At 42.6% G+C, this 71,361-nt stretch overlaps 1 protein-coding gene across 4 annotated transcripts; it reads left to right on the top strand.

Moving 5' to 3' along the window:
* Positions 1-16,676: 16,676 nt before the first annotated feature.
* On the top strand, positions 16,677-69,859 carry FAM120A (family with sequence similarity 120 member A). Of its 4 annotated transcripts, none has more exons than XM_086619206.1 (18): positions 16,677-17,150; positions 22,625-22,871; positions 27,484-27,566; positions 36,591-36,719; positions 37,208-37,304; positions 38,404-38,501; positions 38,790-39,073; positions 40,476-40,563; positions 43,820-44,044; positions 46,526-46,700; positions 52,099-52,348; positions 53,666-53,780; positions 57,544-57,753; positions 58,903-59,086; positions 60,000-60,137; positions 61,589-61,730; positions 65,153-65,249; positions 67,953-69,859. In XM_086619206.1, exons 1-18 carry the CDS (start codon positions 16,677-16,679, stop codon positions 68,262-68,264), a joined length of 3,348 nt encoding a protein of 1,115 aa, XP_086475332.1. In that variant the 3' UTR covers positions 68,265-69,859. The 4 variants fall into 4 exon arrangements, with proteins under 4 accessions (XP_086475332.1, XP_086475330.1, XP_086475334.1 ...); XM_086619204.1 differs by having other exon boundaries at positions 38,401-38,501; XM_086619208.1 differs by lacking the exon at positions 60,000-60,137.
* Positions 69,860-71,361: the final 1,502 nt, after the last annotated feature.

Below are 71,361 nucleotides of genomic sequence, written 5' to 3'. Positions count from 1 at the left end.
TTCACTCCCTCCTCAATCCTGCCCTGGAGACTGAAGGAACATTGGTAGGTTCTCCTAGGAAATAGACATTTTCCTAAGCCAAAGTGAAGGTAAATGATCTTTCTTCACTCCTAGGGTCTGGTCTTGTTCTTCCTGAAATCTGCAGTGAGATTCCTGCTGTCTTCAGTGGTACCAGGCCAGATGTAAGCTTGAAGTTCTCCTAATGCAAAAGGCCTATGTACACTGAACGGGAGAGATGATACTCATTAATAACTATTTAGGAGAACATGGTTCCCTTGAAAAGCTAATTATTTTGAGACTTACCCATTCAAAAAAAAAAAAGCCTAATCAATGAGAGAACAAATTGAAAATGAAGAATCTCTCATAAAAACAGACAGCAGAATACTGCATTCAAGAGGAGAGTCGCCGATTAAAAGAAATGTCAACAACTCAAGTGGCAACAACTTCTAAAGGGAAATCTTTTCCTCATTTTCATACGCATTCTTCATGAGCAACATCAAGAAGTGTAACATGCTAATAGCTAATAACACTCAGAATGAGATTCACTAATTTACTAACTGAATAATTTAATGCATATCAAAGGAACGATTTTCTCATTTCTTTCTTTTTTTAGATCTAACACTAAGCTGGGTATTATCAAGCAGATGAAACTGCACAGATTACAAGTTTTCACTGAAACAGTCATTTTCGAATTGAGTTTGTTTTTTTCTGTCAGATGTCTCTTTTGGGTTTAAGGAATCACATACTTTTTTTCCTTGTTATAATTCAGATTCAAAAAAAAAAACAAATCAGGAAGATATCTTTGTGGACATGTGATGTTTTGCTACGAAGAGTGTTTTGCAGAGATAGATCTGTTATGATTTTAAACTTTGAAAACGTCGGGGACTGCAGAGAGATAGAGCCATCCACCTGTCCCAGGTAAGCCAACAACGCAGCAGTTTAGGAGATTGGGCCCTGAGCTGAAGCAGGGGTGGGAAGCAGATGACTGGTGTGCCGCAGAGGTCCTCTGGCCGTCCTGGCATGGAGGACTCTCCTTCCTGCTCCTGGCAATGGTGAGAGGTTGGCTTGATTCCAACGCAGAACAAAAGACAAATGTTAATTATTTTTTTTTAATTGCAAAAGAACTTTTGTGTAGTCCAAAATGCTAGACCAGGTATTGAGAAATACAGAAAGTCTACGTGGTAAGAACCACTTCTTGTTTAAGGTGATTTTTAGAAGCCTATTTACAGAATTCTACTAAATTTAAACAATGTTTTGCCTTTGCTAGTATTGCACACTACGTAGCCCACTACCATCTGCTAAAACACTTTCAGAATAGGTTACCAGTTAAGGCACCAAACAGAAAACCAGCTCTTCCTTCAGTTCGTGTGTCACAGCCAGAAAGCTCACTCAGAGAGACTCCAGACTGAAAGACAGCCGTCATGTCTCAACATCTGTTTGGTGGCTGGAGGGAAGCAGAGTACTCCACGGTCAACAACAGAGCTGATTCTGTTTAGCATCTTCACTGATGACCTGGATGATGATACAGAATGCAGAAACAAATAATCTGAAGATGAGGCTAAATTATGGTTGAGTTGTTGACATGCCAGACATTAACTTTTGTGGAGGGATCTTCAGGAACTTGGGATCTGGCCAGCAGAAATCCCATCATGTTTAACGAGAGGTACAAAAGTCCCACATCTTGGGCAGAATAACGCCACATGCCAGGACAGGCTGGGAACTGTCTGGCTGAGCAGTAGCCCTCCTGGAGACGACTTGGAGGTGACAGTGGATGTCGTCAAATGTGAGCCAATGACATGCTCATTGCAAATGGGGCAAACTGCATGTTGGCCTACTTTTGAAGAAGGGTGGCCAGCAGATTGAGGAAACTCATTATCCCCATCTCCTCAGAGCCAGTAAGGTCACATCTGGAATACTGTGTCTGGCTTTGGGCCCCCCAGGTCAAGAGCATGTTCAGAAAATGGGAAGGGAAGGTAGCAGAGGGCTACTGGAATGGTCAGGGACATAGAGCACATGCTTTAGGTGATGGAAGAGGCTGTGGCTTTTCAGTCTGAAGGAGAGGAGGCTAAGGGGTGATCTAATAGCAGCTTGCAACTGCTTGAACTGGAGTTGGAAAGAAGATGGGGCCAAGCTCTTTTTGGTAGTGACAGATGGTATAGTAAAGGGCAACAGCCACGCATTGTAGCCTGAGAGGTTGAGACTGGACGTTGGGAAGAACTGCTTCACTGGGAGGCTATTGCAGTACTGCAGACCTGATCCAGTGTCGGAGACAGTCCTGCTTTGCGTGGAAGGTGAGAGATGATCCAGGGGTCTCTTCACACCAGTATTTCTACAGTGTAACTCAGATCCAAGCCGGTGGCTTTAACAAAATCTTACCTCAATGATGTTAAACACAATTAAATTAAAATTCTGATTACTGGTAAATAGGAAGGAAGATACATTACCTCCTCAGCTGGCTTGTTTTCTCATGGCAAACTCCTCACCAACAGGGCACAGGACTGCAGCGAGCGACACGTTCCTATTGTTTCCAGTTGGTGTGTCTGTGACTGCTCCATCACAAAGCCAAGGCATGGGAGATGAGGACTACTGAGAGATTGGCTTCAAAAGCCCTCTCCTAATCTGAGATAAAATGCTCATGTAGACACTGAGGTTAAATACCCTTTCTAGTTCTCTCCTGTAATTTTTCTGTTCTCTGTTCTGAATCTGTTCTCTCTGTTCTGTTTCCCTGCCCATGGCAGGGGGGTTGGAACTAGACAATCTTTAAGGTCCCTTCCAGCCCAACCCATCCTATGATTCTATTGCCCTCCTCTCCTGATATCCCAACAGCAAGCATAATGCTTCTGCGATGCCCCTTTAACAGGGGAAGGACAGACTTTTGGAACCAATGGCTTTGTGGCAGATGGAGCGACATTTGCAATTGGGAATAAACACTCTCCTGCTGCCAAAACATTAACAAGGGGCTTCCTCGGAAATATTCTGCCACAGTCACTGATACATGTAAATTCCCTGTGTAAATATGACTTCTTCCAAGGGAAAAGGTATCGTTCTGCAGGCTTTCCGAGGACAAGGACCTCTCTGCACTGTTTTTTTTTTTTTTCCTCTTCTGCAAAACCCTTGGCTTGTGGTCACAAAGGTTCAGTGCCGCGGCACCTTGCGGATGCTGCTCGTGGTGACCCCGGCGAGCGACAGCAGCGAGCAGGGCTGGTTGGGGGCAGGCTGCCCAACGATCCCGCTCGGCTGGGCTTGGCAGCGAGGGCACACTGTGAAATCCAACAGGGAATGGCTTCTTCTGGGTGTTTTCTTTTTGCATAATGCATCTCTCTCTGTGAATGCCCGTGTTCCTTACGTGGCGAGAAAACCAAGAATTTCCGGACCTTCCTTTATACCAGCCATTATTTTGCATAGCCTTATAATGCCTTTTATTAATTTCCTTGGAAAAATAAACTCTCCTATTGCTTTCAAATTCTGCATATATGCGACATCAAAGCATCTCAGTGAATTTATCATCCCATTTACATGCCAGCTCTCTGGTGCTGGCGTCAGACATGTTGTGGTAGTACTACAAGCAGTAAAAATGTCCAGTTTCTCCGACACTGCTGCAGTTTTCACTGCTGTAGGTACTGATCACTAGGGAAACTGATCCTCAAATACCAAAAAACCTTCCTGTGATGACCTGCTGTTTTGCAGAGGGCAACGGGATCAGCATGCTTTTTTCTTAAAGATAAAGAGAAAAGACAGCTGTTGTCCTCTGAGATTTATTTTTAACGTCAAACTCTTCTGTGCATCGTGAAAAAAAAGCTGAATAATTCTATTTTCATTCAGGAGGAGATTACAAGAGAGAGAAATAATCTGATACATTTTAGATTAGAGTGTCTTCCCTAAGAACAGAGGCTGTCACGGTGTAGTGTCCCGTGCCAAAGAAAATCTCCCTTTCTCCAACACTGTCAGCTGGGCCCAGTTCTCCACCAAATATGTTTTCAAGAATTTTTGCACTAAACTGAGAGTTATCCAACATGGATGCTTCTGGGAATTCCGATTATTCTTCCTCTGTTAGTACTGAGACTAAGAAATCTTGACAGCAGCCTGCATCATAGTGATATTGTAATGATTGCTCTGACATGGAAAAATATCACCCATCTGTGTTTTCATTCTCCAGGTTGAGTCATGCCTTTAGGAAGTCAGCTTCTGATGACATGTTTGGGCAGACGATGCCTTACCTGCGTGCTTGTTTCATGTATCATCCTGATCTGGAAACTTGAATGCCATAACCAGAAAGCTATGCTAATTGTACATGTTTTTAAGTCAGTGGAGTCCAAAACATATTCCTCAAAGCTATCAGCCTCACAAAGACTGCCTGCTTGTTTGAGGAGCTGGAGATGTTTTGTTTCTGTTAGAAGAATCACATAACTTTTTCGTAACAGCAAGAATCTCCAACCAAAATAATCTTAGCCTCATAGATATTACATACTTCTGTTTCCTAAAAATAAAAACCACTGAGTATATGAATCACAGAATCACAGTACCATGAACTGGTACTGTAAACACAAGCACAAGTAAAAGAGTTCTACTGTTGCTGGACTCCTCCTCCCACTCGATTTCGGCAGTCAGCAAAAATACTTATTCAGCATTAAGTTACAGTAAAGAATTGTTGACCCTGGCGTAATTGAGAGCAAAGATAAAGTCAAGTCACTGGGATTTGCTTCAGCTTGTGACATTTCAGATAAAGCCTCTACATTTGTTTGGATCACAAAAACGAAAGCATATAGAAAATATCTGTTAAAAACAAAAATGCAGGCAGTCTTCACAAGGTTCCTCCTAAAGTGATTTTTACTGAAGTGCTCCCAGTTGAGTTAGCATTATTTGCTTCTAATCTGGGCTTCGTTTCTAAACACTGTACGTTAACAAACTTAGACCACTTCATGCCAAGTGCTTTACACGTTTCTCTCTAATTAAATTTCTCCAAAGAATCACATTACGTAACCATTTGCCAATACTAAAAGCACACTCTCAGAGATCCTGGGTAAAATCCACACACCCCTGCAGTAACTAGTAAAATTACCATTGATCTCATTGGAGACAGGATTCTACTCTATGGGTCTTTGCTATTTATGGGTAATAAAAAAAAATCTTGCTACTGATGTGTTAAGTTCTTAGGTACACTATTCTAAAAAACTTAGATCTTAATGAGGTCCTTGCCATCATTTCCCATTTCCCTTTCTGGATAAAAAGAAGCGTTACTTCAGAGGTCAATAACGTCTAGTTTCAAGTATGTTTGGAACTGCTAGAATATGCCACAGATGCCAGTTTAGATAAGCTCCTAGCTCGTGGATAGAAGTAGGCATTTGGTCTAATAATCTGCAATTTTACTCTGGAATTTGTGGCCAGACTTGCCTGTTGTGAGCTCTGGGAGAAGGGTGAACCATTAGCATTTAGGGATTCTCTTAGCTGTACAGTGGTACGTTCAGTAATAAGTTACAGGCGATTAGGACATGGAAGTGGCATAAAAATTAAGAAGATTTTAAATAATCTTTATGATCAGTAATGTAAGACAAGGCTTAACAATTTCCCTTTGTATAACTAGGAGACATTTTTCACCTGTGTGAAACACGTTGAAGGAGGCTACATCTAAACGAGTTCTGTCATTCCTCCTCTTGTCTGCAGCAGCTTTCCACAACTCCGCCGTGCAGGGCTGCGGGGTTTGACGTTTGAGCTCTCGGGCAAAAGAAAGAGGTAAATTCGGGCTGCTCTAGGGCAGCACTGGGCAGAAATGGAGGGAGCAGGGGTGGTGTGAGATGGTACCCGCTCCTGTCACCGCTCTGCGGGACGTTCTCATCTTCCAGCTGCAGAAATGGTAGAGGGCTGTCTGAGCGCTGCTCATCTACTTCAGTGCAAAGTTACTTTCCTAATTGATATTTTTTTCAGAGTTACTAAGACGTTACCTAGTTACCAGCTAATCACAGCCTGGTAACCGTTCAGAGAAACCTAGATTTTTGTTTACAACGAGGTAAGTGACCCTAAATAAATCAGTCTGGTGATGCTTACGCTGTCCAACTGTAAACCAGGATGAGACTGCACACGAAATTTATTTGCAGTGTTCAGATGAAAACTGAGGTATGAAATTAATTACGATTAGTCTTCACAACACTAATTCAATTTAAAATATGCTTAACTGGTTTAAAAATAAAACTTTGCAGTCTCTTTGACTGCAACCCAGTCCTGAAGCTATTTAAGCCTGCGTTGCCTATCCCATTCCTGATTTTCTGATCTGGCTGTAAGATTACTATTAATAGACCAGAAGTGGGGTAAAAAAAACCCAAAAACCAACACACAGAAAAAAGTGAAATTACCTGATTCTGCAAACACTCGTGGTTTTGTTTCTTTGCTTACTTTGTTTTAGAGAAGCATCATCAGAAGTTTAGTTTTCTGACGGGGATTAATGTTTCCCTTTTGTGACTCTGGACCATCCATCCCTCCCCGCCTCCCCCCCAATTCCGGCACGAGGTTGCTAAGCGACATGTTCTTCTCTTCTGTACTTTAGCAGAGAGGAACAGATCAAAGACACCCACAGTCCTGAATTATTTTATAAATGAATTTAAAGAGACACTCTCCCGTGCTGTATTATGGAGGGGGAGATCAAAAGTTGCTCTATATACTGAGAGTATCCGGAGAATTAAACTGACGTCTTCTGGAAAATAAAAATGGGCTCATTACTGAGAACTATGTAATATTTACCTTTTTTTTTCTTTTTTTCAGAACTAGACTATGAATTTATGCTAATTAATGTTTCTAGTTTTATGGCAGTCAAGACATTGAACGCAGGCCAGGCTGCACGTTTGTACGACTTTCAAAAGTAAGGATTTCTGTCAAGTGACAAGCTTGCTGTTCTTTTAACTCTTTTCATCTCTTGCAAAAGAGTTGCCATTAATCAAAAATCTTTCACTCTCTAAATTCTAAGTGCTTTCCTGACTCACATGAAAGGTGAGAAAATCACAGGGTAAATTTCAAGTGATATATCTTTAAAAGGATAAATGGAGATGAGAAAGTGATCTGTGTAAATCAGGCAAAAAAAACCCTAAGACACTAATACCTCAGACCTCTCCGAAAAGAATGAAAACCAAATGTGAATGATCTTTAATTAAAATCTGGGAATACGTAAGTTTAAACGTTACTTCTTACCAGACCAGCACTTATCTGGCACCAGCTCAGCTCTGCGATTCTGTCCAAGCTGCGAGATTTGTAAGAGCACGCTGGCAGTTAGGGCCAGCCTTTCCTGAAACAGAAAAGGGAGGAATTATTTGCCCTCGGATCTACTCCGTTTCAGACACCGTCAACGTTGTAAAAGGGAAAAAACCAGCACTTAGTAACGAAGATTTTTCAAGACTTTCGTTTCCAAAGACACCATTGCTGCACAGCCTCCAGAAAAAGGAGAGGAACGCAAAATACGTGCTTAAAGCATTTTCCAAACAAGCCCGACAGCTCGTTTACGTGGAAAGCAAAACTGCCGGCTGAAACGGCTGCAAAAAAAAGGCATTCCTGAAAATCACACACAAAATTCTTCCCGTGGGCAAATCTCATCGTTTTGTAACCAGCCACCTTATGTGCACAAACCAAGGTCTCCTTTCAGGGGCTTGCTCACACCAACAGGTGCTCCTGCAGCCACAGGCACAAAACCCCCGGCTCCGGGTGTCAAGTGTACGTAGACGATCTCGCACTCTTTGCAGCGTGCTCGCTCCTCGCTCTCATCCCATGCCTGCAACCTCACACAAAATTGAGGATAGATTAGTGAAACCTAATACGCTCCGGGACTGTAAAGGGATTAATCTCACATAAATCTTCACCCCCCAAAAAAAAAAATAATCAGCATTAGTATTGATTTACATGCATTTTATTTTCCAATGAGAAAACAAGCTGCCTGGTTTTTTCTGCGCCAGTAAAAGTCTCTTCAAAATTGTAATTGCTTAGATTTGGCATTTAAAATCCACTCTACTACAGTTAACCTACATTCTCGTAAAAGCAAGTATTTTAGAAAAGGGCTTAGCCAGCTTTTCCATTTCATTACTAGGCACCTACTACAGGGGCTAGATATGTACTTTACGTTCACTGATACAGTGTTTTACGTAGAAACATCTTGACCAGCACGACGTTGTCAGTGGTTAGCAGATTCGGTGTGTTTTGGCTGAATTTCTGCAGAGGAAAACTGTGACTTGCACTCTAAATATTTTTTCTGGAGAATGGCTTCCTCAACAGACTATGGGCATCTTGTACAAAACACAAGAAAACATTCGGAAAGGAATTTAATGCTTCTGGCAGTTACCGACTTGCCAGCCTTGGAAACCGAAATCCCTCTGACCCGGGGCACAAGCACGGCTCCGGCACCGTGCGCTCTGCCGGTGCTGGATCCCCACCGGATCCCCACCGCATCACCGCTCCTCCTGTGGTTCAATCGAGCTACTATGTCATGTAAAACGTTCTGAAGTGGGGATGTGGTACGAATTTTAGCTAATATTTGTTACTGGTATATTTTAAAAAACAGATAACATATACATATACATACATAACATATACGGAGCTGCGTTCAGCTCTGGAGTCCCCAGCACAAGAAGGACATGGAGCTGCTGGAGCAGGTCCAGAGGAGGCCATGAAGATGCTCCGAGGGCCGGAGCACCTCTGCTATGGAGACAGGCTGAGAGAGTTGGGGCTGTTCAGCCTGGAGAAGAGAAGGCTCCAGGGTGATCTTATTGCAGCCTTCCAGTACCTAAAGGGGCCTACAGGAAAGCTGGAGAAGGACTTTTTACAAGGGCGTGTAGTGATAGGACAAAGGGCAATGGCTTTAGACTGAAAGAGGGAGATTTAGATTAGATAGAAGGAAGAAATTTTTCACTCTGAGGGTGGTGAGGCAGTGGAACAGGTTGCCCAGAGAAGCTGTGGCTGCCCCATCCCTGGCAGTGTTCAAGGCCAGGTTGGATGGGGCTTTGGGCAACCTGGTGTAGTGGAGGGTGTCCCTGTCCATGGCAGGGGGGTTGGAACTAGATGATCTTTGAGGTCCCTTCCAACCCAAACCATTCTGTGATTCTATGACTTTATTAATCATAGAATCATAGAATGGCACAGGCTGGAAGGGACCTTAGAGATCATCTAATCCAACCTCCCTGTCATGGGCAGGGACATTAATATACATATAATATATAATAATTATTATTATGATTATATAGTATTTGTAGAATTTTGGTTAATGAACGCAAGTAATTTTGAATCACTGCTCTTCTCTTCTTATTTCCAGGATGCTGTAAAAACATCTGCTGCAGCTGGATCACAGACGTGAGCAGCCAGGGCAGAGGTGTGGGCCGACGACCAAGAGATGATGCTGTTGGTATGCGGGAGGGCGCCGAAGGCCATCGAGAACGTTCATGATCTCACTTCACGTTTCTACAGTGCTTTGCCTGCGTGCAGCACCATGCGGGCTCCTAGTAATTAGTGATGTAGATGTCTCCGCAATAATCAGCGGTATCATTTAGACTGTCATTAAACTACAATGAGGAGCCCTTTGACCTGAGCGTTGTACTTCAGAACAGTCTAATGGGTGGTTGGACGACGGGAAGGTTGCATCTGCTTTTCCTCTTCCCTAAAGGCACCAGCTCCAGGAGCACCTCGTCCCAGGAGTGGTGGCTGCACGCACGGGACAGACACGGAGAGCCATTATGCGACTGGAAGGGCAGTGGCACAAAGTAGCCCTTGTGTCCGGCGCACCGCCTTGAAAAGCCTGGATTTTTGCAGAGCTCCTTTCAGCCTGTGTGCAGATTCAAGCAGGCGAAGCCCCACAACTTTATACTTTGCAATTCAAATCAACTTTTTTATTTTTTTTTACTTCACTTTTAGAGCAGAGCTTTGTGCAGCAAGAGTCGTAGGGATGAAATAAGGGCAGTACGTGGTCGGACAAATAACTGAGCGACCTGCACCTACGGATGACGCGCTGGTAGACCACGCTGGCGTGTGTTTGAGTAAGATGAAGAATTTAGTGACTGTAGCAGACTGAAAGCGAAGGTCTGGCTTGGATGGCGTTCCCAAACCTGGCATCCATATCCTACATTTAGGTAGCTAAATCTGTCACTTGCATGCTTTAGATACTTGTGTTAATTGCAGAAATGCCAGCAAAACCGACATGTTTTTAAAGCGTTAGCAGTGTAAATAGCTGCTCTTCTGAAACGGCCACAACATATATTTTTAGCTCCTGTGTACTCTTCCGATGATACCACTTGCAAACGCATCGTATTTGTTGTAGTATCTCTCCGTAGGGATGTATTAGTATCTGTTTGTAGTGCCATTGATTCTCCTGCATAAAGCACTGTAGAATATACTTTAAATACTGGCTTTTTGTACGTCTCACACAACTATTCATTAATACCAAGGGAACAGCATGCTACTGTTTCAGGTTTTCTGAGAACCAGTGCTACTGCTCTCCGTCAGCTCCTTGTCGCCTGCTTCATAATGCCTTTATTATCGATGCTTTTACTCTTGAAAATTCAAATTTTAGAACTGAAAATTTTCATGCTTTTGTTTTTTTTAAAAAGCATTACAGGCAGCGAATGGACCCGATGTAATCTGCATACTGTGTGCCGCGGCTGAGTATCCACTGCTGTGAAAGCACTGCTTGTTCTCTGAAAGGAGGAATTCTTCCAGGCAGCGTCACTCGCCCCCTCCTCCGCGAGCCCGCTTTCCCCGTGCGCTCGGAGGATGCGCTGCCGGTCGTTTTCTTGCCCTAAAAGTTTGCTGGAGCAATATTGCCACTTACCCCGTGTTGGTACAGGGGTTGGCCTCCAAGTAAAAGCTTTGCGCTCGGGCATAGCAGTTGCTCTACGAAAGCACGACGGCTTTTCAACCATCTTTTCTTTGGATCGGTCCTCGGACGACGTATTGATTCATCTTAACACGGGCTTCACAGCAGGCTTTGGGAGAAGCTCTTTTCTTCTCCCCTGCCGTTCACGTTCCAAGCTTTCAGAGATGTCCCGCCTCCAGAGGATTCCAGCGTTGGCCTGGCGTGTTTCACCAGGATTTGAAAGGCCTAAAGAAATTGTCTGGAAAGCAGCAAATGCCTTTGGAAAAGAGGGGAAGAGGAGAAAAACAGACTCCAACTGGATATTAATGGGTCAACTGGTCCAAGAATAGAGAAAAATAGTGCAACTCAAAAGTGGCTGCCAACAAGCAGTCTTGTAATACCTGCCCGGGAAGATAACGCGACAGCATACGGAAAACACTCTGAACATGCAAGAGCTCAGGAGGAATTGGCAATTTTGGGAAAGACTGACAGTTCTTAAATAACGTCTTGCAATTAGTGGTGGGCCAGAAGTGTGAGAAAAATCTCTGAGGAATTATCAAGAATCAGCAGCAGTTTGTCTTGAGAGTCAAGAAATAAAACACACGGAATAAAACAGCTTACCACGAAATGGCTTTTGACTAAGAGTGAAAAACGGAATGAGGAAGAACACGCTTTGGATAAATCTATATTCCGTTAAGGTAAATAAAAAAGCGGAAAAAAAAAAAAAGACTTCTTCCTGTAGGGTCACCACTAGCACATATTTGCATGGGGCAAGCGCAAGGAGAGCAGACTTCCTGCGTGCCAGAATAGCACCCCATCTCAGATGAGCAAAGAAGAAGTAGGATTTACTGTCAGCGCTCACAAAACATTCAATGTCTATCAGGCCAGCTGGTAAGAGAGGATGAAAACCCCCAAAAATCAGTGGACTGCGGTTTGTTGAGCACCTCACGCTCTTTGCTAACGGTCCTCAGGGTTAGACCAGTGGCTTAAGCTAAAAGAGAGGGAAAGCTTGAGAAAGGCACAGATTCCACACGGCTGATGCAAGAACAGCACTGAAAAGCAAATTAAGATGCTGCAAAGCGATCAGTGACCAAAGTTCATAGCGGCCAGTGAGAAAGTGCAGAAGAACATTCTACTCCCGATCACCAGCCTCTCGCAGAAGTTCCACACCGCAGCTATGGCATCCAATCATTATTACCCAGCTGGACTGAGTTGAAGCTGAATACAATTAACTAATTAACCCAAGGTACAGACCCTGCCTACAAGAGGCAGGCCATTTCCTCCTGGCTGTGGAAGATGCAACAGTGTTCTTGGTGCAGCAGCCCAGGCTGGTGAGCAACACGCAGCAAAGCAGAGCGGATGTGGAAGCAGCCAGCAGAAAAGGCTGATACCAGCGAAAAGATGCAAGTTGGATTCATCAGGTATCCGTGCAAGTAGTTTCCAACAATTTGAAGTTATGGTGGAAGCTGAATTTTAAATTAAGTTGAAATTTTAGAGTGGAGGAACGCTTAATGGGTGAGAGCAGAAACTAAAAATTTCAGCAAAGTCTTCTTTGCAAAGAGAAAGTTTTACAAAAGAAACTGAGGATTGGTATTACCCTGTTGTTGCTGGAAGAATATTCCTTCTTGCAGACTAAGGAAAAATTTAACTGGTAGCACTAAATCTATTTAAGCTGACCAATCACCTATGGGTTTCTGCAATCTTATGTCTTGTGGAAAGCTGAAAAAGGAAGAAGTTCCAGAAATAGACTGAAACTCTTTTAAGAGCTGATACTGAGAAGCACTGAAAGGACTCAGGTGTCTCCCATATGCACATTTTTCTGTTCTAAGAGGAGAATGTTCCATTATAGTTATCATCAATATTTGAAAAAAGTTATTGCATGCTAGAGTGAGATAGTGTTTGTAGATATTTTGGAAGGCTGTAGAGAGGTACCTGAACATGGAAATTCTTTAGTTGTCTAAATTTTGTGTGACTGTATAGGGTTTAACACCACCAACCTAAGCTACAAGAAAGGGATGTCTCACCTGGTAGCAAGTACTATCATACAAAATTAAAGCAAGACTACGGTGAGTGACAAGTTTTGTCCGAAAAATTTGTTTAAACCAATGTAATTTTTCTTCAATTTCTACTATTTTTGCAACTATTTTAGACTAAGTGGCAGGCATACCTATAGCTTAAAAAAGAAAAAAAAAAAACAACAAATAAAAGGGAGTAACTTGAGATAACATCCAACCTGCAGAATTGTCCTGGTGCAATTTTGCTGGTTTTATATAAATTGCGTGAAGATTCTGCAAGCTTCTGTAAGCAAAATTTTTAGTAAGTAGGTGTGCAAGCAATATACCATGAGAGAAATGAGGGCCAGTTCAGTGCTGAGTGCTGTTCACCCCTACTACACCCCTACTACAGCCAAATGCTCCCGATCACAAGAAAGTGAAACAGAGGAGCTAACAGAAGAGTGTTAACATTTATTGCATGGTTATTTGCAGACATTTGCATTTCAACTTACTACTGAAATCATAACATAAATACGTATTTCACTTGGAGCACTGAAGTAACAACACAGAAAGGTATCTTGCCCAGAGGACAAGCCCGTGGCCGCTCGCAGACCTGGCAGTAAGAAGGAGGGATGGGAGTTTTTCTCCTGCAGCAGCAGCAAGAACCGGGAAGTTCCAGGGCAGCAGCTCCATGATGAGACACACCAGGGTGAGAAAGGAGGAGAAATATTAAGGGAAACCATGTAAAACAAGTGTTTCCCATGGATAAGGAATGTATCAATCATTCCCAGGCAAATGTATCTATCCAGGTTAGGGTGGATAGCCCATTCCACAGCCTCCCTGCATATTCATCTCGCAGTGGGTCGGAGTTTTGTTAGCAGAGGAATCGAGACTGAAATGATAACATTCATCTCTGCGGTCTTGCCCTGACATGGTTATTCATTAGTTCTTCTTCCTAATGACTGTTCGGTTCCTTCCTTCCAGGGAGCCACTCCTAATTCTCTTCTATTCAGGTTGGATAATGAGTCACTGACTTTAGCGTTAATCTTTATTAACCCTTCCCTTACACAACCAGCGTTGAAACGCGGTGTGCCTCAGCGCCGAGGAAGCAAGCTCCTCAATGCCTGTTCCTCCATTGCACCTTTCTTACGTGCAGGTAACCTGAGGATTCCTGCAGGCTTTCTGCTGCTGGTTGATGAAAAAACACCTTGTTTGTCTTCACGCTTTCGGTTAATGGCTCTTTAAGTCTATCTCAGCCTACCCGTTTTCCAGTGTAATTCTGCTCTCCATAAATTACATTTCTTTTCTGTTGCCTTCTTGCCTGGCCAAAGTTTTATTTGCAACAAAACAAACTCTTTGCGTCAAATATCATCTTGAAGCACCTTTTCTCCCCTTCTGTTTTCCCTCTCTCTTCTCTTTTGGGGACAGAGGGTCGTGCTTGTGGACGGGCACGCGAGCCTGGCAGCATTCGGTTCTGCTGCGTCTACCTAACTCCACGGGAAGTGTCAGGGCGTTAACAGCCAGGTTTCCAGTGAGAGATGCTGTTGATTAGTTTTTTCTTCTTAAACAACAACAAAATGAAAAAAAAAAACTGAAGTAAACTTAGGAGATATTTTATACATCATTTGTCATTCCTATCGAACCTAAATATCCTCTGAGACAATTAATGACTCAAGTGTTGTGTTCTTCTTGAATCAGCTATTGCTCACTTCTTAAGACTAATTAGAGAATGGCCTGTCCTGTTTTTGATTGAATTTTGTACTCTGGTTAGAGCATTGAATACATGTAGGTATGTCTCACCACCTGCCTTTTATGCACTTCATCTGTGGTGGTACTTGTTCTTTGGACCAAATTTTGATGTGTTTTAGGATATCTGGGAATTCTTAAGTTTTTTCTCCATGATCCTCTTCGCTTGTATAAGCACGGTCGGTCTACTACCACGCTTCGTCTGTCTTTCAAAGTGTTCTACAGTGTTTTATCACTCTGATGTTATCATGACATGTGCCTACTCTTAAAGGAAAACCTAGGAAATCTACGGAAAAAGTAGCTTAGAAAGAGATGTGACTATTTCTTTAGGAAACCACGCTCTCAGATTATTACAAAAACAGATTTCTAGGAAGAAATGTGTGTTTCTCATTGACTATTTCCATAGCTTTTCCAGTACTCTTTTATTTCGCCGTCCTTACGCTGTACCAGACCATCTTGGATACAGACATCCACCGAGCAGCCTCGCACTAGTGCTGCACTGCCTGCGAGCAAAGCAGCCCACTCGCTAAAAACCAGCTATTCCCCAGTGGGAATATTTACTGTAGGTGCCAATCCAGCCTGACTGAAATCTCATTAACAATACATTTTTTTTTTTCCTGATTAATAAAATATTGATGTGCATATACAGCATGTGCAGCTTGATGTTTTCTTGACACTTGCACAGCCGAGAACTGCTCGGACACTATGGTTTGAACGATGAACTGCACGTGAAGTTTGGGCACAATCCTAACCTTGCCCTTTTAAAAAATCACTTCATCCGCCTACAACGGAAGAAAAGAGAACTGCTCCCTGCCTGTGCAGCAAAGGACGTGGGGTTTTTGCCCCCAGTAGTTTATATTGATGCTTATTTACCAGCCAGGGCAAGTTGCTCTAAGCTGCGGATGGCAGCTCCCGGTGCAAGGCGCTGCTTTAAATCTCTCCAAGGTGGAAAGAGCCATGGAAATCATCTGCAAGTTGTACCGGCAGCAGTAAATACTCAGACGCGGGCGAGGCGAGGGCAGCCTGTAATTATTATTTGCAAATAACGGCCACGACGGCCATTTCTGTCCAGAGGGGAAGGAACAGCGGAGCCGCGCGGGCGGCCCGGAGGGGCGGGCAAGCTGCGGCACCCCGGGCCCGGCCGAACCGCACCGTGCCGGGGGTCTTTCTGCTGGAACGGCGGCGCGGCCGCTGCTCGCCGGGGCCCCGCCACGGCCGGGGGGCCCCGGACCGCGGGGCAACAGGTGCCCCGCGGCGCCGCTCCGCCCGCTCGGGCTGGCCATGGCGGCGGCCGCGCCGCCCCGCCCCGGCCGCTGGCGGCAGCGAGGCGCAGGGAAACGGCGCCGCCCGGGAACGCGCGGAGCCCGAGCAGCGGCGGGCGAGATGGCGGGCGGCGGGGGGCACCGGACTCGCCCGGCCCGGCCCGAGCGCGCTGCCGCCGCCCCCCGCCACTCCCCCGCCGCCCCCCGAGCCCCCTCCCCTTCCCCGCCACCCGCTTCCGCCCGCGCTCCCGCGCATGCCCGGGTTATGCAACCGCCGCGGCGGGCGGGCTGCGCGGGCCGCGCCGCCCCAGTGCCGCAGGGCAGGGCAGGGCAGCGCGGGGGGCCGTGAGGGCGGCGGGCACCGGGCCGGCGGCGCGGCGCGGCGCTCGGGGCGCGCTTCCCCCCCACCCCGCTCCCGCCGCTCCCGCTCCGGCGGCCGTGTGCGCGCCCCGCGCCGCCTGTGAGTGGCAGCGGCGGCCGCCGCCAAGTCCCGCCTGTTCCGCTCTCCGTGCCGCAGGCGGCGGCGGCGGCGGGTTGGCTTCCTGCGCGCTGTGCCGCTCCCCCTCCCCCCGGCAGTCGGAGCCGCAGCGGCAGCAGCCCGGATCCCCGAGCCATGGCTCTGTGAGAGCAGCACATGGCGGCCGCGGCAGCCATGAGCCCCCCACTAATCCATACAACTCCCCCCTGAACGGCCACCGACGGCAGCCAGCGCTCCCACCCGGCTCCACCGCTCCCACCGCCCACCCGCAACTACAGCCGCCGCCGCGCCGCCCGGCCCGAGCCCAGACCCCGCCGCCGCCGCCGCTGCCGCCGCCGCCGGGCCCCCGCTCGCCCGCCCGCCGCCGCCGCCCCGTCCTCACCATGGGAGTGCAGGGTTTCCAGGACTACATCGAGAAGCACTGCCCCAGCGCCGTGGTGCCCGTCGAGCTGCAGAAGCTGGCGCGGGGCAGCCTCGTGGGTGGGGGCCGCCAGCGGCCCCCCCAGACCCCGCTGCGCCTCCTCATCGACGCCGACAACTGCCTGCACCGGCTCTACGGCGGCTTCTACACGGACTGGGTGAGCGGCGGCCAGTGGAACCACATGCTGGGCTACCTGGCGGCCCTGGCCAAGGCCTGCTTCAACGGCAACATCGAGCTCTTCGTCTTCTTCAACGGCGCCCTGGAGAAGGCCCGGCTGCACGAGTGGGTGAAGCGCCAGGGCAACGAGCGCCAGACGGCGCAGCAGATCGTCAGCCACGTCCAGAACAAGGGCACCCCGCCGCCCAAGGTCTGGTTCCTGCCGCCCGTCTGCATGGCGCACTGCATCCGCCTGGCCCTCATCCGCTTCCACATCAAGGTGAGGAGCGCGCGGGGCCGCCCGCCCTAAAACACCCCCCCCCACTCTCCCCTCCGCCGAACCCCATCTTGCGCCCCCGCCGCTCCCCTCCTCACGGCGCCGCCGCTCTAAGATGGCAGCGGGGGCTGCCCCAAGTTTCGGCGGCCTCGGGGCGGCATTTTGCTATCTAGACGGCGCTGCCGGTCGCCCCGCCGGGCCCCGCGCAGGCCGGAGGCCTGCGCGGGGCCCGGCGGGGCGACCGGCAGCGCCCGGATTCCAGGCCCCGGCAGCACGGAGCTTTTTGCCTCCATGTTCTTTCGGGGCCGCCGCTCCGTTGACTCAAAATGTCCCTTCTTGCTCAGGGCTTCCCCCTACACCCCCGCCCTGCGCCCTCCCGGGCGGTGAGGCTGAGACTTTGGTACCGCAGGTGAGAGGAGGTGGCCGAAAGCATCGTAATCTAATTAATTATTAAGACGGGGTGGGGTGGGGGGGGAGAAAAAAAAAAAAAATTAAAAATTCAGTTTAGTTATGGCGCACGGTGGATCTGCAACAAGTTCCCCTCTGTTTAAAGTTGCGCGGAAGGTGAAATCGCCTCCTGCGGAATACGGAGGTTGGAGTTTTCGTGTTGATGGAGGTGGAGGGTTTTGCTCGGCGTTGCTCAACGGGATTTTGATCAAGAATAACTCATTCCTTACTCCGTAACGGCAAACGCTCCCGGTTTGTGGGGCCAGGAGCGCCGATGTGACAGTTCTTCCTTTAAAGCTCTTATTTTAAAGAGAAGCCTCTGCTTTCCCATCACATAAACAACACTTCAGGCTGGCGCTGGGGTCTGTGGTCATCTTGCGGTGACACCGAGGCCGCGATTCCAAAGGTTGAGGATATTAACGCGTCGCATCCCTCTGTAGAGCATCCGTGATTTGCGATGGTTTCTGTTAAGCCGAGCGGTTGTGTATACTGAAACACAAGACGCTGGAAAAACAAGCCCTGGGATGAAGCTGCAATTTTAGGAGTTGCTTGCTCGCTTTCCCGCTAAGGAGGGAAGAGCAGCGGGAACGAAGTGCCTACTCATAGGCTTCATTATCGTAAATTACTTTTGTGTGTGGAAAAATATTATGCAACCTTTAGAGTTGCACGCTTGATCGCTAGCAGCAGCTTAACGTTATCTGGCTTTTCTACCGCCCTTTCGGTGGATTAGAACAATTCCGGCCGCGTCGCAGCCTTGGAGTAAAGATGACTCCCTCGAAGGAGCCCAGAAGGTGACTTTGGGTGAAGTTTCTCCCAGTTTCATCAACAAGGCGTGAGTTGCTGTTGCTCCCTCTTAGCGCTCTGCTCGCTCGGCCGGACCCATCCTCGGAGGCGCGCGTTCCCTCCGGCTCCCTGCTCGCCGGGCTGCTGCGAGGCCATGCCGGTGGGTGTTCAGCCCGGTGGTGGTGGAAGTCCCACCCTGTGGTGAAGCACGTGTGGAATGACTGGAAGCGGAGGCAAAAGCGTGTTCTTGCAGGACGCGATGTCTTGAGCTTGGTTAAGGGGAGGAGGTTACGGCCATGTCTGCTGTAGTAACGTGTTTTCCTGCTCAGCGTAGAAGCAAAATCGTGTGAGTGTTTTGGGTATGAATGATGGTGGGAATTTGAATGATGGGAAAAACATCCTCTCGTTTAAGCTTTTTTTTTTGTTAGCTAGGAAATACTTTTTAAGCAAAAAGTTTTGAGGATCCTGCGGTTGAAGGCATTTACTTTGATCTGATTGTGGGTGAATTGTAAATCTGTAATTTGTTATTGAAACTTAGAGATCATTATTTAAAGCAATGAATGGGGTAAAATAGGAAAGTTTTTTAATGTGTTAAACTGGATGGTTTTGTTTAGTGCAATATTAAAACGCGTAGTACACAACAGGAAGCCAGCTGTTTTGGTGTTGATAGGAATTTGGTACTTGTAGTAGTTTTCTGGCATGCTGAGCTACCTGTTGGTCTTTCAGACGGGTTCTGTCTCAGACCTGGGTGGGTGCTGCCGAAGTGCCTCACATCCGAATAAAGTTGCCACTTTTGGCAACGGTCTCACCTGTAGCACCGTGTTTACTTTCGAGCTTAGCTGCAGCATGAGCTCCTGCACGGTTTCTCAGTAATAGGCCTTGTTCTTAATCCCTGGAAACAGTTTTAGGAGTGAGAGGACACATCGTCCTGAGTCCCTTTTCTCCCATTTAAAAGATCAAATACAAAACCCCCACAAATTGGGTGGCGCAGATTTGGGGGGTGGATATTTGTCTGCTTTAGGTTAGCACTGGGAGCTGGCAAGTGCTGGTTACCAAATACTGGTGTGGGGCCAGGAGGGGGGCAGTTTGTTCCTGTCACTGGGCCACCACTGTGCATGTCCCAACCCCACCGGTTCTCCGAGCTGGTCAGCTGTCTTGGGGATGCGATGGATATCAGCAGTTCCCACTTGATGCTCTGTTTTTAATTGATGAATTTTCCGGTTAGGAAATGTATTTCATGGTTACAGTGGTAACACGCATAATGCTCATCAAAGATACTGTTGGACTTACATTATATTCCTTTTCTGGTTTTCTTCTTCTCTTACACAACTTATTATCTTTCTAAATCTGCTTTATTACATTTATCTTTCTTTCCTTAAGCCTTACTCATTTTTATTCACCTTCTCCCTCATGCTCACTTTCTAGCAGCTCTCCTGGTGGGCAAAGAGCAAATATATCTCAAAGGTGTGGTTTTGTTATTTGCATGAATGGGTGTTGCTTTTTAAAAACAATTTACATATGCATAAGACAGTTGCCAAATAGGAGTGTTTTCTCACTTTGTTTTGAGAAGTTGGGTTTGAGACTACTGATTAACTTTAAACATGACACTGATTTTTATTTTATCTGGAAACATTTGAGTCTTGAGTAGAAGTCTTTTGTGCAGAGCTAGGAACTGGCTATGAATTTATCTGTTTTGGTAAAAAAAGAGGAATGTCTTTCATCCAGAACAATTACAAATCACTTGCAGATGGTTTCAGCAGGATGTAAAAATAACAGGTTCCTCCAAGTTATAACAACTATCCTGCAGGTTCTCAGATTAATCGTGACCTGGTATTTTTCTGATTGGGGAGGGGGAATAATTCTTAAAAGAAACTTTTATGCAATGTAAATATTTAAGCAGAGAAGATCTTTAGCACTTTGGTGGGACTTTGTTTTGTTCCTCAGTATCTAAACGTGCCTGTTGACTCGGACAGGATTCTCTCTTTCCGATTCAGCATCATGAATGTTTTCATGAGAATTTAGACTTGGAAATTATTCCAAACTCCTGGCTGTGCTCAACCCTGCGTGCCCCCTCCCTGGGTTGATGGTGAAGCGTGCACGTTGCCTGGGTATAGTTGCATCTTTGGGCTCTCTCCTTCCGTGGGAGCCGTAAGCTGTTTCTCTGACTCGTCTTGTTGGAGCTTTATGTCGCGGTTTAACTGCATTAACTGGGTAAATACAGCTCTTTGACAGTGCAGCTATTTGAACACGGATTCGGGTATTCCCTAAACGTCCTGCAGTCTCATGCTGGCAGCTCGCTGGGTCAGATGGCTCCACAAAATGGGGAGGGAGGGAACCGGAGGCTGCGGAGATAGAGGAAATAGTTTCTAGGAGGCCAGAGCGGGCCGTGCACCGCGTTTCCTCCTGTAGTGTCTGCACACCCGTGTCACACCGAGTGCTGCAAAAAGAGTTTGTTCTTTGGGTTTTTGTAGACCGTCTGTGAGTGTCATGCATGCACAGATCTTGATTTTACATATATGTGCATAATTTAAAACTGTCTACCCTTAATGAAAAAAAAAAATCCGGGGGATTTTCGTAATTTAAAACATGCAAAGACCGAGGGGAGATGGTGAAGCCTAAATTGCCCATCTTGAGTTAGTAACTGTATAAATCTGATACCTTTAAATTTTTCCAGAGGTGTTTACAGTCTTCTAATTCTATGTGCAGTAGGTGACAGTATAATTATTTAAAAAAAATGAATATGCTAGTTTTTCTTACAAACAAAACTAAACTTCAGAAACACTCTGATGAAGTCCATCAAAAGCATTTCTGAAGAAGTAACATTTTCCTGAGACTATAAGGTGGTAGCATTAGGAGTAGAGAGAGCTTAGTGAGCTGGTTACTCATCATAGGAATGGCTCAGGGGGAGGTGCTGGCTGTTCAGCTGCTCAGGATTTTCTTTGAAAGGGAATATCTCGTGAAGCTACATGGGGAAAACCAAAATTTTACATACCTCACCGGAAAATCGGAATCCAGTGCCAGGTTTAGAAAGCGTAAGGCATGAGTGGAAAAGGAAGAGTTGCTGTGAACTTGCTGTTGGACAAAAACCCTTTGCTGAGAGGTGGGTGACGGTGAGACCGTTGGGGCGAGCGGCAGAGGTGTAGGACCCTCACTCATGTTCTGCAGAGGAAATAAATAGCATCCCTGGCACTAACGCTGCAGTTACTCATGCTGCGTGCAGGCTGGAGCTAATAGTTTTGTACGAGGCTATTTTGGGATAGCTTGCTGTCTGCGTTGTTAAAATTGAATGCTTGGTGGGGGTAGGTTATACCAACACTCGATTTCTGTGGGGTTTTCTGAATCACTGAATGTTTATTATATGTGTCGGTGGTAAAATATTAGCCATCAAAAGCACTCAGCTCGCTTTATTTTTGGGTGCTTGTGTGCAGACTGCTCGTAGTGCTCCCTGATGGTGTGTAGGAATGCAGGACTGTAGGTACCAAACTGTCATTGTGGGTTTTTTCGTTTAGTTCCTTCTCCTTGATGTCAAAGGGTCATGGTTTTTATTTCCAGCTTTAGGAATTGGCCCGTCTCCCCTGCACAACGTGTCTGCTCAGGTGAGCGGGTTGCTGTAGCCTAAAAGCTGTGCCGGGCAGGGTGAGCTGGGAGGTGAGGTTCAGCTGATAGACCTGAAGCACTTTGCACCATCAGAGACAGCTGGGCACAAATGAGTGGGCTGTAGAGGTTTGAAAGTGGAAAGAAGAAAACACTTGGCTTTACACAGCAAGGTAGACATTTGAAAGGGGGACAAAGTTACCTCTGTTCATCTAGGGTTGTGTTTGTTTCTGTTAAAACAGAGCTGCAAAACTTTAGAAGTGATCATGTGGTTGCTTTTTAAGGGGGCATCTTGGCTTGCTGAACTGCTTACGTATCCACAGCCTTAGGATTTTTCCTGTGAGTTAATACAGATGGTGGTATAGTAATACGTGTGGAGTTTGACCCTATCTGTTACTAAGCAGTTACTTCAGGTAAGTTCAGTACTGTGTAATGCCACTCCAGTGCGTAGGCTTCCAGAACTCCGTGTTTCTGAGCATTCCTTACATCCTGTCTGTACGTGCTGTGTCATGGGATTTTTTTTAATTCCTTCAAATATACTGCATGTGGTTCAAGTGCAGGTATATAGTTTCAGAGCCAATGTCTTGTAGTACATGTGATAAATCAGGACTGCAATTTAACACTGTAGCTAATTACTCTGTCTTCCACTGTAGGTTGCACAGAGCATTGAGGATCATCATCAAGAAGTAATTGCTTTCTGCAGAGAAAAAGGTTTCCATGGTTTGGTCGCGTATGACTCCGATTATGCGTTGTGCAACATCCCTTACTATTTCAGTGCCCATGCCCTAAAACTGAGCCGTAATGGGAAAAGTCTCACAACAAGCCAATACCTAATGCATGAAGTTGCCAAGCAACTGGACCTGAATCCAAATCGCTTTCCTATTTTTGCTGCTCTTTTAGGTAAGTGAAGTAATAAAAGAACTCGATGCTGCTAGTCAGACATGATTTCAGTTTCTATTAAGTGTTTTACGGGGTGTGTGTATGGTTTCCCAAAGGACCTAGGGAAAGGCATCCCTTGGTTTCGGACATTCCTACTATACTTGAGGTGAGCCGGAGGCGTTTCCATGAGGCCAGGCATGCGGAATTTGTGGAGGCCTCTGAGTGATGTGAATTGTGGCTGTCTAGAAACAGGAGGAGAAAGTAAGAATTCTGGAAAGCTCTGCCTGGCCAAAGTGTTCTCAGTGAGTAGGGGCGGAGAATCAGGACAACTGTGGTCCTGCTGGTTTTGGTCTTATGTGCTATATGAGGTCTACTTTTAATAATACGCTTTCTAGACTGGAAAAGTGTACTCTGTCTGATTTTGTATGCTGCCGAGAAATAATGTATAAGGAGTAAAAATTTTGGGATTGCAAGAGCTTCTTTTTTTTTTCTCCTCAGAAATTAGTATTGATCAGGTGCAACAGCACCTCAACTGCACCAGAAATGTGTTGTACTATACAACTGAGTGAAACTCCACGTTGCTGAAAGTACAGGTGATCAGCATCTTACCATTCCAGTAGTTTTGCTTGGATAGTTTCTTAGCACTCCTGCTTCCAGTGCTAAATAACGTGGTATCTTTAAGGAGCATAGGTAGAAAGGTCTACTTAAATGGGACAATTTTAACACACCGTGTTTCCACTGCGGTGGTAGGCAGTAGCTGTCCTACTCTCGTGGGTGGAAGAGTGAGTTAGTTACTAATGGAGTTGACTCCAATGAGTAAGATCTGTTTAGAACAGCGTTCTGACTTCGTTTCGGGTAAATAAGCACGGAGCAGCCGTGCTCTTGGTCTTGTCATCCTGAGCAAACAGATGAAGAAAACCGGATTTTCTTTTCATTTTCTCGTGGACTCTGTGTTTTAGCATGCATACGTGATAGAAGGATGAAAATTCTCATTTGAAAGCTCGGAACGAGAGTGGCTGTGTATTATTGCTGTAGCGTACTGGTATTTCAGTAGTCTTTAATATTAAATTCTTTCTAGTCTGGGCAGGTACCTTCCATGGTAAGAAGGAAAGATCCAATGCTTCTTGCAGCAGAGAGCCACAAGTATTTGGCTAGTTGAAGTTGCTTTTTGTTAGTGTGTGTTTTTTCATACCCAGAGTGGTTACCTGGCTGTATGGAGGAAGGGCAGGATTGGCTGAGCTGCAATTTAAAGCAAAAACTCTGTGTAAATGACAGCCTGCCATTGCTAGGCTTTGTTTTGGAGTCTAGAAATAAGTCGTTGCATGCCAATTCAGTGAGCAAGAATTACTGCTTGGAAAGCAGTTTGACGTTGCAGATATGCTTTGTGGAATTAATGTGAGGTACTTGTTAACTTGTCGCAGAATTACGGCGGCGTGGCCAGCTGAGGCATCGCTTGGTTATATTAAAAGGTAGGGGGAAAAATAGGCTGGTAAATTTCCTGAAAGTTTTGCAATTTTATGCAAGAAGCTCTTGAATATTTTTCTTGATATATTACACAACAAAATATTTTTCAACTTGCTTTTAGGAGAAAGAAACTTGAGGTCATTTCACGTGATTACTAGGGAGATATTTTGTAGCTTTTTTTTTCCAAATTGGTGCAAAGGTTAAAAAAAAAATCCCTCAGTTCAGCTACAAGTTTAGATTTGTGTATTCTTTTGCATTTATTTGTAGGTATATTCAGCATGAATAAGCAGAATAAAGTTTATGGAAGTCAGGGTTAGAACAGAAGATACTTTGGAGGTCTTCCTGTGATGAGGTGGTGTTTTTTTCGGTTTGGGTTATTTTTTCATATTAGTGAATATTACCAAACCTAGGTATTTGGTGATACAAACAATGATTATATAAACTTAAAATAAACAGATACTGTTTGACTTAAAGTACTGGCAACATCTTTGACCTTTTGCAACCTTAGGACTATAGTAACTTCTTAGTAAAATACGAAGTGCCTATAGCCACAATTGTGTGTAGTGTGCCATATGTTTAAAGCAAGGTAGCTTATTCAAATCTAAATTTTTATGGTTTTATTTAGCATCTGAGGGCTTGTCTGGCTTCACAGGTTATTCTGCCCTTGCTCCCATGACCTCTTTGGGTCTCTTTTGAACCTGATAAGTAGAATAAAGAAAATCACAATGGGAAAGGATAAGCGAGCGCTTGATTACATGGGAAGGTGTATGAATGTGTTTCATTGCTCTTCTGTTCTGGGAGCATCCGTGTAACTCCCCATGCCAGTACTTTGTTTAGGAATAAATTAATGTATTCTGAAGGAATTGCAGTTAAGCTGCTGATTTAATGTTTACAGTTACAGAAGGCCAAAACTATCACAATAGCTGCATCAGAGTTCAGCTTTAGGTCTGTGAATCCATTTCCCTGTATATGGTAATCTCAAACTTCTTTGTTTTCGGATACTTTCTTGTCGTTAACTTCAAGGGTCAATTTGGAGATGCTAAAAAGAGTAGAAAATCTTGAATGATTCAGCCAAACATTCAGCAATTGGAGGACCTTGAGGAATGACACCTAACTGGTCAATTAAGAAAATGTTCTCAATGGCAAATTATTTGGAATTATGTTCAAGGATTAAGTCTTCACTGAAGTATTCCAGCAAAAGATTTTCTGACCGTACCAACCAGGCAAATTTTTAAAGATTGCTTTCTGAGAAGGTTGTGTACACCGTGGCTGATTGGTTTGTTCTATAGCTTTCCATGAAGAAGGGTTTTGTAGTTCTAGCTTTATAACATAAGAAGAATCCTTGTCATGAGTAGCTAAAAAGTTGCCGAGATACTGTGTACGCCAAGAGCGTGCTCTTAAAAAGTTCTGTCCTGATTGCTGTTAGATGTAAACAGGGAGCTGATTTGGGTTCTTTTGTAAATTTTGACTCAAATACTTAAGTATTATTTTAAAAATAAAAAAAGAGAACTTCAGCAGTAGAAAAACAAACAGTGTGAAGTATAGGGCTGTAATTCAGTGAACTCTTTAGAAAGGGCAGTGGCTTCAATTAGTATTTAATTGCTTTAAAAAAACCTAAGGCATACACTATAATAAGCCATTAAAATGGGAAAAATCAATATATGTTGAGGTTGTTCAGCCAGGTCAAGAAATAGAGGTTGCTTATGTAATGTTGATCTCTTTCCCACTGTGACAGTACTTTGTAACGTGTTTAGTTATGTAGTCTCATTCTGTTTCTCAGTAAGATTTTAGAACTACAGAAGGTAAGTACAGGCATCAGTTCTTATTTGGAACACGGAAGACACTGTTGCACTGCAGTATCCTAAATTCTACAATTCAGTATGTGGTGAGAATTGATCAAATGTTCAGAATGGCCTATATGTGGTTCGAGGAGATGGAATTAGCTGAAATGTCAGATGGAGACCGAACGAGATCGAGGTTTTGGTGGAAGGGAGAGAAGCTCTGACTATTTTAAAAGGTAATCCTAGCATCTGGGGGAGTTATTGTTAGTTATTGCAAAACTGTCCACTGGGCTGGCTGTAATTGATTTTTTCAGACCTGCTTTATAAAGGCTGTCTGATCCTACCTCGATTAGATTAGTAAGAATGTGCCTGTTCCATACAAACTTGTTGAATGTTTGTGATGCGAGTTTAAAGTTTAGCTCCTCATGAATAACGATGATAATGTCTCCCTGCTGGAGGTCTTGGCAGGAGGTGAAATATTGATTGGACACGAAGATTTCCCTCTCTAAGAGGGCATCTGCTAGTCACCAGGCAATGGACAGCTTGCTTGGTTTTGTGTGTTGAAGAGTGTTGAAGGCAAACTGAATTATCTTAAAAGCAAAATACTAAGAAAGTGAACTATTGTTGTCATATTCAAAGAATCCTGTCATATTCTTTATGAGTAGGTGAGAGTTCAAGATGTTGTCCAAACTGTGAAATTTAAATTAAAAAAAAAAAGCTGTAAATACGTCAACAGCAATGAGAATGATGCATTCACTGCTAAGCTGCTGCTCTATAAAACCAGATATTGAAAATATCCTTAAGTTTTCTACCAGAGGTGTAGTAATACATTCTGTTTGGCTCTTTATAAAGTTTGGATCCACCGACACTGAACTCTGTCAGTGCATGATTAATTAGTCTTTGATTAATTCAAATATTGGAAATATTTCCTACTAAGAGTTTTTTCTGAGCGTTACGTGCTTTGGAAAAAAAAAAAATAAAAATTAAATGATCTTCCATTTGGTATGAACAGCTTGGTAAATATAGGCACTATCTCTCTTCGCTGAAACAACTACAGAATTTCCCAGTTCCTTCGGTGCTGCCAGCCCAGGCTCCTGTCTGACCTGGTCAGGTCAGCAAAAGAAGCGTCAGGAACTGGGAACCTGCTGAGTGTCGTCGGAGCGGCCAGCGGTGCAGAGTGCAGATTCCAGAGGCAGCTCCAGTGCGGATCAGTACGCGGCACGTGCTGGGATGCAGGAAGGGTGTACCAGCTGGTGTCAGGGAGCAAGAGTCATCTCTCTTTGTTAGTCCCATTGATCAGGAATTGAAGACTGATTGCGAATTTGTTTTGCTGCATGTAGAATTACTGATGTTTCATGGTGTACTTAAAGTTCTGCATTATGTTCTAGGTAATCATATTCTACCTGATGAAGATTTGGCTTCCTTTCATTGGAGTTTACTTGGTCCAGAACATCCACTAGCCTCACTTAAGGTACAAATTTAACGTGACTACTAGCAATTAAGCTAAAATCAATCATAAGGGTTAATCAGAGCAGCGTGATAGGTTAATTCACAGCAGCTATGCAGGTCACCCTCTGGTGTCCCAGTCCCTCGCTGCTGACTGCAGAGGATACCCGGGGTGATTAGCCTTACAAGGCTAAACTTAGCCTTTGTCATCCCCCTCAGTGCCCTTCAGCTCCACGAGCCATGCACTCAGTAGCTTCAGTGTGGTTTTGATTTGAGAATGTAGCTTCATTCTTCTTTTTTTCAGAAGATAATTTTTTGTTTAGTCATGTTCTTCAACTGTCAGAAATAATAAGCTGGATATCTCCCTACCATGTTGTTTTATTTTTTACAAATCTGAGTTTGTGTGTAATTATCAGTTTTCTGTACTTCTTGATGTGTAAATGTGCTAGAGAATAGGTTGCAAAAGGAAACTTAGCATGGCCTTCAGTAGATTTCTTTTTTTCAGACAAGTAACTTTTGTCTGACGCTCTTAGTTTACAGTAAGTCTGTTCTGCTGCTTCATCACACTTGCTTTGTGCATCTGCCAAGTAGACAGCTATAAAAGGGAAACTGGACACATCAGAGAATGGGATAATAGTGACCTTTCTTTCTCTCTGCTACAATAAACGTATCTTTTTCTTCTAAGATATACCATGCAGCAAATCGATTTGCTTTTTGTAAATTCTGTGAATGTTTTGTAACATCTACAACAAAAATGGGTGGGATTTTTCCCGCTTCTGTTCCAAAAGTTTATTAAGCATTGAAAAGTTGTAACTTACTTTGCCGAAAGTAGAATTTAAAAACAGCTTCGAGATTTTCAGCAGTTTTTAAGACTTGCACACGCGTTGTTTAGTGAACAGCTGTGAAAGTTTGATGTGACGCTCAGCCCCTGTTTTGCTGCCGCTCCTGTGTTTAGAAAGGTAAGTGTCAGTACCCTGTAGGGGCAAAACAAAACATGCATGCATGTTTGCTACTTCCTTGTAAAACCCTCGATGGAAAAATGAAAGACTGAAGGAGCGTGACTGCATTTTAATTTTTTACTCAAAAAGTTAAAATGTAGGACTTCTCTCAAAGTGGTTGACAACTTCCTGATGTTCATGATACATTTCTGTGTTTTAGGCTGAGTAGACTTGTTTTCCAGCCAGTTCAGAATATGACTTCAGACACCTAGACCTTCTGAAAAGCCTTCTGAATATATACTGAATTGCTTGACTAGAATGAAAATTAGATATTTGTCATCTTTGCTTCTAGATTTCCATGTTCAGTGGAAGCACCAATCGGGCTTTGTAGCTGGCATCCTAAGGAAATTAAACTTGTTTCTGTAGAGCAGCACTGGGCTGTCTCAGGCAGTCCTCCCTGTATTTATTTAATCTGTTGGCTGATGATAATCAGATTTGAGAGCGGTTCCTGTTCAGCTGTAAGAGGCTCCGTGAAAACTGATATGCTGTTATCGGTGAAAAAGGCCCAAATGAGTGCCCTTACTGAAGGAAAAGGGTAGCACAATGCACTAGTTGTTTAATTTCACAGCAGCTTGCTGGCCAGTCGTGAAGTACGTAGCCCCAAACAGAGTGCTGCGTTTCTGTCTCCTGGCCGATAATGATGTCAAAGAAAGAGAAAGGAGAGCTAAAGCAACAAGGACACAGGTCTACAGGAAACCAGTCTGAATTAGTTGCTGGTCATGGAACAACGTGGGTGTTTTAGTTTTCAATTTCAGCAACGTTCATGGGTTTGAAATTGTAACTTGTTTCAGTAGCTCAGTAATTCAATTTAATTTAATTTAACGTGCTGGTATGTCAATGATGTCATTACAGCTCTTTCTGTAGAGACCTCTTCTGTTAATTGTAGATGTGTGGAAAGCAATATTCCTTATAAATTTTATGAATGTTTAAAAAAACTAAAAGGCACGTTTGTATTAGCCAGGAGCTCGATAGCTAGAAGTAGTTTCAGAACAGTTACAAAAAGTGCAAGCTGTAATGAAAACTGGAAATGAGGGGGAAAAGTGGTTGCCTGGGATCTCATCCCTGGGCATACTTACAAACTTTGCTTCGTTGTGTTTATTTAGAGTTACTGTTGAGTGTTCTCCATACTCTGGAGCCAAGGACTCGTAATTCCACACCTCATTGCACTCAGGATTTAGAAAATTTTTTCTCATTCTCTTGAGATTTTGATCTTTTGTATCTAAGGTAGTGTGGTCCTGAGCATCAAAGCTAACAGATTCAATTCCCAATGGCCTGATTTGTTGCTTTTCAATGAGAACTATGACAGTTAATAATGTGCAATTTATTTTCTGCGTTCTTTCTCAATCTTTTATGATGATGTAGCAAAATGGTTACTCTTCCAATGAGAGAAGTTTTGTTAGTTCACCAATTAAAAAGTGTAACTTTGAAAAGAAATTACCAGTCAGGTAAGGGTTAGGGTCAGGTTAACCAGCTGACAGCAAATTGATATATCTGCTCAGGTGTCAACACAGTGAGTTGAAAAAAGCAAAACTGATTAACCTGTACCTCTGTTTTAGAGGGACATTTTAGAGGGTGTTGTGTTCTTCTAGGAACAGCTGAGTAGAAATGGCAAAAAGGAAGGGAAATGGAAATCGGAACGAAAAATCCGTATTTCACATCTAGAAGGAAATGAACCTAACAGTCAGGACAACATCTTTACTTGCTGGATAAAAAGCCATGCCATTCAGAAGACACCAACAAAGGCATCAGCACAGCAAAACTGTTTTAAGTTCCATGGACAAATTTAGATGATGTGGTTTGAGTTGCTATTGCTGCAAAAGGGAAGAAGAATGAGAAATTGACTCTGCAAGCTGTTCTGAGTCAGGGTCGTGTCTGTCTGAATGTCCCTGAGTAAACAGGTAATGCATCTGCTAGATGTGTAGACCTGTGCTTGTGTCCTGTTACCTGACTGAGAAAAGAGTTCACTGAAATGACCACCTAGATCAGAAGTTGAAACGAGATAGGAGTTGATAGACTTTCTGAGAAATAATTTGGCCACTAGCCTTGGTTGGAAACTTGGATTATACTGATTTTTTTTCTTTGTGTGCTTTGGGATTTACCTTTAAGACAAAGATAATTCGGTTTTCAGTCTGGGAAAGCTTGTTACAGGATGGAGCTTCAAGATCAATACCATCAGAATGGTATTAGGAGGGCAGTTTCTTATCTCTGGAATGAGTTGATATCTGTTTGGGAGCACGTACCACCAGAGAAGTGCTGACTCTTTATTCACAAGTAGAAACAAGTCTTAATGCAATCTCCCTTTTTGCAAAAGAAGAGTACACAGGGAAACTTTGAGACTGCCATCTTCATTTATGATGGATCATCTTCCCGTTAGGATAGTTTTGGAAGGTTGAATTCATTGAACTGTCTTTGGCAAACTCTTGATATACCCACCACCCAGTATTCCACATCTATTTTTACTAGCAGAATTAGTTACCTAACCTCCTTGGTTGTTTCACCTAGGTAGAAGGGCACAGGGAGATGCTTCCAGAAAGCAATCCAAAATATGCAGGTTAGGCTCCTTCTGAATTGCTCTAGGAAATTCCTGTCTTTCTCTGTTGACTTCAGAGGGTGCCTGCCAGAGGGAGACTGACATGCTAAGTAGGTGCTTAGGTAGTTTGCTACTGCTCAGATAACAAAGGTGCTACTCTTAAGATATGCTTAAAGTAAGTGTCTGTCTTGTTTGTTGTTTTTTTTTTTTTATGCTGAGGGTCATCATAGGACAATGCATGCCAGAAAGGACCTCAAAGTCATCTAGTCCAACCTCCTGCTGAAAGCATGGTCAGTTTGAGGTCAGAACAGGTTCCTTAGGGCTTTGCCTAGACTAGTCTTGACAATCTCCAAGGCTGGAGATTGCACAACCTGTCTGGGCAACCTGCTCTGTGGTTTGACAGTCCCAGTGGTAAGAATGTTTTGTCTTGCGTACAGTCTGAACTCATCTTTTTTCAGGCTATGTCTGTGTGTCTCATCCTTCCACGCTGCACTGCTGTGAAGAGCCTGGCTCCATGTGGTTGATAACCTTTTTGTAGGTATTGGAAGGCTGCTGTTGGCTTTCTCCAAAGCCTTGTCTTTGCCGGGCTGAATAAGCCCCATTCCCTTAGCCTCTTTTCATAGAGCAAATGCTCCAACTCTTTAATTATCTCGATGGCTTTCTGCAGGACTAGCTCAACTTTTTTGACACCTGGCTTGTAGTGGGGAGCCCGAAATGAATGCAGTGCTCTAGAGGAGATCTAACGAGTGCTGAGGAGTAAGAGCCCTCGATCTGCTGGCTGTGCTCCTGCTACGCAGCCCAGGGTGCAGCTGGCCGCCTCTGCTGCCGAGGCACCTTGCTGGCTCACATTCAGCTTGCTGTCTTCCAAGAGCCCCAGGTCCTTTTTGGCACAACTCCAGCCTGCAGCGTAGCCAGAGGTTATTCCTGCCCAGGTGCTCAAGACTTTGCTTTTGTAGTTGTTGAGTTTCTTGAGGTTCCTGTTGGCTCACTCCTCTAGTTTGTCTAGGTCTTTCTGGATGGCAGCCCAGCCCTTGAGTTCGTGGTAGCGTGCAGAGCTGTCACGCAGGTTGTCTCTTATGAAGTCTATCTGTGTGACATCTTTGGCTTGTGTTTCTGCCCTCCTCTTTTCTTTCTGACATCGTTTTTGTTCCCCTGTTTAGATATGGTTTTCTTGGAGTCCTATGCATATAAATTGTTAGCAAATGATCTCCATGTTCTGTGTGTTCTTGTTGCTGTCGAGACATGCAGGAGTAGAAAGAGGTCAGTTTCCCAACCAGGATAGAGGGAGGAGGAGAAGGAATTTCTGATTGAATAACGCAGTCTGCAGGGAAAAGCTGAGTTTTGCTGTGTTGAGAGGATTTTAAGTCATCCAGGGAACTTCTTGCCACTTCAGAAAGCTTGTCATTAGGTCAGGTACACTACGAGCTCGTTAGATTAAATGTCGTTAACGTTCAAAGGCTGATACAAGATCCAAAGAGTTTGGATGCGATCTCTAATTAGAAACTACTAGACAAAAATAACAAAACCCAGGCAATTTGTTGTAGTGTTCTTCCTATCTTCAGCCTTTTCTCTTGCCAGTAAAAAAAAAAAAATGCTCCCTGTGTCACCTCACAGTAACTGAATGTTCAAGGTCTCTCTTTTAATGGTTTGAAAATAAAACTGAACTAATTATCTGTTTCCAGCAGGCACAACGGTAAGTGCTGGGACTTGTGGTGATTAGCTTTCGAAGGCTGCGCTTCCTGCGACAGCGGCCACTGGAGTTGTCCCAGAATCCGGGAGGTTTTCCCAAGTGTAGCTTAGGTACTTTCTACAGAACCCCAATAGTCCTGTGGAGTTACGGATATATGAGTCTGTTCTCTTTCCGCAAAGCATTTTTGCAAGTTTATTTTGTCAAAACCAAGATGTTTTTTAGCTTCTAGGCTTGTTGTAATGTTGCACTCTGCATCTCATATTGACAAATACCTATGTAGAATTAATTTCCTTTCCCCATTTAATCTTTTTAGACCGCATTAATAGGTTGCTTGTGATTTTTGTCAGTGGTCTGTCATGAAATTGAGGTAGGTAGCAGAGAGGCCGTGCCGTTTGCAGACATCTTGCTTTCTAACCTGATCACTTCCAAGTGTGTGATCCACCTCCACGTTTGCCTTTCCAAAATTGATTTTCCATGTTGTTGCTTGTCTGAAACGCTTCTGTAGAGCATAAGGAAAAGAATAGCTTCTAGGAATTAGTCTCTTATAATGAGAAACTGGTAAAATATGATACTGGTTTTGCTCTGAAATGCTTTGCGTGCAGCTAAAAGTAAGTTTGAGCCATTAACACGTCTTCTGTAACTTTTGCTGTTAAGTCGTAATTTTTCCCATACCTAACCCTTAGTAAGCCTTAGCTTGTATTTTAATGCACACTATTAGAAACATTATTTCTGATTCAGTACAAAATCTACAGTTTTGAAATTCTAGAAAGTTCTAAAATGAATAGAAATGTTTTCTTTAATATCAGGAAAGTATGTCTTATTTCTCCACTTCTCATTTCTGGCTTCTGTGTGTAGTTCGTGACATCTTTAGTTTTGAGGGTATTCTCACATCTGGACTGGATGTCTTTGAAACAGAATAAAAGCAAATAGAATCCAAATATCTGAAATGTCTCTAAACCTGTAAGACATAATTCCAGAAGGTCTCACTTCAGGAATTAAGAGTGTGTTCCAGTGAGGTCTGTTTGTTTAAAAGCAGCTAAACTGGGGCCGATACGCATAGTAAGCCCTTAATATGTCTGACTTGAGCTTCGTACTTCCAGGGTCTGAGCTGAATATTTGATTAGAGTGAGGTGATGTCTTCTCTTGATGCTGCTTATGGTTTATTAAATATTGCTATCTTGGAGGTCATGTAAGACTAAGGAGAGATTGCTTACTCCTTTCATCTGCTGAATTTGCAAGCAGAGATTGCAGAAACACTTGGGTAGCAATGCAGGGTTTCTCCAAGGGGCTCTGCAGAGAACACGTCTAACACGACTCAGCCATGTTATGATTCAGCTGCTTTAGAGATCTGTAATTGTTGCACACACAAATAAAATGGTAGGTGTTCATAAACCGGCTTAGATTAACAGTGAGAAGAAAATCTATTGCTTCTGCTTGCAGACCGGGTGCACAATTTTATCGTCAATATTTGTGACTGTGAGCTTACACGTGAATATGATCTATATTTAGTATTCAGAATGCACACTGGTGAAAATTCAGAATTCACCATCTGAAATAGAAGTAATTAGGGTGCCACCGACTACGCTAAACAGAATTGTTCCTAATTTAGGCTCATGAAATGTGGAGCTCGTCTCTGGTAGAGAATGACCAGGTATAGAATGAATATCTCGACATTTGTAAAAAGTAGACATCAGGAGAAGGAAATTAATAAAAATGAGAGTCTGGGCAAAAATTCCATGGTCTAAATATGAAGAAGGCAGTCTAAGAATAAGTCTAAGTCTAATAAAATTGAATAAGTGGGTCAAATAAGGGCAGGAAATAAAAGAATTACATATGGTAGATTGCATGTAAGATAAAAAAGGGTACAGATTTTGAAGTTGCAAAGATAAAACTAATGAAGGATTTTGCATAAATGTTTCTGACAAGGCTGAATTGCCGTATTTTGTAGTAAAGTATGATACCTCTGAGTAGAACGCAAGCATAAAGATTTTTCACATTTTCTGATATCTTAAAACCAGAACGGTTAAATAATAATAATGAACTCTCAAGTCTTGAATCACTGAAGGTTGCAAATTGGCAATTAAAATATGTTAAAAGCAAAAACCTAGGTGCCCCTATAGGCACGGGAGGAGCGCTCCAAAATTGCACAGAGGTTCCCGACAGAATTTTTAGAAATACCTCAGGCATCCTCTAAAATTTAGGACATGTAGTTGGAGACCTCTTTCCTGCCCCTCTGAGTGTGCCACATTGTGCAGCGCAGAGGGAGAAGTAGCAGAAACTGCCTACGGTTGAGTAGTTCTTCAGACCGAGCTCCAGCACCGCTCGCTGCTTTTCATTCCGCAGCGCTCCGTGGCGATTCCTTCACCTGAAGTTTCGGTACCCCCCGTAGGGTCACGCGGTGCGTGTAAGAGCAGCGTTTCCCATAATCGTATGCTGAATAATCATGGAATCATAGAATGGTTTGGGTTGGAAGGAACCTCAAAGATCATCCAGTTCCAACCCCCCTGCCATGGGCAGGGACACCCTCCACTACACCAGGTTGCTCAAAGCCTCATCCAGCCTGGCCTGGAACACTGCCAGGGATGGGGCAGCCACAGCTTCTCAGTTTATTTTCAGGAGGAGCCTATTGAGAATGTTGAGACAGAGATCCAGGGTTTCCAGGACTGTCCAGTTCCCTTCCTTTCTCCATGTGGACACGAGAAGGGATCAGGCCAAAGAACTGAGCCTAGAGCTTCCTGGTAACAGCACATCCATTTGCAGCTGCCAGTCACTGAGCTGGGGCTGTAGGGCCCTTGGACGCTGTCCCACAAAGTTCTTCCAGCTCCTCTTTCTTCTTATTACAGAGAGAGATATTTTGCTACAACGTCCAAAGTGATTCTTATCTTTTCAAACCCGTGGCCTGAGTCAGTGACCAGTGAATCAATGGGAATTCGTCATTTTCCTAACATCTTGAGTAGACTGTGCTGGAGATTGTGATTTGTAGACAAATCTCTGGTCTGTATAGGCTTACGTCGTAGTCACATCTGTCATTGGATGGTGGAACATGAATTAGTTTAATGCTGGAATGTTGGAACTATTTTATCAATGGAATTATCTTAGGAATTTCCTCTGTGTTTGCAGAAAGAGTAACCAGCCCTATAACTATGTCGATACTGAAATGCTTGAAAGTAATTATGCTCACATCCCAGCAGCAAGTGAAATCCATACGTTGTTGCTTGTTGATGTATAACAAGTAAAAATTTCTGTAGAATCTTGAAAATAAGTTTCCTCGAGATACTCCTTTTTTCCATTTGTTTTTCAAAATCCTCCCTTTTCTGTGTACATAGAGATCTTCCTGTGTCCGGTGGAGCTCTTTCATCAGTTCTGATACCACTTTGCATTCAAAATATAAGCTGTGTCAAAATAAAATATTTTCTGGCACGTATATGTACACACACACGTATATATGACATATATACATGGATGTATCCACATTAGATAAAGCATTTTGCACCAGAGGAAATGTCCAACTAGAAAGCAGTAAATAATTAGCATTGTGGACCTTGTTTATTGTTGAAGCTGATGTTTAACCAGCACATATTTACGTGGAGGTGAGGTCTCACGCGTATCTAAGTGTGCCACGGATGAAAAACACATGAATCGTTGTTTAAGGTGAAGTCTGAAAAACAAAGTGGAAGGCCCAGTGATATTTCAATACCGAATTTAGCAACGTGGAATTTGTTGGATATATCTTCCATGAATAAGCAGTTTACTTCTCTGCTGTGTAACTGAAGTGTCTTGGGCTGCTCTGTTATTTCATACCAGCACGTGTGTGTGTGTTTGCCTCCGCAGGTACGTGCTCACCAGTTAGTTTTACCACCTTGTGACGTAGTGATCAAAGCCGTAGCTGACTACGTCCGTAATATTCAGGACACCACTGATTTGGATGCCATAGCAAAAGATGTTTTTCAACATTCACAGGTAAAGTATAAAGCAAAATGTTGGTTTGTTTGGGTTTTTTTTAAAACCAGTTGCGCTGTACGTTTGCGTTGAAGAATTGCTTTCTGTAACAATAACATTTTGTGTCAGTTGATAGTAGGAATCTCTTGGTACATGCAGTGTCTTAGGTACCCTGATTTCCCTTTGCAAGCTTTCTGAAGGTGAAAATGCTGCATTTACCTTATGTGCTTTAAAGTTAAATTCGTGATATCCAAGGGGGTTGTGCAGTCTAGCCTTGTGTGCTGTCGCTGAGGATCACCGGTACATAAAGACAGTGTTTCCAAGCCTTATGCTTGCGTGGATTTACATAATAGTTCTTGTGCTGGAGTAGCACTGTAGCCCTCATGGGTCCGTGGGCATTAGCACTATATGTGATATGGTATACGTTAACTACTCGGCAGTACAGTGCTGTCCTGGAGGTGACATGCCTGGATTTGCTCCTGACAGCTCTTTCTTCTGTTTTATTTTAGTCTAGAACAGACGACAAAGTTACTCGATTTAAGAGAGCAGTTGCTTATTACTCAGCAACTAATAAACCTATGCCATTTCATCCACCACATTACCTAGGTAAGTAAGGAAAGGAATGAGGCTTTGCATTTTAACTAAACCCTGGGATAACCCTAAATGAGAAACAGCATTGTTAGCAGGATCTTGTGTAAGTGTTTGTATTCTCTGGCAATTTTCACTGACCTTTGCATATAAGGTTTCAAAAGAAGGTTTTCGTAGGCTACGTGCAGAGGTTGTGTTCTTTCCTCCGAAAGAGGAGAAAAACCTGATTTTCCTCGTAGCTGTTCCTGCATCAGTTCTAGCATTAGAACACTCGAGAGTGTGGTGCTGTGAGCAACTGAAATCTAGTGACCGGTTCCAGTCGTGAAGACAGTTTCTGCTTGTATTCCATAAAACACGTTTCCCGTTTCTCAGCGGACTTATCTGACGTGTTTTAGAAATGGCTTTATAGCCTTTGATGTTTCGGTGTCACAACGTACCTGCTTAAATTGCAGCCATTAATTGTTCTGGCACTGCAGATTATTCTCATGGCTTACAAATGAACAGTATGATCACAGCATCTGCCACACATACCTCCATTCTTAACACTGAAACTTAATTTGAGCTGAAATTTTCCAGAGGTTTTCAGTTACCGTACTGGTATACTGGTACAGATTTTTCCTTCTGTTTTTTGGGGGTGAGGTGTCTTTATTTACATTCAAAGACCAGCATTAAAGGGCATTAAGGCTACTCTAGGTCAGATGTTCAAATGACAGAAAGTGCCAGCGTTATGTGTCCATGTGCCATTGGTTTTGCCAGCTGCTTTATTATGATGGCTCTTGGGCTTTTTTTTTCTCTTAAGCTTCCTTTGATTCCCAGGTAGAATAGGAATGTGCATTAAGGAGGGATACAAAGAACTGAGAGGAGGCGAGACAAGTAAAATAGACTTTACAAGCTACAAAGTATTTTTATTAAAAGGCAAAAATGAATAAAACTGACTTAAAGGCATACTAGAAACAGTAATGCTAACAGAACAAGAATAAATAAACCATAGAAGCAAAAGGGTAAAAAGGGCAATGTTTGTGTCAAATAGTGTTTTCATGATTTTTTTGGGGGGAGTTCTTTTTTTTTTTTTTTTCCTCTTTTTTTTTCACCCTTTTCCCTGTTTGCAATTCAGCAGCCAGACCAAATCAGTTTGGTATGCCGGGGATAGTGCCACCATATGTTCCTTCTCAGATGCTTAACATTCCACAGACCTCACTACAAGCAAAACCTGTGGTGAGTATAGCCCTCTGCCCTTCTCCTTGGGAGAAACCTGCTGTGCTCATCAAATAAAAATCCAGGTGGGAAAGGTGTATCCAGCTTTTTTAGCGTGGGCGTTCACTGATAAAGTCTGGAGCTATAGTGGTGCCACAAACTCTGTAGAATGATTTTTGTGGATGTCTAAGATGGCTGAGATTTCATGTGTATGTTTGGGAAATGCCACTTGATTAAATAATGAATTTTGCTTTAAAAGAAAAGCCTTTTTGTTACTTTTGTTACTTAAGAAAAATCACTTTATTTTAGGCCCAGCAGATGTCCAATCAGGGTGGGGCCCAAGGTCAGGGTCCATACCCATATAGTCTCTCTGAGCCAGCCATCACCTTGGAAACAGGTGGAAAAAGTCTTTCTGAGCAGAACAACTACAGTAACATTCCTCACGAAGGAAAACATACACCATTGTATGAACGATCTTCTCCAATAAATCCAGCGCAGAGTGGGAGCCCTAATCATGTGGATTCAACCTATTTTCCTGCCTCTTCTACATCTTCGTCCTCCGACAATGATGAAGGCAATGGAGGTGCAGTGAAGTAAGTTTTTCACGAGGATGTTTTCTTGCTTGACCTCTGTTAAAATAAATTTATTTTCAAAATCGTTCACCCAGTATCCCGAAATAAGGAGAAAGTAAGAAATCTGCGCGTTAGTGATATGACAGACCTTTGGAAAATAGTTTTAGGTTGCTGTTACTGCAGACACATCCGTGGTTCGCCCTAGTCGCTTTGTTCCTCCACAAGCAGAAATCCAAAACCAAATAATGTTGGGTGTTTTTGCACTGCTGCCCTTATGTTTTATTGAAAGGAGGAGAGAGTGAGATTTTGGTAAATGTCATAAAGCCTTCTAGTTCTTTACTTTGTATAAAAGAAATATTCCTACTTCACAGTATAATTCATTAAAATTTCAGTAGCTAAAAACTATGAAACTTCACTGAATTTGTAGTGTTTACACTTCTTAAATTTTGGGATAATGTGGCTTTGCAAAGAAACCTGGGGTGAATGTCAGAAATTCACCGTTGAGGACAGTGATTTACGAGCCCTCACTGACAGCCTGTGCGTGGAACAAAGCAGCAGCGAAATTGGGTTTGCTGTCTCCTACTCGTGTGCCTTGTTTCCTGCAGAAGTATTTCTGACTTCCACTAGATCCTCCGTCTGTCCTTGGCAATAAAGTTGTGCAGGCTTCCATTTAATTCCTGCTTGCTGACCTCCAGAAAGGAAATGTGAACAGAGGCGTTGGTGTTCACCCTTGTCTTGTTAGGTGTAGTGCCTTACTGTGAGAATCGAAGCCTGGGGCTCTGGCAGTCTGTGATTGCCTCTAAAAGTTTGGGGTGGTATATAGTAGTATTTTACTACTTGATGTTAAGTGCTGAATGTGTCTACAGTTATGCACAGTGGCTTGGACTTTGGTTTTCTGTCAACTTTAATTAATGTATTTTGCTTAGTACATCAAGGAAGTTTGCATGGCTTCCATGCAGTGTAGAACTGGAAATGTACCTGCTTCAAAAAAACCCCAATATATTTCAGCATTTTTGATAGCGTTGCTGTGTGCTTTTTATGCAATTAAATTTTGAATAAATTTGGAAACTGGAATCTAGGCAGTGTCGTTTGTATCACAGCTTGTAGAAATAATCTTCTAATTGAGGGAAATCACTTGGCACAGTGACAAATACTTAAAGTTCAATCAGTTTTTCCTACATGAACATTATTTAGTCATTGTAATACACAGCTTTTAAGTACAATCCAAATGTTGACATAGTGTAAATTAATAAATGTCAGTATTAAGGTCTCTTCAAGACTTCTGCAAATTGACGTTTCTAATACGTAGCATCCCTTAAAATCAGTCTCTGGCCCGTAGCTCCAGTCACAGTCACCAGGGATTCTTCCCATTGCATCTTCAACAGCACTTTAATACTATGTTTTTCTTTATGTTGTCCTTCAGCCATGTCAGTGGGAACAAAATAGGCTGGGAAAAAACAGGAACCCAGTCGGAAAGTCAAACGCGTGGAGAGCTGGGAGACCAAACAAAGGTAATTCCTCAAGTTCCAAACGTCACAATTTGTTGGTTTGTATTAAAGCTTTACAGCAAACTCTGAGTAGAATTTTCAATATTGCTCTGTAGGATGCGGTGTAAACTGCTACGCGTTTTTGTGAGTTACGAAATAACAGCTTTAAAGTACACTAAGACGTTTTCCAAGGAACGTTGTAGCATATACGTAAAAATGAAAATTAAATAGGATCTGGTAGAAAATACTAGATATAAAATAGAAACCAACAAACTTGTTTACTCCTTAGCTAACTCCTTAGCTAACAGACTTGTCCTTGGTTATTGCTACTCGTGTTTACAGTGGTGCATTATTTTGAGTTTACTAAGGAGCGTAGCGGTCTGGTGGTGGGTTCAGAGTGTGTGTCGTGTGACCTGCAGTGTGGTGAGAACGGCTCCAGCACACGTTTCAGCACTAGCCACAGGCCCTTACAGGTGTGTTAAAGCTCGTCTGGGGAGTGGAAGTCCTTTGTAACCGCCTGGTGCGGATTTCACGTAATACATATTAAAGTAGCTCGTGGCACCAGTTAGAATGTCTTGCTACTTAACTAAGTAAGGATGGGATAACTAAGCCCTTGACAAAGACTTAACGTTATCCTAAGAAATTTCTTCAAGATTTAGAACCACTGTAAAATTAAGAGTACGATGGTCTGTATTCCAAGTTTGAACCGTGTTTAGAAAGAGCATTCCAAGCGTTTGCACTTAGTATCTTTGTGATGGAACTGTGCACCAACTGTTAATTTTGTGTCAAAAAACCGATCACGAGTTACTTAACACTGCAGACAAACAGAACATTTTCCCTGTACCTTTGGCACAGAAATTCCAGTAAACTTGGGCTTTGTGCTTAAAATATCAAGCCGATGATTTCATCCATCAGTGGTTATTATTTTTGCAGGCGACGCCCTGTGCGATAGCTGTATCAGCCTGCGGATTAGTCACCGTATGCAAATGCTCGTTTGACCTATTCCATTCCTTTCTGCCCTGTGCTACACGGATGAATCCAGTGTGTCCCGGCTGCAGCACGGCCCGACGGCCCGGAGCGGGGCGAGGGACGGGTGGGACGCGCTGCACGGCGTGCCTGGCTGCCTGTCTTCCTGCACGCAGAATTAGGGCTGTCTAAGCAGTGATTAAACTTCCCAATAGCTGCGTGGACTTTGTACATTAAGTTGCTCTCCAACTTGGTGCATAAATGCTGGTGAGTTTTAATTGCCTGGCTTTTTAATATCAAACCACTTCAGCCTTCAGTAGCTGGAGAGGACAGTTGCATCTGGTGAGCGTGGCAGGGAGGAGTATGTTTTGGAGATGAACTCATCTCCTAGAGAGGTATATATTAACGATTAAAGAAAAAAAAAAAGAAAGATTTCCTGAAGATTTCAACTGGATGAGCAATGTGATTTCTGAGTGGATTTATTAAGTGCTGAAAATCTGGCATAGATCAGACAGGGAGCAGCAATCTTGACACCCCCTTCACTTGGCTTAAATGTCAAAATCCCTTGCTCATCGTTGTTTCGCTGCGTGATTATACATGACAAAGGTATGCTCATCTCATTTGGGTGGATGTATGTTACTAGAGGAAAAAAAAAAGTACTTTTAACTGCGGTAGTTCCTCGGCTCAGATGTTTGAATACAGCTGGAGCAGATCCAAGAAGAGCCTGGGTAACGCCGATGAGGAAAGCATTGCTATCGTTCGGGGGTTTTGTCTTCTTCCCTCCATGCCCCCAGTAATGGGCAGTTCTGTAAACTTCTTTTTGTGGTCCAGTACCACTGTTTTAGGTGTTGGGGTAGTAGAAGACAGGGACAAAAATCTTTTAACTGGTAAAGAAATACGTGTGGTAAGGTAACACAGATTTAATAGAGCTGTGATAACGTGTTTATAAAAACATTCTGTATTAGTATGTTGTGTTAGAAGTGTTCTGGTTTACAGGTTTTAACTATTTCTTCTGTATACTTTCATTTTATAAATAAAATGAAGACTGGATTACCAACTCACAAATACAATCTTTCAGTAATGTCCTCTTTGACTGTAGGCTTAAAACATAATCTGAAAATAATGTTGCCCCATCGATACTTCACTAGAGCATGTTTTTTCTGATATACATCTTCCTATAGAAGGTTTTGGAGGTTGTGTGGGGTTTTTTGGTTTTTTACATGCAGGTTTGTATTTTTCATAAGAGCCTGAGGTGAACAAGCTGAGCTTGTTTGGGCCTATTTTTTGTTCCTTGTTCTGTGGGATTTGATGGCTTTGGCCGTTTCTGTTTCAGCTTTGCTTTTAGTCTTACGAAGCATGTGAAATTTCCTGCACAAATTGTGAAAATACTTCTGCATGGTGTATCAGCAAAAGAACAAATAACATTTCAGTCTCAAAAGTTTTTAATGTCACTGTAATAGTTGTAGGCATGAAGCTAATATGAACTCTTAAGCTAAAAACAGCTTTCAGTTTTGAAGACAAGGAATTTTAGGAACAAACTCTTACTTTTCTTGGTGGTATCTGAGAGATACAACACAAATGCTTACAAAAGGCTTATTCACTGGGAGGTTTACAGTATATTTTTATGCATCATGTTTTACCTATGAATTTGTGAAATGCATTTCTAGAAATGGAATAAAATGCTTCTTTAATCTAGTAGTCAGAAAATGTTGCCATTTTCTGTGACAACCATCTTCTCAGAGAAAAGAATTTTGTGTTTAAAAAACCCAACAAAACATTTACAAGGCTTTTGAATTCAGACGCTATAAATTTTAAATGTCTTTCAGTTGAACTATGTAGTTCTTCCTGCTTCATTTAGAAATGCAAACTGAGAAGGGATGTGTTGATGGAAGTCTGGGTAAATTACAGACTTTATGACTGTCAGTTAACTCATTTAGTTGGTAATGTTTTGGAAATACTTAGTGAAGATGTCGTTCACATTTCATTAAGAGGTCGTCGGTTTCCCTTCCTTATTGTGCAATTAACTGTTAAAGAAAATAATAATTACTGTTACTGTTAAGTTAAAGCTTTGCCATCATTATTTTTTTTCAGTAATTTGCTTCTGCCAGCAAACAATGGCTGAAAGTTTACATTTTCTGAAAAACTTTTAGCCAGCTTTGGATAACGTGTTCTGCACGTTACTGGTAGAACACGATGTGAAGATGTACTATTTTCATTGTGGGTGAAGAAGGAAATGTGCTGTTTCTCCTGGCTGATCTCCTGGTGTGTTTCCGTATACATTCAAAAGCACTTTATTTTGTGTGTTCTGTTATAGGCAGAAGGTTCCTCTAGTGCTTCTTCAGGAAGTCAGGCAGCTGATGTCAAAGGGAATCAAACCAGTAATCCACAAATCCCATGCCTGTTGTCAATGCCCACCAGAAACCACATGGATATTACTACCCCTCCATTACCTCCTGTAGCACCTGAAGTATTAAGAGTGGCAGAACACAGGCACAAGAAGGGGTTAATGTATCCCTACATCTTTCATGTCCTAACCAAGGTACGACACTTCAAAATTATGCACTGTGAAATAATGATTCTGTAAAGATAATTGCACTTACATTTCGGGCTAAGACGTATCATAAATTTACAACCTTCTTAATGCTTGGAGTTTTGCTGTGGTTTTAGTGCTTCTAACAAGCTTTTTCCCCTATTTTCTAACTGCTGATTTTGTCTGTTATGTTGTTCCAATAAATATGGGGTGACTAATTAGAAGTGTTTACTTTAAAAATTAATCATTTTTCCTCAGTAGATGGAGATATTTTTATATCTCTATGCATGTGTGCATATGCCTCTGTGTGTGTGTGTATATATATGTGTGTATGTTTTTATATAGAGTCCATTTCCAACTAAAAACTCCTGCGTATGTGCTTTGGTGTCTGTGCCAAGTCTTTTCTATTTTCAGTGTTCAAAAATACTTAGATTGTTTTCCCTCACAGTTTGATCCCTCCCATCCCTGGTAGCTAGCTGTGATAGAAGCATAGAGCTGTAAGAAATCCCTTTCCTATAACCCTAAAATGTAATTATAGATGAACTTGATGATGTGCTGTGGGGTTTTTTTTGTTTGTTTTCATTTGACAGAACTTTTCTGATAGCCAAACCAAAAAAAAAAAAAAAGAAAGCCATTTTATGTGCTAGCCTTCAGATCCTAGGTAAGCTGCAAGCATTTTCTTCCAGCTTAGGACTCTGTCTTCTCAGTGTGTCCAGTAAAAAAATCTACCTGAATGGCCACATGAGGACACCTTGGAAAGCAGTAGGAATGCTTCTTACAGAAACAGGCAGTGATAACCTGCTTCAGCGTGTCTGGCAGCTGCTGAAGTCTGCTTTGTGTTGAACCATGGAGGAGCCAGGGCAGTGGTGTTCCTGCATGGCTGTATTCGACTTAATTTAGTCTCAAAAGACATCAGTTCATTGTTCCTTCTAAGTGCAAACAGATGAGCCCCGGAACGAGACAGCTTTAATCCTCTTCCTCCCTCGTGTTCAAAATGCTCAGTACTGTGCTGTACTCTCATACATCCAGCCCATGCAGGGTACATGTCTACAGCATTAGCAGAATGGCACTGTCCACATTCCTCTTAGCTTAGATTCATCATAAAAATGGCTCAGTACAGCAAGGATCCTGTTTCCCATTTGTTTGGTTTGCACCATGGCTTGTAGTGCTGTCACGTCCTTAATCTTGCCTTTTTATTGAAGAAAAGTGGGCAAGAATCAAAAGGCGTATGGAGACCATTGACGCCGGTTCTGTTTCATACTCTGCATAGCCAAATATTCCTAGTACTTTTAAATACTGCTTGATAGTTAATAGCATATCTCACAATGGGAAGCAACGAATTAAACACCTGCCTTTGAGAAATCCGCTCCCAACGGAGAAAAAAAGTCACACTTGAGATGGCTGCATCAGAAATAAATCAGTACTACTTAGGACTGTTTGTCTTTCCCCTCTATCTGAAATGCTTTTGAACAAGTATGCCAGGGAACCTAAAGTATGCCGTGGGTACACTGACGGATATCTTGTATAATTATGGGATTCTTTAGAAATTGGCACGTAGAGGTGTTCCAGGTTACGTTGCTGTTATGTATAGAGACTTTTCAGACATACCTTCTACCTAATGTAGCCTTGTCTGAGTTGAACCTGACACTATCCTAATAAAATCACTCCAAGATGTCACCTACAGTGTTCATTACTGGGACAGTTTAAATGTTTTTTTAAGTGGAAGTAGCGAAATGGAGCGCTCACTTGTCAGTGTTGAAAATAAAGGCTGATATTTGGGACCAGTACAGTGAAGTCGGTTGTTTTCCAAGAAAATCTTAACATGGTTGAGTGAGCAGACACAGAAAACTTAGAATGTTGCTGCTGTTTTGAGAGAATGGTGGAAGGTTCTTGAATGCTTTTTTCTCAAAAAGTGTCAAATGCTAAAGCTTCATTTATATACATTCAAAAACAACCTTATGTAATTCCCAGTTCAGATTTTTGACCCGGTCTTCTCATAAAGTTGTTTTTTGCAGAGAGTCCCCAATTACTGTTTCAAATCCTTGCACCAAAAAGTCAGACTGGTGTTTTTAGTAAGCATGAATATTTTTTAAAATAACTGTCTGAAATCTGGATCAGCTCCACATGAGCATGTCACTGTATGATCATGCATACTATTTCACTGTTTCAGGTATCCATATTTAGAGATCAATATTTAGGTAATCCTTGCCTGCAGGCAGTCCAGACCAAAAAAAAAGTGAGTGGTGGAGAAGAGAAAGAGAGGAGCAACAGGGATAATCAGAGCCTGGAGATTTATTGGAGGAAAGCAAGTAGATTGCAGGGTAATCCTCCTCTGGTGTTACTTTCACATGCATAAGATTCACGTTACTGCTGAATCCCATTTTTTCTTGACTAGATTTATAGTAGAGCTGGGTTGAGTTGCCATGCGTATCCAAATACTTTCTGTTCACTGTAACATGTCACATTTTTCTGCTCTCTTTCATGCAAAAGGGTGAAATCAAAATTGCTGTTTCTATAGAAGATGAAGCCAACAAAGACCTGCCTCCTGCTGCTCTCCTTTATAGGCCAGTTCGTCAATATGTTTACGGAGTCCTGTTTAGTTTGGCAGAAAGCAGAAAGAAAACTGAAAGACTTGCTTTTAGAAAGAACAGACTTCCACCAGAATGTATGTACTGCAGAATCCATTCTTTATTTCTCTTCCCTCTGCTGTGTTTTCCTATCCATTTGTACCGTGATTTGAATGAGGATAGTTACTGACATTTCATCGATGTAGCTAACGCTGGAGGAATTTATGGCTTATTTGATCAATGGGCAATAGAAAAAGATGATGTTAGTTCTAAATTTTATTTCCTGCAGTGGTTTAAGAACGATAAATGTAACAATTTCTAAGCAAGCTCTGGGGTTTGCTTTTTTTAATTCATGCTCAAGCTGCTATCAGGCTTGCAGCAAGTAATGTCAGTTCGTGATGGAATTTTCAAAGTGTATGGCAGAACTTGATTATAGGAAACTTCTATTCTGTGCATATGCATACAAATTTGCATACTTTTTTTTCAAAACTGAGAGATGTGTATGTTAACTCACTCTGTCTTCCCAAATGTGTAATTAAATGTTCTTCAGTGGAATTTGCAAGTCTCTAGTATCTTTCAGGTTGGATTAAAATCCGCACAAGTCAGGTGTAATGTGAGTAAAGGTAGACCTGGGTAAAGACAGACTAAACTTCTGCAAACAGACTTGACGAAAGATCCTTTTGCTAATTCAGATGGATGAACGTTGATGATCTGTTAATCTGGAAGTTGTCTTCAAGTTTTGTGCTTCCTGGAATTGCTGTCATTCCAGAAAATTCAACCTCCTCATTCCGAAGTGTTTTTCTTATAATGAAATGCGTACAAGGAAATGATTGAACTTTACACTGGTGTCTTATAAAGGTTAAAGGAATGCTAAAGCAGTCAGTGGATGGTAGCAACAGCAGAAGTATTTATACATAGGAGTCTGCTGTCATTAGACTAAATTTGAGAATCAGATATTTATAATGTATGAAAGCGTCATTTACAGTCTGCATGTGTAAAAGGATACAAATAATAATGGGTTGTAAACTTTATGTTCATTCCCTTTTCTCTTTCCATTTTTAATTGTGAAATGGTTTTGTACATTCACAGTGAAGATGATAATCTTCCAAGGATATTTGAAAAACTGTTTATCTTATCCAGTTATTTTGTGTGAATTAATATGTACCCTGTTTGAATAATACCCCAGCACCCATATTGTTACAAACTTCTTCATTCTTTAAACTCACGTAACATAGTAGTACTTCAGGTTACAAGGTTATTTCGGGATTAAAATACTGAAGTAAATTGCAGTATTCATTTATCCTCATTAGACTTCCGTTTGTAGGGGTGAAGTAGGTGAGTGCTGAAGGTCTGCTTCACTTTTCAGGATGTTTTTATTTTGTAAACCTGGCATGTTCTCTGTAGGCTGCTGGGGATGCCTATATAATCTCTATTTGCTCTTCATTTAAACTGCTTTTCAGAGGTGTATTCTCAACGGAGGCTAAGAACACTACTGCTGACTTGGTTTAGTTACAGGAGCTCTGGCAAATTCTGCTGCAGGACACATTCAGCTACTGACCTACTTCTATCTTAGGGCTGACCATGCTCTTAAAAAAATTCTAAAAAAAATTCAGACATCTGCCTTACAGTTCGTTGCCTCACTGCAAAGCTAACAGTGCCAGTGAGGATGGATTTGAGCTCAGGTGCGGGCGTCTGGTTTGAACGGGCGGTGTTGAAGGAACACATCTGTTTTGTTCACCTCTCTTACAAAGCAGCAAGAATTGGGCAGGCTCTGTGAGATGGAAGGAGAGAGTGATGTCTTCAGTGGCAAGAGCAGATTTCTCAGATTAAACTCGTTAGCCCTGGCTAACGTCTGAGGACCCAGGCTATAATGAGCTAGTGATGCTGATTCTCCTTCTGTGTCTTAATTTTTTTACTGCGCTCAAAATATGCTATGAAACAGTAATTAAGAGCAGACAAAATTTAAGAATTGAGACATTAAGAAATTAATTTCTGAAGAAATGTATATTGTCCTTAAGACTTATGTGGAGAGTTAATGAATATAGTATTATCTAAAATCCTGTTATCTTTGTTGTACAAACCGTAACGATGGCAACATAATAGTTGTGTGTGAGTAATTTGCAAGTACGTTGCATGCGAGGGTTATAGGAGGCTATGAAAAATATATGATGAACTGACCTGTCAGTATTATTGCTAAATATATAGACAGCAAGATAATAGATCTTTCATAAAATGGATAACTTCCTGTCTTTTTTTTTTTTTTGTAGTTGAAAAGCCAATAGAACCAACAGATCTGTTGGAAGAGGTAGTCAGTGAGGTTCTTCAGTGGTAATTTTCGGCTAAGTAGCCCCTTTGCTGTACATGTCCCTGTGTCTGCTCCCAGAGGGTGCAAAAAGCTAAATCACAAAGTTCTTGATTGTGCTTTTGCTGCCGAGGGCACAGCTTTGGCTGCACTGCCCACCCTTCTGAGGAGATGGAAACTGAGTGTCTGACTTGTTCTTCTTTTCAAGTTCCAAAACGGGTGATTTCCCATGTTCTGGTGGATACATGTGTGTAGATGAAACCATCTGCCCTTTCCACTCAGTGGCAAAATCACACTTGTACAAAGTGTCGTACGCCTGGTTGGCCCCGAAGGGTTGTTACCTTGAGCCTTGCCGCCTTGTGATGTACCGTCCTGCATCAAGGATGTCCTCAGCTGAGGCTGCTTCTGCCAAAAGGAAAGCTGTATCTCGGGCAGTAGTCCTTTTGCAAAATGGAGCGTGCTTAGCTCAAGCTGTGCTGTCGGTAAAGATTATAAGGTTGAAAATGAGACTTGATTAATCTGCATTAGCTAGCTCATCTTCTAGTGGTGTTGGGTTCAGCCTGGAAAACAGCTGCAAAGCAAATGCCGAAAGCACCTGAGCAACAAGGGCTGTGGCAGACAGCTGGAGCGTTAACGACTTCGGAGCCTGTAAGAGCATTCACGTGTTTGTCAGTCAGGGCACCCTAATGCAGAGTGATGCTGGCCCTTTTTATTTGGATTGACCTTAAAGTGTCGGGAGGGTGATGTTCAAAGCAGATGTCAATACATTCTGCAGTTGTGTAGGCTGCTTTGGGTGTTCACATCTGCTGATCAGCAGCAGGAGGAAGTTCAGCATGAAAACCAGTATGAAAACCAGTATAATTAGCACTGTGATGTTGCTGCTGAACACGCTCTGATCCTGAGCGTTCGTTGTAGCTAGTGTAGTCTTCAGGGTTAGACATTGCTTATCTCCAAGTGGAAGCCCCGGGAGGAAAACACAAAACATTCTTCTGAGGACAAGAGATCCTCAGCGGTTGAGGAAGACAGTGTTTTTGGCAGCAGGCCCGGTACAGAGTTGTCACAGGGGTAAGAAATGCCCTGGAGAAATAAGTCGATCTGGACAAGTCCTAGATTCATCTGTTACATTAAATGCTAAATTTGGGTGACCAGTGCCACGGTTCCTTGTCAGCTGATACAGCTGTAATTCCTCGTCCCCATCATTCAGTGCCAGGCCACTGGAGTGATCTTCCTGTTAACCCGTTCTGCACGAAGCGTGGTTACCTTTCCCATAATAACCCTTACTTTGCAAAATGGTGAACCTGGGGTGGATCTCCAGCCTGACCTTTGCAGGCAGCACATTACTGAAGATGGTGTGTTTTGAGAGCAAACTGAGGTACTTTTCCTGTGGACTTGGAAGGTGTCACCCTCAGCTTACAAACTGTGAACCAAATTGGAATGTTGAAACATAGGATTGCAGATAGAATAAAATATTCCCTTCTCCTAAGCTTCATATGTGAGATCTGTGTGAAAGAAACAGTAGTGGAACATTTGCCTGGTGTAAAGCTCTGAGGAGGTGGTCGTCTGAGGATGCTTAATGTGATGTGCACGCAGAGTTTGTGTAACAACTGTATTATGTTGATTGTCTGGGGATTTTTTGACTCCTGACAGATTAAACTGCCCTGCATAGCAGCCTCATTGTGTTTCCTATCTGTTTGCTGAGAGAGCTAAGAAGTTGGTCCAAAAATATCTCTTGCTTCTAAGACCTAAAGCAATTAAACAAGTCTTTGAAAGCCTGCGTAAAATAGGTCCTTTTATTTGTTCATGTTTATTGTCCCAGGCCTAAACAAGAAGTGAAAACCAGGAAGAGCATGACTCTGCTGGCTGTGGAAGCCCATCTTGTGTAGCTTGGTGGCATATCATAACTGGTAGCAACAAAAATAGAACATGATTTTGTAGTGAGGCTGCGAACTAAATATATCAGAATATTTATTTCCATTGCTGCATGTTATCTTTGTAAAACTTACCCTGAGCTCTGTGAAATGGAGCTATGGTGCTCGAGTAGCTTTATTCTGGAAAAGCATGAGAGTGTTCTGGGATATTCTGGAGCTTCTTTTTTTAACCCAAATCATCACCTCTGCCTTGGTTTGCCTGCCCCTAACTATAAAATTATCTGTAAGGCTGATGTCTGATTGCTGAAGGAGGCTTTGCAAGTGTGAGGGCTGCCCTGGCACCAGCAGTGCCCCTTCCTCGGTGTGTAAGAGGAGGATTTTGGGCAGAAGGAGCAGGTCTGTGCTCCTGCCACCGTTCTGGGCTGTAACCCGAAGCTTCACTAACAAGCTCCTTGAATCTTTCCACACTGCATAACTGGGCTCTGAGTTACGAAGGGTGCAAACGAATTTTGAGCTGTGTCAAACTTGGGGTCATTCCCAGGCCAAAGGTATCATTTCAGTCTTGACTTTTTTTTTTTTTTTAACATATTAAACTTGTGGTGTTTTGCTTGCCTTCAAACAGGAAAAAGAGAGATGGTTTAGCAGCAATGTGGAGTCGAACAGTCTGTGTTTTGAGGTGGTTGAAAGGGAGCTTACCAGGCACAAAAATGCTAACCTGTTAGTAGAAAGCAGTGCAGTAGATTGAAAGGCTTATGTAAAGTAATGTTTTGATAAATTTTAGGCAAAAAAAAAAAATAAATCCCAAACCCACCCATATTTGAGATCTCACTCCGTCGCAGTAGTTGAACAACTACAAACAAGTATATCGTAAGTTTTAAATCTGGTTTGAATAAAATCACTGGGATCATCTTGTTCTTAAAAGACAACATATCAATATATTTGTATTTATGTACTAGTTTTATTTATCACTGTAGGTTTTTGATGAATGGCGCAGATATTTTAGGGGAAAATTGCATTTTCAAGTCCTGCTGTTTGGTTTAAAAAAATACACGTAGTTGCTTTTATGTTGTATACTAATTTGAAAACATTACTGTAGCATTCCCAGTGTACACTTGGTTGCAAGTACTAAATCTGTAAGTGATCACAATTGAAAGATGGTCCATGCAGAGTTTGATTTACCAATTTTGCAATGTCATCCAGAGCAGCACTAGCTACTGCAATCTCAAAGTGATGCTTTTTAGATCAAAATCTCTTGCATACAAAGGTTTAAATGTACGCTGCTTTCTAACTCTGAATTTTTTTCTTTCCACTGTTGCCGTTCTGTAGTTTCACCGGTGATAATTAAAGAATGGGCTGCTTACAAAGGAAAATCTCCTCAAACCCCTGAGCTGGTGGAAGCACTTGCATTCAGGGAATGGACGTGTCCTAATCTGAAGAAGCTGTGGCTGGGAAAAGCAGTAGAAGACAAGAACCGAAGAATGAGGGCGTTTTTGGCCTGTATGAGATCAGATACACCAGCAATGCTCAATCCAACTAATGTGCCCACTCATCTTATGGTGCTCTGTTGTGTACTAAGGTCAGTGTTACCTCAAGGTGAAACAGAAGGAAGGAAAGGGTAATCTCTCTGTCGTGTTTAACTTAGAATTAAACCATGAGTATAGAAACTGTTAATTCATATTTACAACGTCACTAGGAGGAGGGGCTTGTTGTGTTTGTAGAACGTTGCTGCTATGAGTCTTGAAGGCATGCTGGGTATTCAACATGTCTGTCTTCAGTCTTGAGAGGACTGAAGGGAGGAAAAAAAAAAAAAAATCTTGTGTTACAAAGAGGCCCCTGTAGCATTTGAATTAGTTTACCCTTACTGTACTCTAGGCTTCAGCTTCCTAAAAAATAACATTTGGGGTCTCAGAGGCTGTGTTGGTGAAGCTGTAAAACAGAGTTTGTCAGAGAACAGCTGCAGAGCAGCTTAGCAGGCTGCAAAGTTCACGTGAAGGATCGTCTGCCTATGATGTGTGAGATTTCCAGCGCTCATCTAGTTGAGATGATGATAACCAACAGTTGAAGTATTAATTCTACACCTCAGCTTTTCAAAGAGAAAGTCACAAGGTCCAAAATACTTGCCTGTTTAATTTTCAGATTGAAAATTGGCTGAGGAGTTGAGAGGTGCTTACCTTTTTGGAAAGGGTTGGTTATTTCAGTACGACTAGCTTATAAATCTGGTGGAATCCAAGGTTAGCATGTTGCACACGACAAATTTTTAAGCCATTTTTGAAAGTGATAAATGTAAATTTGTCTTCAGCTCTGTTGTACTTCATCTTGCCTTTGAGCGCAAAAACACTTTTCTTTTTCCCCTTATAGACTAGTAAGTATACAAAAAATTAGTCCAAATGGTACCTTAAAGCAGAGCTCCTCGTTTCATTTGAACAGCATGTTTCTCTCCTGTGACATATACAAATCATTCTTAATCAAGATGTGACGAGCATGAAATTCACCGACTGGATCATTTCTGAGTAACGTGTTCTCTGGAAAACATATTCACAAAGTCCTTTCACCATTAGTCCTTTATAAAAAGACCATTAATCTTTATATTGTCGTATTTTTAGATGTATCGGAATCTACTTATGTTTTAAATTCTGTTTCAGCAGCCTGTCCTTCTCTCCTTCCCTGGAAGCAGGGTTTGCACAACTGATTCGCAGCCAGTAGCTCTGCCACATGAATTGAAACAAATCTAAACTTCCAATCTGTTTAGTGTTGTGGCCTTTTTAACTACTCGAGTCCAGACAACAAAAAAGATGGTTTTGTTGTTGGATTCTGGTGACTTCTGATCACATAAACTACCACTTGGTTTCCCTGCTAAGGGAAGCTTCTGAATAACTGTGGGCCTCCCCTGTAGGTATATGGTACAGTGGCCGGGGGTTCGTATACTTCGTCGCCAGGAACTTGATGCTTTTCTTGCCCAGGCGTTGTCTCCAAAGCTCTATGAACCTGACCAGCTTCAGGAACTCAAGGTAATTCTTTACTATAACTTTCATAATTCGAGAGATTTGCTCCCAGCTGATCCATATTGTTAACTCTAGTGGGTGATGTGTGTGCGCCTGTCTCACAAAAAGCCTTGAGCAAGCACCAAAATATTTTCCAAAATACTGATCTTCGTATTTCGAAGTGTTGCAAAGATTGATAGTTCTGTTTCACTGGTTGAATAGTTAACTAAAATCTTCAAGGTATTCTATGCTGCAGAACCTTTTCTCACTATTTCTTAAGTAGCTCTCTCTTGGAAATTTGAAACAAGTGTGCCTCCATTGAAAAGATTTACAAAAAAATATATTAAAAAGAAAAATACTTCTTCCTTGTGTGACTCTTTCCAAATACTAACCTGGGTATTTCTTCATGATTCGGCATTCAAAAGGTTTTTGCAGCCAAGTGTAGAAATTGAGAGAGTCTTGCTTCATCTCGAACAGAAAAATGCAGGAGGAAAAAAAGGGAAAACAGTTTATTAATACTCACAGCATTGTAGAAATAATTACTTTGAGGATTTTAAAAGTTAAGATCTTGAAGTTGCTTTTTTGCTTTTATACAGTAGTATTACATGAAGTAAATACTGTGAGCTAATTGAGAGTTGTATCTTTATTGTAAATACAGGATGCCTGTCAATCTGTGCAACACTGTCTTATTCTGGAGGATTTCTCTGTTCAACCTTCATATACTCAGTGAAATTTCCCCTTCTGTTCTTTGAGCTAAAATACACAAGATTTAGTCTTTGCTTTTACCTTGTTTTCCCTTCGAAATTTTTTCAGAACTTGCTATGAAGTTCTCTGAGTAAAACAGTAGAATTTAGTCCTTTTTTTTTTTTAAGCAAACATTTTTCTGCATGGAAATAATTTCAGATACTTCTTTTCTGCATAATGTATCTTAAGCCTGATAGCGTGTTTGATAACTGGATGCTGTGGGAGGTATTAGGATGTGTAGAGAATGCACAACTGGAAGTGATCCAGTTATCTCCTGTCTGCATTGATTGTCTTGCATAGCGAAGGTGGTGAGAAGCTGGTCGCCTCTTCATGCAACCTCATGTTGAAGAAGTCATTTCAGATAGTCTTTCAGTTACTGTAGGCTTCAAGTCAGGGAATTCTACTCACTAGCTTTGGTCCTAGCAGTGCCTGGATACATTTTGTCCTCGGTTAAATCAGCAAGGAGAACGTGGTATTTGTTTCCCAAGTTTGTTGGTATTGATGGGTACACACTGCAGAGGGACACAAACAAAAGCAGCAATCCCTGCACCGCTCTTCTCAGAAGAAACAGTAATTAAGTTCCTGCAGATTTCACTTGTTAGGCTTTTCTAAGGAGTATTTTGCCACTAATACCAAGTCTACAAGAGCATTCTCAAAGCCAACAAGGGACTGTTTCTCTTCTGAGGGTGATGGGCAGATTCTGGCTTGCGTTCCTGTGCATAGCACCCTGGCAAGGACTTCTCAGTCTCCTTCTATAAACCAAATTAGTCTGCTTGTGGAAACCCAGCAGTTAGCCATAGAAGTATTAGTAAAGGTAAGGGGAAGAAAACAACTGGATCCACTTTGGCATCTGTTTGAGCTTGTCACACAGCAAGTGGAGAATATACGTGTTGGCAATCGTAATGGCAGAGTTAACAGAAAAACAAAATCCTCTTCCCATATACCAAAGGATGAATGCCAACAGCTCAAATAGTAAGTAAATAAATAAATAAACTCCAACAGGAAAATATTTATTTGGCCTTTCCCCCATTGCTGAAAAGATGTGAAAACCACAGGATGAAGACAGCTATAATGAGCACCTGATGAGTTCATGCAAGACTGCTTGTTTGCTTCAGCACTTAGGTGGGTTGCTGCTGACATGGATTATGGACTCCTGAGAAGAGCTATTTTGAGTACTCATTGTAGCTAATTCCTTAGAAGCACCCTAAATGTAGATGCTGTCCATCAGGAGAACCGTTCATGTGTTTGCTGGAACTCCTCCTCCAGTTGTTTACTAGACGTTTATGCTGGAAGCCCTGTGTGCTTATGGGGCATTTTGGAACCCCAGAGATTCTGGTCCAAAGTTGTCTGTGTTCTATGAGGAGCAGCATGTTGCCTTCAGGGAAGCATGTGGTCAACCTGTGCCAAAGGAATGAACTGACAGTGTATGTTCAGAAGAAATGTACGTAGCTCATCTGAGGTGACAAACGTTGGACTCGGCAGAGTGGAGAGCCTTTTAAAGTCTCAAGAGAACCATGAGAGCATGGTTTAAGAGGTCTACCCCAAGTTCCCCTGAAGTTGAGTAATTGCACCTGTATCAGTGGAAATTCAACTGCCAGTTTGGTAGGCAAGGCTGGATGCATTGGAGAGCAGCAGTGTGGCAGCCACTTCGTCTTCTGTGTCCGTTTTCAAAACACAACACAAGAAACAAATAACGTAGCAGGGTAGAAATTTTCTGAAAAGGTATCTATAAGAGTTATCAAAGTCTTGCCTCTATCTTAAAATTTGATGCAAAGAGGAGGAAACCCCGCTGTGAAAATTGCTGGTCTTAGAGATCTAAGAAAGGAATTCCCAGAGAAAATATTTTTTTCATTGCAGCACAAAACGAACGGCAGAGACAAGGCAAGTGATAAGCAGCATAGGATATTTTTGTTTCATAGATATTGTTCTCCAAGTTTTATTTTTAAATCCTACATGAAGAGTAATATGGACCATTTCCATAATATCTGTTGGTTAACTGAAAGGTGCAATATCTCATGCAATGTTGTTACTGTCTTCGTGTGAAGCAGCTGCTTCTCCTCTTGTTGAAGCCAGACTGAAAGAGCAGCTGAGTTTGAACCCAGCTGCCTATCTGCAAAACGCTCTGGATAGTCTTTTGGATCTTAAAGGTTGCTTATGCATAAGGAAGGTAACGTAGTTTAATTTTAAAATTTAATACCAAGGTCTTGAAAATGTTCCCAAGGAAGGGCTGATATTTTCAGAAGTATTTTAGAGAACACTAGTGGTGATATTTTCTTATGCCAGAGCTAAAAATATATTTACTGCACACAAATCGTTTTTGCTTCCACCACCAGCTGTCATTCACTGTTTAATTCTACCTTTGTGTATCTGTCCTGCACTCTAAATAAAGCTGTTGGATGCATGAAGATCACTTCATTAATAAGAGACACGTTCTAACAGCAAAATCTTGAATTGAGCTAATAGAAAATCTGTTACGAAGGAGTTGGAAAGGAAACGCAGTACGTGGGAAGAAGAGTCGAATGCTAATATTGAGCTCATTCCTGAAACTTTCTGCAAAATATCGCAGAAGCACAAGATTATTTGAAATAAATTTTAATGATGTTTTCTACTGCTAAGTGTCTTTAAAGCTTTTCCTTGCTGTGACGTGCTTTAGCGTTGTTTGAAGAACTCTGTACTGCGTATTTATCAGTGACCTTAGTGCAGCTAAGACGTGCATCCATCTCACATGCTAATTGACATAAAACATTAAAATATTAGAAATAATTTCCTGTGCTTTGTTGTTGTGAAAATAGAGTTTTTTGGTTTATCTCCCCTCTAGAGTGGATGGATGGGAACAACACCCTTCCTGAGTATTGCAGTTTTGCACATCCAGGCGATTGATTCCAATGCGTTCTTCTAGTCAAACCGGCAATAACGTGTGAAAATTCTGGGCAACCTTTTAAAATCGCTCTGTTTTGAAGAGTTTTGAAAAGAATGTGATGATTGGAATAACTTCGAAGTGCATCTCAGTGTTCCCTTCCTGAATTTCCCATTGTTTTTTCAACAGATTGAGAATCTCGACCCCCGAGGAATTCAGCTGTCCGCTTTATTTATGAGCGGCGTCGATATGGCGCTCTTTGCAAACGATGCTTGTGGGCAGCCAATTCCGTGGGAGCACTGCTGTCCGTGGATGTATTTTGATGGGAAATTATTCCAGACCAAGCTCATCAAAGCAAGCCGGGAGAAAGTTCCGCTCATTGACCTCTGTGATGGTCAGGTGTGTAGTTTCGGAAGCGTGCCAGGTTTTCGGAAGCGTGCCAGGTTGTCACAAGTGTGAAGTGTGTTTGGTTTATCAGTCATTTACTTCGTGTATCACCTCTGCTTTTGAAAGGGAAATAGGAGGTGAATGGCTAATAAGTATTTTTCACCTCTGTTTGCTCTCCTATCTCTTGTTGGTGATTGAGATGGAATTTTGGAAGATTTGGCAAAAGTAAACTGACGTAAACTATTTTTTTTCTCTCTGGAAACTGAAACTTGAATGCAATAGTGATGTATTGAATGACTCCGAAATTTATCTCTGCTCGTTTGTTCAAGTGCTGCCTTTTTGGGTCAAGCTAGCAAGACTTACAAGGGACTAAGCTGCAAGGGATTTACAGTGAAGGAAAATTTGTGATTTCTAACTTGTTTTAGACTGTGAAGTCACTCTCGCGGTCTTTAAGCTCAGAATCTTTTCGTGTTTCTTACAACTGTCTTAAAATACAAATGAATTAGTTTTTTGTTGTATCTAAATCATGCAAAGTTATTGTCTAACTATAAAAACAGGAATCTGATAAAAATCAACAGTTTACTGAATTACAAAAACTTTTTTTTACCTTTTTGGGAGGTATGATATCTTAACAAAACAGCTTACCTCTTCTTACTTCTGACTCAAGAGAAGCTGATCCTGGATTAAAGATTGATGATGGCTGTGGTCCTTCTCAGGCTTGTTATCCCCCGGGCATGCTTTAGCCTGTTTACGTAGATTTTGTTTTGCAGTCCAAATTTATGATGATTATTCTGTTTAAAGAACTGCATTAAGTGTTCAGAAGACTATAGACAGAGATTTCTCAGTTCCTGTCTGGAAAACCCTTTGTAACTTGTAAACCGTGTCTGTGTTACCAACTTCTAAACTGTCTCAATATTTAGACTCCCATCTCTCAACCAATGCGTGAAGATTTTCTTGTGAACAATTGGAATATCATTGAACTATTAGCAGGTATACAAGACAGATTATTGTCATTTTCTAGCTAGCTTTATGGAATTTGTTTGCAGTAGTTACCTACTCTTACTATTATTTTGCTTTCTTCTTTTAATGTCTTGTCTAAAAGTTTTATGCAATGGAAATCAGAATTTTAACATCTCTTTGTGACCTTCTCTTTATTCATAGGCTGAGCAGGCAGCCAAGGTTGAAAAGATGCGTCAGAGCATCCTAGAAGGATTAAATTTCTCCAGGCAGAACCATCCTCTCCCTTTCCCACCTCCACCTGCCATGCCTTTCTATCCAGCTTCTATGTATCCTCGACACTTTGGGCCAGTCCCACCACCTCAGGGCAGGGGGAGAGGCTTTGCTGGTAAGTGATGGGACAGTGGTGTGAAACGTGGTGGTGTGAAGCGTTACCTCATCTTTCACATTCCCAAAACTATAAACTGATTTATTTGTTCGACTTCATAGGAAAAATACATAAAAGCAAGTGGTTGGCATGTGTTTTCATGTGCCAGTCACTGTGTTTTGTTGTTAGCTATAGCCTAGCAAGATGGAACGTGTTGTATTGCTGCGTATTTCCATCGGGATTTTTAGTAACTGTGCCAGATCAAACTATTTTTACTGCTATTGTATGCAAAAGAAAAAAGAGGAATGGATCAACACTGGATGACATGCGAAGGCTCTTATTTGCACTGTACATTGCTTCAAAATGTTTATATTTATAAATATTAAGAATGCCTAAATTAATGGACACAGTTTAACTGTCAGGGTTGAAGACAACCTTTCCTCCTCCCCACCCCTCTGTGTTTTGCTACAGTCATTTAACCATTGGCACCCTTAAGTGTAATTACTGGTCCAACCGTTCCAGGCTGGTTTTAGAGTCGTCCCCTTTCTCAGAATCTCTCTGGTGCCAAGGCCATAGGTGTATTGATACTGGATGCTGGAAGTAAGACATCCTCGGGGTGCCACCACTGTAGCCATCGGAGCTCGTTGCCAACAAATTGTCGCGAGCCTTTCGGTGCTCCTTGTGCCGTAGAAGTCGGGATGCCCATTCCAAACCCAGGTTAAGGGTCTGCTGCTGGGGTGAGGGACCCCACGCTCGCTGGGGCGGCGGGACGTCCTCGGCGGTAGCGTGCCGCCACCGCGTCGCCTGCGGGAGCACGGCCCTCCCTGCGGACTCGGAAGGGTGGAAGGAGGCAGCAGCGTCTCACTGGGTCCTTCCCGGATGCCTGGCCCCCTCACAGCTTTTCCCCTGTCTTTCTTTACCCTGGGTCTAACAGGAGTCTATGGCTTCGGAGGCCCTTATGGGGAAACAGTAGCCACAGGTGCTTACCGGGCCTTCCGCGTGGCGGCAGCGGCAGGACACTCCGGAGCCTTCTCTGGCAATGACAGCAACAGGACTAGCAAGTTTCAGGGCGGTAATTATACCCAAACCCCTTTTCTTAGAGCTTCTGGCAACGGCTTCCTTCACTGTACGGTTTGGTCTGAGGCTTTCCTACTGCCTGCCGGTCTCCCTCTCTCCCTAACTGTCTCGGCTCTCCCTCTCCGGAGCCTGCCCGGCCGCTGCCCGCTCCGCGCTCCCAGGTCCCCGCCAGCCCCTTGGCACCAGCCTCTCTCACGCCTAGAACCCCTCTTCCCACCACAGGACAGCCATAAAACCCAGCGAGACCACTCGTCTCCTGCGCTTCCGAACGCGGGGGCGGAATCTGCCGTGGGTCGAGCTTTGCTCCAGTGTGTTAACAGCTCTTCCCTAAAGCTGGGGCGCAGCTGAGCTTGTCCCAAAAACAACCCGACACAGCAACGACTGACTCGGGGCTTACTGCCAACCCGCTCCGGCGTGGGCACAGGCGTGAGGTTTGCTTACCCACCTGTGCGCCCGGTGCTCGTCTCCTGCACCAGATGGGACAACGTTGACTCCAGTCCCCTGCTCAGGATAAAACTTTTCCGTGTGTGTAGCTGTTCTTTCTGGCCTCTGAGCTTTTATCCTGCGAGCAACCGTACCTCTAATGCTTCCCCGTGTGCGTAACGTCGCCCCGCAAACAATGTGCATTTGACGCTGAAGGACTTGGACAGGGAAGCAGGAACCTTTTTGAATTTAATCAGTAATTTAGTTACTCGCCTATTAACATTGGAAGACTAATCGCAGCTGCAGAAGTGCTGTGTTCCGTAACCCTTTCAGTGCTGATGGTCTTACCAGTAACATCTGGCTTAGTTGCACTTACCTAGATTTCTTGAAACGTACGTTATGCCCCAGTATTGATTTTTGAAGTATAAAGATACAAACAACTTGAATAGAAGATACATTCATATTTTAGACAATTGCAATTTTAGCTGCTTTCTTAGTAGGTGAAGGCTAAACCTACCTCTTGCACCCAGACCAGTTTAAATGCTATGTTTTTACAACAGCGTAGTGTTAGCAGAGATCATTCTGCCTAGGAAGTTGTTTATAGCAGTTATAATCTGTGTCTCTTATGCTGGTATTTGGTGTTTGCTAAAAAATGCCTTTAAACCTGCTAAAATTACATCTGCGTTAGGAATGCAGGAAAAAAAATGAATCTTCAGATAGCTTGGAAAATTGCACTTCAGTTTCTTAACAGCTATCTAAAGCATGTTTTTAATTACTGAAACTGAAGTACACATGAAAGATCCTTTTTCTTTTCAGAATTCATATCTGTTTCTAAAAAGGGGGGGGAGAAAGACTCTTAGAGTTACAATTCTTCTGAAAAAAACGCAAAACGGGAAATACTCTCCCAGTAGCAAAGAGGAAACTGTGTGTGTGATAAAATCTGGGCAAACCAGTTTTGCATTCATTTGTAGCTTTACTGTTACGATTGTGAAGATCAAGGTTTGGTTTTGCTTTTACATGCAGGAGTCCAACCTATTCCTTCTCAGGGAGGGAAACTTGAAATTGCCGGCACTGTAGTCGGCCATTGGGCTGGAAGCAGACGTGGACGAGGGGGTAGAGGGCCATTTCCTCTGCAGGTCGTTTCTGTGGGAGGACCAGCGAGAGGGTAAGTGCAACCTCGTGGAACGTTCTTTCCAAATGGAATTTAATGATTGGGGGGGGGGGGGGGGGGAAGTAAAGCAACGAAAAGTTGGAGGCATCAGAAATTGCATACAATCTATTTTAGGCTATTAGGGTTTATTATACCCACTGAGTATTCAAGAAAAGAATTTGCATTCATTTTGAGATATTTTTAATCAGTTATTCAGGGGAGCATAAGCATTTTTATGTGCAAATAAAATTCAATCTCCGAATTTGATGTATTAGATACATAGATAGGTAGACACACTGGATTGTTTTGCTTGAGGAAATGACTTGGAGCCTTTCTTTTACATGAAATCAATAAATACATTATACCTGATCAAAGCTATCACAGCACCCAATTACTTTCTTTGTCATGGTAGAACATTTATTAAGAAGTATGATAAAATTTTTAATAACTTTATCATGTAATTCTTCTGCGAAGCAGAAAACACCTGAAGGACATTTCTAGGTTTAATAGTTCTCTGCGACAGTCATGATGGGAGATGTGCTTAAAAAAATGTTAATTTCTTCAGCTCTTCCACTTAATTTCACTACAGCTGAAATTACAGGTGCAAAACATTTCCGAAAAAGAAATACTTTGTTACAAAAATATCTAGTCCTTTACTTTTAAGATTATATATTTTTTGTTTTTAAGATTATGGTTTTTTTTTGTTCTGTGCCTTATAGAACCGTCTATCATCTTTTAGTTGTATCTGTTACAGGAGACAATCCCAAAGTAACGGGATTTATATATTATGTCTGTCTTTTAACTATATTAAAGGAATGGAGTAAAGTAGGTGTATTTATGCCATCTTGAGCTAGAAAGCAGCAGTCTGAAAGAATAAGACTGAACTCTATCCTCTGAATCCATTAATTTAATCAAATGTGCACGATAAAGCATAGTGCTAAAGTCAGCAAGAGCCATTGAAATGTCTGTCTTGGACTGTGAGAAGAAATGGTTGGATCTGAAGCCCTGGGAGACTGGGAGCAGGGGGAGAAGTGAGAGCTGCTGGTGTGGGGACAGGGAGAGGTAAGAACAGCAGAAAGAAAGATTTAAAAGTTCAGCAGCAGAGAACAGCACTGGTGTAAGAGCAGAGCTGACACTTTGAGGGCAGCAAATTTTGGTAGGAACATTTTATTCTCTAGAATGAGATTCAGTTGCCAAAACATAAGCATCTAGAGCTGGTTTAGGTGCTTCAGAAAAGTGTCAGCTAACTGTGCAGGCTGGCAGGGTCCATGGGACGCCTGTGCTCTTCCAGAGTAGCAGCTGGAGACCAGGGGAATAAGCTAAGGTGTATGACGAGGCACTAGTAGCCTCATCAAAATAGTAGCTTTTGAGTTAGGAGGTGAAATAGCTGACGTTTTCTTTCTGTCGGAGGTGCAATCTTGGGACAGTTAGGTTTAGGTGTGAGTTGTCATCTCAAACGAACGGGAAGACTTTCAATGCCAGATCGATGAGGCTTTGGGCAACCTGGTGTAGTGGAGGGTGTCCCTGCCCATGGCAGGGGGGTTGGAACTGGATGATCTTCGAGGTCCGTTCCAACCCAAACCATTCTAGGATTCTATGATCTTCCTGTCTGCATCAAATCATAACTGATGTTAAATTCCTTGCATGTAGAGTTACTAGAATTAGTTGGAGGGACAAACTACTGCAGGCAGCTTATCTGTTTGTTGTGTCAGTTGATACTAAAGATAAAACCTAGTAGGGACACATGCTAATGTCAGCGTTCTGTCTAAAGACAGGCATTTTAAAGACGAGGGACTTAGTTTTCAGATGCTGTTTCCTACTAAAGAACACCAGTAGGAAACTACACAGTGTGCTGTCTGCAATTTATCACCTCATCCTGCACACTCGTACTTCATTTTTTTATGTTTCAGGAGAGGGGATCATGTCAGGCTTGTTTACACCATTGTCTCGTGTCTCTGTTCAACACTGAACTTGATGTTGTTCTTCTTGCGTAAAATTATACCAGCTGCTTTTTACTGGCTTCGATCCATCAGTATTTTCTGAGTAGGAAAAATCTTACTCAGCTCCCTGAAGGGAGCATTTACATTCACCTTGTAAAAAAAAAAACAAACAAAAAACAACAAAAACCAAAAACAAAACAGCAAATGGGATAGGTGAGCCCTCTTAAAACCTTTGGAAAGAATGCAGTGAGAGTTACTCAGATATAAAACACAACTCTTTATCCTTTGTTGCTTTAAAATCCCAGCATTTAATTTCTCGCTGCAGTGTGTGTGGAAAGATTTGCATAGGATCAGTGTTTCTCCACTGAGGCAGTTCAGCGTAACTTCGTTTTCGCTGCCCAGCAGCAGAGGAGGTGGGAGCACTACAGAAAAGCTTACCTCTTCTTCAGGAGGGTTTTTGCACAGCTCCCGGAGACCTTGCTGGCATGTGGGAATTGCCAGGAATATGGAAAATGAGATACAGTTGGATTGCAGCTGTCGTGTGTTGCCAGAATGGCAAACTGGGCAATCGCAGCCCACGCAGCTCAGAAACTGGGCTGGAGCTGAGCAGCCCCTGGCTGCTCTGTGCCAGCTTTAGAGGGACCCATCTTCATGCTAGGACCTCCTGGGATTGGGCAGTGGGTTTGGAGGAAAAGTAGAGTGATCACGTACTTCTAGTAGAGAAAACAAAAGATTTTTTAGGTGAGAAGTAGTCCGTGACATAATGATAAGCAAGTCGAGTTTCTGCAATCGATGGCCTTAAAATCGTTTTAGGTGAGTGAAAGTTTGTTTGGATCTGATCTAATCTTTATTGAATCAAATCAAAAAGCCACCACCTGATGTGTCCTGGTTGGAAGCCTCCATTTGAAAGCATCCAAACTTGATAAATTGCTACGTGTCAGATAAGGCTGAAGCCTCCTTTTTTCCCTCTGGTTCTTAGATAATTTTGTATCCTCCCATCAAAACTGAAGCAATTTTTGTATTTTGCCTTCCTTTCTTTTATCTGATTCTGTCTGTTTAGTGTGTTTATATGTGGGAAGTGTTATTAAATGAGAGAAATGCCCTTATTCAAATTCAAATTGCTTGCGTGTTTTTTTTTTGTAAGGTGAAAGTATTTTGAGCTGCGTTTTTAAAGTGCTGTAAGGATAATTTGACACTTTGGAAATGTTTCTGCAAAGCTTGAAAGTACCCGTTTATTGTTTCTCCAGAAGTGAAATATAGAAATAGTCGTTTTATTGCTACGGAAACAAAAGGTTTGTTGCATTTCCTACACTTGCAAGCAGTGGAACCCTGTAATTCTGAATTAGTCAGTCATATTGCTGCTTTGAAGAAACATAAACGTTAGTCACTAGACAGTAAAGCTAGGGAAAAATAACCTACCAGCGAAATAAAATCTAAAGCAGTTCTAAACAAAGCTGATAAGTGTTTTTCTTTCTTCCTTTTCCTCCAAACTTCCAGGCGTCCTAGAGGAGTTATTTCCACTCCGGTGATAAGAACTTTTGGAAGAGGCGGAAGGTACTATGGGAGAGGTTATAAAAGCCAGGGAGCAATTCAGGTAATAAAGCCATGTGCCTGACTTCACAACACTCTAGTTTACAGGCTAGTATGGTGTGGGCTTCCAGACCAGCTAACACTGACAAGCACAACTTGAGAAGCGTTTCTTACAATGGTCTTGCCTCTGTGTTGAAGCTGTGAGCTGCACAACCAGTGATGGATGGCAGGGGAGCGCTGCGTCTCAGTTATGAGCAAACTTAGACGTGGAAAAATGTATTTCGATGTGAAGGCTGTGCCTACACAGCTCTAACCAGCCATGGGAGTAGAAAAAAAAATTAGGAAAATAGGAGAAATACAAAGCTGAAACAAATTAGCTGTTTCTGGTCCTGCCCCCCACTCTTTCCCGATTTCTTTTCTGGGACCACGGTCTAACCTCTTGAAGAAAAATGAGTAGCAGTGAAAGGATCTTTGCTACTGCATGGCTCCAAATGTGAGAACTTACCCCAAACTTCTAGGAAATAACAGACCAGTCTTTGCCCCCATAAGCACACGGTTTCATTTTTGGTGACAATGTATGAAGTGTCTTTGGATCATGGTTTTTGTGTCTTTTCCATGGATCCTTTAAATACAGCTGAAGCAAACCGCTGTTTCCTATTCAGTGCCAATTGCTTCAGGCTTATGTTTTCCTCCCTTTTCCACTGTTCTTGCTGCTGTGCAGTTTTGAACGTTGATGCGAGTCCCGATGGCAGTGGATGAGTGGGTAGTAAACAGGTGGAAAACTTTGACAATAAGTGTGTCATATGGATCTGCAGTTTGGAGACAGTATGTAAGAGTAGGGGGGTGTTCGCAGGTATCAGCCAGTAAGAGAAGGAACGTTTCCAGTGAATAACGAAGCAACTATTAACTTCAAGTAAAACTTGCTGTGTTCTAGGTGTAAAAATTCAAGTACTTCTCTTCTTTGTTAAATTTCTGTGTACACAGATTATATATGTCTAAAAACATATCTATATATTCGAAGCTTTACATCTTTTACTTGAAATAGAAAAGAAACCAGTATGTTAATGATATATAGTATCTAATTTCCAAGTACCTTAACCTTTGAAATAAAGGAAGCCCTGAGAAGGAGCTCCCAAATATTCTGGGCTTACTACAGGTTTACATATGTAAATTTAGTTCACATAGTACCTGTAGGTGGATGGTACATAGTCTTGACAGTGAGCAAGTTTATTAATGATAGGTAATTTGGATGGTAAACACTTGTGATCACAAGCATCTGGGTCTAAAATTGGGCCTGTGATAGGAAGGAGAAAGATAAATGGTGTTTTCTCTTGACTGGTCCTGAGCTCACTGGGTATTACTGTCGTCAGTCTCTATACTGTAGCATATGTTCCTTTTACAGGAAAAGAAAAAAGGTGAATTAAAACGCACGTGGCAGGGCAAACTGGGGAAAACACAATGCATAACAAGTAGATATTGATACCCAGTTGAGACTAACTGGCACAGTGTGCTTCCCTGCCTCACAAACCTGGGCAGTGAAGGGAAGAGTGCCTACGCAGCGCGTACTCACACCAAGTAACATCCTCCCTGCAGCGGCTTTAGAGATACTCGTTAGGAGGTGATAGGAAGAAAGATTGGAGAATCTGACTGAAATAAGCAATTTGTGTTTATCAAACATGCCTGTTTTTTCACAAGATGAGACCTTTCACTCTCGATCTGGAAAGAAACAAAAGCCTGCAGTTAATCTAAAGCTTAACACTCAGTAGAGCCTGGCAAGCAGTGCATTTACACACACGTGATCAATAGTCATTGTCTTGGTGTGCCAGTCATACACCTCTGCAATGTTACTGCAGGATTTGGTGTGATTTTTCTGGATAACAAGGTTGGTGATCCTGATGCTAGAGAACAACAGTTCTTACCACTTGCAAAACCCCCCAGCAGTTCAGAACAGCACGAACCATGCTGTTTCTGGCATGCAAAAGTTGGGTTGTTGCGCTGTGAAGCTGCGTGCCGTTGTTTGAGGTGTGTAAGATGGCCGTATCTTAAGTCACTTCTCAGTACTCGACTTTGGTAGCAGCGTGACAGATAAGTATGTTGCTTCTTAGCAACCCAACCTACTTATTTTGTTCTGTTCTTTAAAGCTGTTATGTCCCTGGAACGCTCAGATTCCTTGTTGCAGATACCTACAAACTAAATATACGTTCTAATGCTGCATAAATCTGGTTTTCATTGCTCTACTCAGTCTTGTGAGATTCTACTATATGCTTTTCGTATGAAGTCACTTTCTTAATCTCAGAAGCATACAGACTGGTGTAGATAATATTGCATGGTACTTTTGCACTTCTTCAAAACTTGTCTGAGAAAAGTTTTGGTTTGTATTTGAATAACATGTAATCCTGTCATTAAATTATAACGTACATGAACCAAGAAGCAGAGTTAAGCCGTATATTGATTCTCAGTTTTGGTGTTTCCAGACATTTATGTAGCTGTGAAATAACTGAGGCATGGAAAGTTAGAAAGGGCACTTTACCCCGGGAGCATCCGCAGGCATGGCCAGGAGGCACTTGGGAATACTGAAAGCTCTTTTCCCATCTGTGCTGTGCTGTTTATTTTGTGTCCCACTTCTTTTTCCAGCAGCACGTAGTACTGGGTGTTCGCTTGCGGTACTTCTGCACACTGCATGCTGCCTGTTAGTAGTGTCGTCGTAACGGGTTGTAAACGTGTAGCGGTGGTTCTTGAGTAATTTTCTTCTTTTTTTAAAAAATAGGGCAAACCTCCTTACGCTGCTTCAGCAGAAGAAGTAGCCAAAGAACTTAAGTCAAAATCAGAGGAATCTAAATCCTCAATTGTGTCTTCAGATGGATCCCTGGCTGAAAACGGAGTTGTGAATGATGAAAAACCAGCTTCCCAGATGAATGGGAATACAGGAGACATCAGGGCTTCCAATCAGTCTGAAAGTGCCTTGAGTAATGACTCTAAAATGTGCAATACAAATCCTCACTTAAATGCACTAAATGCAGACAGTGTTTGCCATAAAGATGATGCTCTTGAGGCCACTGTCTTAAAAAAAGAAGAGTAAACTTATTTTTTATAGAGGGTGAAGGATGTTGGGAAGGGTCAGGATTAGGAATATCTGGAAAGAAAGAGAGCCTACAGTTACGTACATTTTTTCCTTTCCGTAAGAGAAAAATGAGGACTTTGGAAATTCGGATCCCTCTTTGATGTCAGAGATTTAAACAACACATTTTTAGTTTTAACCAGTTGTAGTCAAAATGCTACAATAAAACAAAAAAGAAAGAGAATGAAGAGCATTTGACTCCCGCACTTAAAATGAAGTATACATAAAGTTTAAACTGGTTATGACAAAAGCTTGTAGTTTTGTTTTTTGAAATATAAAGAAAACAAATTTTGACAGTCTTTAAGTATATATAGCTTAAAATATAATTTTTAGTACTTGGCACCATATGTATGCCATTATATTTGATTTTGCATTACTGTGTCACAATAAAGCTTTCTTTGAGGCTTTGATTTCATGATTATGGGGGGAAAAAGGCACAACCACAGTTTTTCTTTCTTAAATTTCATCACCGTTGATGTGGTTCTTTTGTGTTAAAAATGTGCAAACTATCGAAACTAAAAATTATAGAGTAATATTGCAGTTCTGCTGATTTTAAATATACATCATACATACTTTACAAGCAAGTTAAATGGAGATAAACTTGGAAATCATAGAAGATGCAAATGACCTTTCAAAACAAACACAATGTGTTCTGAAACTTTTTGTGACTAATACCATGCATCCGTGATCAATGAACTATGTGGTTTTGAATCAGACGTAGACCATTAGTACTACTATTTGAGCTAAACTTCTGCATGGTTCATAATTTTTAAAGTGTGTAGTTAATATTATGCATGTTATTGTCCTCTTTCTTCCATTCTTACAAGTACTGTGCCCATTTGCAAAACAAAAAGCTAATAATCAGTAATAGTCCTATAAAAGATGTTAACTATGTTTAGTCATTGACTGATCTTGCTCTAACCTTAAAATTTTGTGATTATTGACCTCTGTTGCATTTATTCTAAAACTTAAAAAAAAAAAAATTATCTAGCCGTTTTGAATATCAACGTTACCCTGGTGTACTCATTGCTGTATGCATTATTGTTCTCTGTTGCTGTTTTATGCCTTCATATTAGCAAATATGAAATTCTGTGAAAAACAAAAAAAAAAAAGCTTTGATCTTCAAAAAAAAAAAAAGTACCCCCCTTCTGTAGCAGGAAACAAATGGCTTGTTCTTGAGAACTTTCCCATCAAGAATTTAGTATAAGCAAATATACCTGTATCATTTTGATGTTTTTGTTAGTGTTTCCAAACTTAATGTACTTCAAAATCAGAATCATTTCTTTATATTCGTTTTCATATAATTCTCCTGATGCTCTTCATCACACATTAGTGATCAGAAATGAGGTGTAATTCCCCATTCCCTGCCCGCAAGAGCTAAGTAGGTATCTTAATGTAAGTTGAAGGGAGTTCTGCCCCAACTCATGGATTGTGCAAGAATGAACTACTGTTGGGTTTGGTTGGTTGTAGATGGATTGTGGTGTGGTGTATTTGAAGGCTATTGAATGCAACTTACAGTGCTTAATAAAAATCTTTATTCTTTTAGTATAAAATACTGTATGCCTTTTTTGTCAAGTATTTTTTTAATTGACGTGCTGTAAATAAAAGTTTTCCTATGCCCAAGTGAAGCCGTTGAGTTCGCAGCCTACGTGATGTCCTCCCGGGAGACAGCGGAGGAAAACGCCGCCTTTACCCGGGAATGCCGCGCCCGACCGGAGTCGTGCTGCCCACGCGTAACTGCGGGATGGTTCATAAGATGCAAATTTGACTCCTCTGGAGCCCCCAACATAAGAAGGACATGGACCAGTTGGAGAGGGTCCAGAGGAGGGCCACGAAGATGATAAGAGGGCTGGAGCACCTTTCCTATGAGGACAGGCTGAAAGAGTTGGGGCTGTTCAGCCTGGAGAAGAGGAGGCTCCGGGGTGACCTTATAGCGGTCTTCCAGTACCTCAAGGGGGCCTACAAGAAAGATGGGGAGAGGCTGTTCAGGAGGGCCAGTTGTGATAGGACAAGGGGTAATGGTTTTAAAATAGAGGGAGGTAGATTCAGATTGGATATTAGGAAAAAATTTTTTACCATGAGAGTTGTAGAACACTGGCACAGGTTGCCCAGAGAGGTGGTGGATGCTCCATCCCTGGAGACGTTCAAGGCCAGGTTGGACGAGACCCTGAGCAACCTGATCTAGTTGGAGATGTCCCTGTTCCTTGCAGGGGGGTTGCACTAGATGACCTTTGAAGGTCCCTTCCAGCCCGAACCAGTCGATGATTCTATGACAGAAGTAACAGTTATTTACAGAAGACAGCGACCAACCCCGGGTGCTCACAGGGCTGGAAATACAAGGTGTCCCACACTGCCTCTATCTCGGCTCCCGGTAGCTGAGAATAAATTACTCCATGATGCGGGAGTTTCCTCTGCGTCATGGATCGTACTGGCAGGACACGAGGAGTTATAAATTTATACCTTGGATGATGGCAGGAGCGTTTTGCCTGGGCACGCCCTGGCTGCCTGCTGTCTCTGGCCGAGTGTTTGTCTCTTCCTCTAGAGCCTGACACAGGTCGTTAAGAAAGGTCCTCAGCCTTTTTTGATCTCCTGTTGTGTCTCCACCAGCGGTGGTAGCGGCTCTGGGTGTAGATGCGGTTCGGAGCAGCGCTGTGTTGTGCAAATTGTGGCAATCGGTCATCTCCTTCCCAAGCCGAAGCAGCCGGAGTGGGGTGGTTGTGCTGGGAGGGGGCTGTGGCCCTTCCTGCCCTGATTCCGTGTTATTTGCCCCATGTTGGCTGTTCTGGAAGAACTGTCCAGCTTCTCGTTCTGGTGAAGGTCCGAGGCAGGAATTGCCCCCTTTCCCAGCAGTAGGGACAATGTGTTTCACTTTCCTGTCGGAACGTGCCCACTGGCATGGAATAGGTGATACCAACAAAAATAAATGCCCGTGGGAGATGTCACCGTCGTGCCACGTACTGCAAGTGCCATGACTTCGCTCCATTCCTCGGTGTACCTGCCTGCAGAGGTTGCCGTGGGCAGCCCAAGTGCAACAAGCTCTGGGCACGAGTGTGACTAA

The sequence above is a fragment of the Tauraco erythrolophus genome, chromosome 12, assembly GCF_009769465.1.
Source record: "Tauraco erythrolophus isolate bTauEry1 chromosome 12, bTauEry1.pri, whole genome shotgun sequence".
NCBI classification, from domain to species: domain Eukaryota; kingdom Metazoa; phylum Chordata; class Aves; order Musophagiformes; family Musophagidae; genus Tauraco; species Tauraco erythrolophus.
Note: the sequence above shows the minus strand (reverse complement) of the source record. Positions and strands in the feature narration are given on the sequence as shown.

What these genes read in the sequence shown, in the direction of transcription:
- FAM120A (XM_086619204.1), top strand. Translation starts at nt 16,677, where the DNA reads ATGGGAGTGCAGGGTTTCCAGGACTACATCGAGAAGCACTGCCCCAGC. An exon ending in TATTTTTGCTGCTCTTTTAG is followed by an intron (nt 22,872 to 27,483) that starts GTAAGTGAAGTA and finishes ATTATGTTCTAG; the next exon opens with GTAATCATATTCTACCTGAT. An exon ending in TCTTTCATGTCCTAACCAAG is followed by an intron (nt 44,045 to 46,525) that starts GTACGACACTTC and finishes TTCATGCAAAAG; the next exon opens with GGTGAAATCAAAATTGCTGT.